Here is a 72,089-nt window from a genome sequence, read left to right as displayed (position 1 = left end):
CTTTCTTAACGTTTCAGGTAACATCCATAGATTTATAAGCCACTATTGTTAAGAACATTAGAATTTCTGTTCAGAATCATGTAGCATCTTTTGGTTTATCAATTCTGTATATGACGCCTTATGTTGATAATACACAAAAAAAAACAATGAAAGTATCAAAGATGTCATTTTCTGTTTAAAATGGAAATAGGAACGTCGTCAGTTGGCCTCCTTTTTTATTCAAATTAAGACAGAATATATGTCTAGCCTTTTATGTTTGTTGCTTCATATTCTCAAAATCATATGATATATCTCTCTCACGAAAAGCTCAATTTTAATATCCTGGTTTGGCTTTAGTTAAGTTTCCTCACATTTGATCATCTCTTTAAAGTGTTATTTTCATTTTGGATTTTCAAAACTTTAGGCCTCCAGCATTATTAAAGAGACATTTATTTTCAAACTGTGTATCTGTTGAAATGAAATTAGTACCATTTATGTAATATCACCACGCTGTTGGCTATATTTTTCTTGTAGAGATAAGGAAAACATTGGAAAGATACCAAGAGAAGCTCTAAATCAGCAGTCCAAGAACTGCACAGAAAAACTAAAGACATGCTTAAATAAAAGATGTCCTTTAAATTAAGAAGAGGAAATCAGTTGTTCCGGTTAAGTTATCAGATTATGTTTCACTATCGACGCTCGTCGTGTTACTCCCCACCTTTCATTATACTTGTTAACAGATGAAATCGAAACGTCCGGCTTCTTTTTCTCGATTCCTGTATGAATATAACGAATAATCAATATATATTAGATATAAGTTAAATTTACATAATGAATGACGACAGTATTAATTTGTAACTTTTGTTAGTATTTCTAAGTCTTAAGTTGGATCATTTATACTAGGAAATGCATACCCTATCAAAACACCAAATATTGACTAACAACGTATACATACTTCCATTCTTAGATTCGTACAGACATACTTTTGTTAAAGTGACTACTTTCATATCTTTTAAAATGCGGACCTATGTAAAGTTGACATTAAAGTCTAAAGTACAGCTGCTACAATTTTTGTTTTCATTTGGTGGATTTATATGGCAGGAATTGTTATTCAAGTCGCAAACCATTTGTGCTAAAAAAAAATTAAAAAAAAGTTTTTATTTGATTGCTATATTTTGGTAGTTTTGTTAAAAGAAATCAGTGATTTCAAAACAAACATTTTGTGATGAACCTAATGAAATGAAGCAGTCGAAACACTTTTGTTATTTGATTATTCCTTTGTTATATATTCGTTTGATATGGATTGTTTTATGTTGCTAACTTTGTTTACAAAATTTACTATGTGTCATTTGTTTTGATTGACAGATGGTTAATCTTTGATAAAAGCATGAGTAATAAGGCAGTACTTGATATGCAAACGACAAGTGTTTTGACAATAGCAGTTATGGTTTAGTAGGGGGGATAGGAAAAGTTCAACTTTAATTCAATTTAAACTTCATATTTTTACAATTAATTAAGAATGAAACAGTGACTTAAAGACATAAATTAGATTTTTGTGGTTGTTTTTTTTTTCAAATGCTAGATAACCTCCCTTGATCCAAATTTACGCAGTTATATTTGTAGAAGTACTTTGTATGCAAACTACAGTTGGTTTGACTAGATTTCATATTATTTAAAACTTAGATTATTGTGTTCATTAAATCACGTTCATGTCTGAAATTCTGATAAATTGTACTAAGATCACATGATCAAGTCGAGTTCTTCTTTATTAATTATTTACCAAAATTCTTGAGTTTTATATCTTTCTGATCTATATAAATACAATCCCTGGGATGTGTTTTAGTTAATTTTAGTCTCTGATGAATCTTTTTCGTTAATAATTGTTTTTGGCGTTAAACTAGTTGTCAGTGACTGCGAGTACTTTCAAATCGTACTTTCATGTTAATTTGACCTCTTGATACTGTTTATGTTAATATTTACTAATTCAGGGTTATATCTTGTCTATATACATACTTTGATAATTGTTTGGTATGACAATAAATTTTTACTTCTTAGTACTTTGAACATCCAAACTTTTTATTTTGAAAAAAATATTTCCTTTCTCCATTTCAACTGTATACCTAACAACACAATTATTTTCATTTCCCTTTTTATATTATTGTAAATGACGTTTTTTTTTCAGGTTATTGTTGTATTTCTAAAATTGTTTAACATTTCACAGCGGTATAATACAGCTAATTTAATAATTCACCCATTATTTTATTGATTTTGTATTTACATTGTGTCATTGATCAAATTTATTCGTTCAGTGTATATTCATTTTCTGTTAATATGTCTGTCTTTTGATCGAGTTAAGTCATTTCAATTGATATTTTATAGTGTGTCTTAAGACGGTGTGATGTTACACTGTTATTTCAAAATGAGGGTGAAGGTTGGTTCCCATCAAAACGTTTTAACCTGCTGCATTTGAATGCACCTGTTCAGGAGTCTGATGTTCAGTAGTTGTCGTTTATTGATGTGGTTCATTTGTGTTTCTCGTTTTTAGCTCACCTGGCCCGAAGGTCCAAGTGAGCTTTTCTCATCACTTAGCGTCCGGCGTCCGTTGTCTGTCGTCGTCCGTCGTCCGGTGTCGTCGTCAACTTTTACAAAAATCTTCTCCTCTGAACCTACTAGGCCAAAGGAAACCACACTTGGCAACATTCATCATTTGGGTATCTAGTTTTAAAAATATGTCCGGTGACCTGGCCAACCAACCAAGATGGCCACCATGGCTCAATATAGAACATAGGGGTAAAATGTAGATTTTGGCTTATATCTCTGAAACCAAAGCATTAAAAGCAAAACTGACATGGGATCAAATTGTTTGTCAGGTCAAGTTCTATCTGCCCTGAAATTTTCAGATGAATCGGAAAACCCGTTGTTGGGTTGCTGCCCCTTAATTGGCAATTCTAAGGAAATTTTGCCTTTTTTGGTTATTTTCTTTAATATTAGTATAGATAGATAGAAACTGTTAACAGCAATAATGTTCAGCAAAATAAGTCAGCATGACCAAAATGGTCAGTTGACCCCTAATGGAATAATTGCCCTATATAGTAAATTTTCAACAATTTTTTGTAATTTTTTGAAATCTTTTACAAAAAATCTTCTCCTCTTATGCTACTGAGACAAATTTGAACAAACTTGTTCACATTCATAGTTAGGGTATCTAGTTTAAAAAATTGTCAGATGACCCGGTCTGAGAATCAAGATGGCATACATGGATAAAAATAGTACATAAAGTAAAATGCAGATTTTGCCTCATATCAAAGCAGGAAGAGAAAATCTGCTGTGGATAAAAATGTTCATTAGGTCAAGAACTATGTGCCCTGAAATTTTCAGACCTATCGGGCAATTTTGGAAATTTTAAGAAAATTGTTGCAGCTTTTGGTTATTATCTTGAATATTATTATAGATAGAGATAAACTGTAAATAGCAACAATGTATAGCAAAGTAAGAGCTACAAATAAGTCAACTTGACCAGGAGTTATTGTCCTTCATAGTCAACTTTTAACAATTTTCATAAATTTTGTAAATATTTGTAAATTTTTACGAAATATTTTCCACTGTCACTTATGGCCCAATTTCAATATAGATAAAGATGATTGTAAGCAGCAAGATTGTTCAATAAAGTAAGATCTACAAACACATCATCAACACAAAACACAATTTTCTCATGAATCCATCTGTATCCTTTGTTTAATATGCAAATAGACCAAGGTGTGCGACGCGGGCTCTATAGAGCCTCTAGTTTATATAGACTTTGGTTTGCCATTTGAATGATTTAACACTAGTCATCTTTGGAGCCTTTTATAGCTTGCTGTTCGGTGTGAGCCAAGCCTCCGTGTTGAATATCGTGCTTTAACCTGTAATGGTTTTATAAATTGTTTCTTGGATAGAGAGTTGTCTAATTAGTACTCATATGATATCTTCCTTTATCCAGTATATTTACTTAAATAGGATGTATATGCACGAACTTTTGAATAAAAGACGAAAATTCTTAAATACTGATCCTCCTGAAATATCTGAAATTGTGGAAATCACCATATGGAAATACTTTTCTTAGTGTTATGCTGTGAAAGCAAGTGTAAATTTGTAATTTATTTGCAAAATTTTGTGCCATAACAATTCTTTGTCATGAAAGAAACATTAATTTTCATCATATGTATTAAAAAATATATATAGATCTCAAGTTACTACCTTGTAAGAAAAATGATTTGCGGAGAACAATGCAACTTATAATTATATGTTCGCCATTACTTGAAATCCCGAAGGTTCCTATGAAATTTCTATAACGTCATAAAGGAAACTTAATTGTCTTTAGACGTCAATAGTTCAAGTGTCGTAGATTATCGGGTCAACTGAAGCAGATTATCTAATAGCGATTAGGTGTCTTGAATATATATATAGTTTTAAAAATTTGGAACCAATGTTTTCTGACAAAATTTTAATGAATAGACACATAAAACAATATGTTGACACTATTGTTGTTTCATTTGCTTCTTTTTTTATAAATATATACAGTACCATTAGCTGTGGTACTTAAATTTTATGTACATTATGAACTTTTCTTTACAACTTAATTGGATTTTCATACTTTTGGACAGGCAAATGATATAACCTTAATCGAAAGTTAAGCACTTTCAAGTATGCACTAGTGCGTGGAAGTATTTTGTATGCATATACGTTTTGTTTTGACTGAAGTAGCCGCTTTATATAGTTCAATTATAATTAGAATAACTTAATTTTATTGTCTTCTTCGAACATTGACTTGTGCATTTGGTTTTTTTTTAAGGCAGATGACCTACCCTTGATCCAAAGTTGAGCACTTTTAATTGTGGAATCAGTTCGTGGAAATACTTTGTATGCAAATAAACTCATGATTGAGAATTTTTTAACGCCAATCGCGCGTTTTGTCTTCAAAAGATTCATCAGTGACTCTCGAATTCAGCAAAGTTTGAAAGGCTGAATGAAATACAAAGTTGAAGAGCATTAAGAACCCAAAATTCCTAAAATTGTTGCCAAATACAGCTAAGGTCATTTAATTCTGAGGTAGAAAACACTAAGTATAATTTAGTAGACCACAGTTGTTTCGACCGAACTAGTATCTCTATTGTTGTTTGATAAATTCAGGCGGTTCAATTTTGATAAGATAAACTTTACTTTTAATTGTCTTCTAAGAACATTAACCTGTGCATTAATTTTAAAAAGGCAGATGACCGAGCCTAGATCCAAAGTTAATCTTTGAATTGTGCAATTAGTACATTTGAGTACTTTGTATGCAAACTACAGTTAGTTTGACTGCAATAGTAGCTCTATTATCAGTCAGAATTCTACTTCGTCATAATTTTCTCCCCATTACGCCAGTTCATTTTCATAATCGTAGAAATGGAAGCCATTGTAGAGATGACGCGCTGACTTTTTTGCTCTTGAAAACCGATAAATTTATCCACATAGCACCATTACGATCCTTATATGTCAGTTGTATTTTAAACGACAAATATATCTACTAGCTACTCAGCATCAGTTAATGATCTTGTCTGCATTGATTTAACTTAAAAATATTGTCTGATCGGTTGTCAGGTGGAATTTTCGAAAATTCTTAAATATTTAAATAAATTCTAATAAATATTTCGTGGAAGGGCAGACTAAAAAAATCAGTGATTAAATATTGTAAACCCTAGCTATATATAGTTATCACACACAAAATTATATGTTTTCGAAGATATGCATTTTCATCATCCAACTTAAAAGACTGTCGTCAAGTACTTTAAGTAAAAACGCCTACTCTGTTTTTGTGATTCATTAGATAGGTATTTCACTAGACCCATATATTTCATCTTTTCGTACTGAGATTTTTTTATGTTATAAAGCCAACCTGTAGCTTTGATATATAAAAATGAAAGCATCTACGCGAGATGATAAATCAAATACTCTTGATTTGTACGTTTTAAAGACAACACATCCACCTCAAACACACCCTAACATAAAAAGGTGCACTCGATTTTCTCTTTTCGATACAATTGTTACCATTTTTTTTTTTTTAGTACCATAGTGGAAGGGCAGACACGAAAATTACTGAACTAATAGATTGATATGTTCTCTGTTCGTGTTTTTTTTTAAATCAGAAGTTATACATTTTCTTGATAGATACCCATGTCGTGTAATTAATATTCATTTGTTCTGCATTACAATGTAATAGATAAATTAAAAACTTATGCAAAATGTGTGTTTTTAAATAAGAACACGTCGTAATTGAGAAGAAAATTGTCGTTTTATTTGTTTCTTTTAACTTTAAAATTTGTTGTTACTGTAGTAAATATTACAGGAGGCATTTATCGCCTTCTCTAACAGAAAGCTTCGATCCTTTTGTTCTATTTCAACTGGGTTTCCGCCTGTTATAGTTTTAGTTTTAATAAACTTTAATTTGCTCATTGTTGAAGGCCGTACGGTGACCTATAGTTGTTAATTTCTGTGTCATTTTGGTCTTTTGTGGATATTTGTCTCATTGGCAATCATACCTCATCTTCTTTTTTATATTTACTTTTAATTGTCTCCTTCGAACATCAACCTATTCATTTGTTTTGGGAAGGCATACAATGTATGACCTAACCTTGATCCAAAGTTATGCACTTTTAATTGTGATATTAATACGTGTTGCGTACTTTGTATGCATACTACAATTTGTTTGACTGTACTAGTAGCTTAATTGTAGTTGAAAAAAATCATACAGTTCAATCTTAATTAAAATTTTAATCTTCTCGAACATTAACCTTAGCATCAGTTTTGGAAAGGAAGATGACCTAACCTTGATCCACAAAGTAAAGCACTTTAAATTATGCAATTAGTACGTGGACATAATTTGCTTGCAAATGAATACCTGGATTGAGATTTTGTATGTGCGCCAGACGCGCGTTTCGTCAACTCATCAGTGACGCTCATAACCCAAAAAGTTAAAAAGCCTACAAAAAGGAAGAAAATGAAGAGCATTAAGTACCAAAAATTCCTAATAGTGTTGCCAAAAACATCTGAAGAAATATAATCCTGAGGTAGATAAGCCTAAGTATTTCAAAAATTCAAAATAAAGTTGTTTTGTTTATTATAGTTTAAAAAATGCATACAGTTCAATTTCAATTAGAGTAAATTTACTTTTAAATATTTTTTCGAAAATTAACCTATGCATATGTTTCGGAAGGCAAATGATCTAGTCTGTATTCAAAGTTCAGCACTTTTAATTGTGCAATAGTACGTGGAAGTACTTTGTATGCAAACAACAGTTGTTTTGACTGCACTAGTAGCTTTATTATAGTTGTAATCAGACAGTTCAATTTTGATTTAAATAACTTGAATTTAATTGTCTGTTCCGAACATTGACCTATACACTTGTTTTGGAAAACCTGCAAATGACCTATCTTCAATGCAAAGTTTATCGCTTTTAATTGTGCAATTTGTACGTGGAGATAGTTTGTATGCAAAAGTATGTAGTTTTGATTGCACAAGTAGCTTTTAATTGTGCAATTAGTGCGAGGTAAATTGGTTATTGTTGAGGAAATTCACGTTTTCCGTTTCTAATTTAAATTAAACTTTACCTTTAATTGTCTTCTTCGAACATTAACCTATGCAATGTCCAAAATATAAGTATCTATCGAAACATAAGTGTTCATAATTATAAACCTTTGTGGATATACAATTTACAACAATATGTGCATATAAGTTTCTGATTCAATCTCGGTCATTCTCAGAAAAATGTAACAAACGTTAAAACCTTTAATAATTAAAATTGTTTCGTACCTTCTTCAATGTTTTAGCGTGAACAGACATACATTTCTGGTCTTATATTCAAACACAATCATGTTTCATGATATGCGTGTGTTTAGAGAAAATGTTAAAAGTTTTTCTATGCTGCTCAAAGTGGTGCAAGCATCATGATAAATAGGGTATCATATCTTAGAGTCATTTAGGACTATAAGAATATTTTGAAGCGGATAAAGGGGACAAAAAGTCTAAAATTGAACGATTTTATGTGTTTCTTAATTACATTTATATGTAATATATGTCGTACAAAGCGGCATTACTCAAATATATCTTGGTATGGTTTTTTTTTTTCTAATATGGATGTTAATCTGTGTTACAGGCAGCCAATACGAAAAATAAGAATCTGGTTCATTTATGGTATTCTAAATGCAGGTAAAGGAACAGAATGATAAGGTTTGAATAGTCACTCTTTATTTTGTATGTTTAATACAATAAATTCATGGCATCAATTTTCTATTCCTATTTTATTCCTTTTGGATAATTTTGTGACTGTAGTACGTGTTACTATTTTCAGTTTCCGATGTTAAGTCGATTATAACCAATATGTATTTGTTATCAGGTCAGTCTTATCATTTTCAAATTTGCTAACAATCATTTTCTGCATTTTTTGAGTCGGAATATATATGTTCATCCTTTTATAAGAAAGATTTCGTTTAAATATCAGTTTCTCAGGTATACCAAGGCAGGTACTCATTACAGAAATTTCACTTTTTCAAGAGGTTTAATATTTCAAAGGCTGATTTTGTGGCGGACTCAAGTCATCCTTATGGAGCTAAACATATCTTCCGTACACATGATAGTTGTCTAGTGAGTGGGCCCCACGATTTTTTAATCTTTAATCTGTATGCTTTTTGTAAAACTTTCCGCAGCGAGAATAAAATTAAGTACTATTTTGCCATTTCTACTTCCGGCATCATAAAGGAAAAGATACGGAATAAGGTCACCTTTTTCATCCTTTGAATTCGAAAATCAAAATGCATTATTTTACCTACTAAAAAACTTCAATCAGGTATTTATAAGGCGTAAGAATGGTTGACATAAGTTTTTTATGTTTATGAATTTAGTCTTATATAAAAGCATTTAGCTTCAAACTTTTAAAATGAGTAGGAAACAAACAACTTCCAAAATAGCATCATCTTGATATATTATAATTTTTAACTGATACAATTTTTCTAGGTATTTCACCTTTTTCGTGTGAATCTAATGTGCTTAAATTTATTGTTGTTCTACTATTCTTTTTACCAAAACAAACGCGATTTATTACAAACACATTCTGTAATTTTTTAAACTTTACATTCTGTATGCCTTACAGGACTATAAATATTTGGAGGCTTGAGGTTGAGGCTTCGATTATTATTCTTACAAAAATATTTAATATAACAGTCCAAGTTGGGGGTGACCAAGTTAAAAATTTGCGTGTTTTCAATGTTCGGTTATATGTAATTATGTGTCGGGGAAAGCGGCATAACTCAAATCTATGTTTGTATTCGTTTTATCAGTTGCTTTCTGTATTACAGATATCCAACAGTAAAAATTAAATTTTGGTGACTTAATAATATTCAAATTTTATATAAAGAAACATAATGGTAAAGTTTGAATAGCCATTCAATATTTTTTTATGTATAATGCAAGTAAATAATGACACTTATTTCCTGATTGTTTAGTCAGAATATACATGTTCATCATGTCTTAGGAATGATTTCGTTTGCATATTAGATTGAACGTTATACCAGGGCATGTTCTCATTACAGCATTATCACTTTTTATAAGAGGTTAAGTATACCATAGGCTGATTAAATTATGAACCAATACACCAATTATGGAGCTACAGATATCATCAGTTCATAGACTAGATAACTAGTGAAGGAGCCCTACCATTTTCAAATACCGGATCTGCATCTGTATCCTTTTATAAAACTTGCTAAAGCGAGGACAGAAAAACTATTTCACTACTTCTACTTCCACCATCATAGAGGAGAAGATGGGGAATAAGGTCACCTGTTTCGCTCCATGAATTTGAAAATCAACAAGTATTATTAGCTTACTTAAATACATATTTTTGTAACACCATTCGGGTGTTCATAATGCGTAAATTGTTATCAAATGTACTAGGCTTATAATTTGATACGGCAGACGCGTTCTGTCTTCATGAGAATCAACAGTGACGCTCAGTTCAAAATTGTTATAAAGATAAACCAGTCCACACTTAAAGAACATTAAGGATCCAAAATTCCAAAAAAGTTGTGCCAAATACAGCTACGGTAATATTTGCAAGGTTTATAATTTCATTCGACAGGCGCGCGTAATCATGTTTAACATCAGTTTTTATATTTTTGAATTATGTCTTACATAACAGAATTAGTGAACAGGAGGCTCTCACGGGCCTGAATCACTCACCTTATTTTTGCGGCATTTATCTCTCGTATAAGAGTTTAAGTGTCATATTACATCGTAGTTTGTGTTTTTGGTTTAATGTATTTTAAAAAGGATCATTCAGATTTTCGGAATCCTCTCGTTTTATCCATTTGATTGCCTTGAAAAAAATTGCCAGGTGACCCCCATTTTTCTTATTATCAGTCTTTTAAAAACCTGTATAATGATAAGCCATTTGTTAAAGTCATATAAAATTTTAATTACTTTTTAACAGTTTTTGAGAACGTCAACTTGTCAATGATAGAGCTATGCAAAGTCAAGAGAGAATACTTTCCCGCCAAATTTTAACGGCTAATATATCTTCAATACAAGCACGACTACCCATATATTTGTTTAGCTCTTTGGATTCCTTTATTAATCTCCTATCTATATAAACTAGTGTTTTGAAAAGTTAATTATTTTGAAACTGAGAAGCGAACTCCCTTAAAGTTAGAAATAAAGGCAATAGTAGTATACCGCCGTTCAAAACTCATAAATCCATGGACAAAAAACAAAATCGGGGTAACAAACTAAAACTCAGGGAAACGCATTAAATATAAGAGGAGAACAAAGACACAACATTAAAATGTAACACACACAGAAACGGACCCAGCATCAGACAAAATACCACGCTTATAACAAATATAACAGCAAAACCAAATACATGAATTTGGGATAGACAAGTACCGTGACACGTCTTATCGCAATGTGAATTTACACTAAAAAATAAGAGAAAACAAACGACGCAACGTTAAAATGTAACACACACAGAAATATAACAGTAATATAACAATGGCCATATTCCTGACTTGGTACAGGACATTTTTAAAGGAAAAATTGTGGGTTGAACCTGGTTTTGTGGCATGCCAAACCTCCCTCTTTCATAGCCATGTGAAATATAACATCAAAATGACAACACAACACCTCCAGACTACAATATGAATAAATCGAAGAACACAATTGACAAAGAAACACACGAACAACAGCCAACAAAAGGCAACAAGTTTAAAATTTTGATACGCCAGAAGTGCATTTTGTCCACACAAGAACTACTGGTGACGCCCAGATACAAAAGTTTGAAAGCCGAAACAAATATAAAGCTGAACAGCATCGAGAACCAAAAGATCAAAATAATTGTACCAAAAACGGCCAGGGTTTTCTGTTAGTGACCAGAACATCAATGATAAACAAATTGTGTAAAATTGTCCTTAAAGGTCAATAACTCTTTAAGGGGTCAATTGACAATTTTGGTCATATAAACTAATTGGTAAATCTTATTTTGCTGAACATATGTGCTGTTTACAGCTTATCCTTATCATTAATACTATTCAAGATTATAACCAAAAACATTTCCTTCAAATTACTAATTTAGTGGACGCAACCTAACAATGGGACAACATTGGGTTATTAAATTCATCTGAAAATTTCAGGGCTGATAGAACGTTTTCTTATGAACACTTTAACCCGTGTCAAATTTGCTCTTACTGCTTTGGTTTGTGAGATTTAAGCCAAAAAACTGCATTTTACCCGTCTATGTTCTATGCTTAGCCATGACGGTCGTGTCTTTTAACGAAACAGAAATAAAACAAAAACTTTATTCTAGATACCCTACGGATCATTCAGCTTAAGTTTGGTTGGAATTGGTTCAGTAGTTTCAGAGGAGAAGATGTTTAAAATTGTTTACACCAGACGGACAACGACGACGGACGACGACGGACGATAAGTGATGGCTAAAAAGGATTAAAAAAAGGCAGTGGCTATTTGACCGGCACCGGCTAAATAGCAAATTTGCTATTTGACCGGCACCGGCAAAATAGCAAATTTGCTATTTAGCCGGCACTGAATAAAACTGTTCATTGATGTGATAAGTAGAAAATAAAAAAAAACTTGATAATAATTTAAAATCATTTTATCACATATTTGGCATTAAAAATACAATACAATCAAAAATAAAACATTGAATATGCGGTTCATAAATAAATAATTTATAATTTTATAATATTAATTAAAAGCATGAAAACTCATTTGTATATATAAAAAAGTTGATGTCCTAATCTGTGTAAAATCTATGGGTTAAATATCCTGCCATGGGTTTTAAAATAGTGTTATGTAAAACTACGTACATCACAAAAAAGACAATATTAAAAGTTGTTTGCTACAAATTTCAAAAGGACACATGATTTAACATTTGCAATTGTTAAAAAAACAATTCTTTGCCTTGGAAGTTGTTTTAATGTAGCACAAGATATATAAATGTTACAACTCCAAACTGGAACTACACATAATTTGACATTACACTGGCTTCTTTGAATCTGCACCATGCATGTGCATATATTGCATATATGTTTTCTTTATAGACGCCCTTAATAGCTTTCCATGTATCTTTTTGACAATACTTTTTAATTAAATCAATGTTTACAATTGAGTCCAAACAAGAGGTAGTTAAAAGTTGAGGTCTTGCTTCAACTTGTTCCTCGGTTCAGTATTAAAATGTTGTTATTAATAGCATTTCTTGCCAAATTGCTTCCAACAAACCAGTCTAGTAAAAGGAATCCGATTTCTCTGGAACTTTTCTTATGAAATGGTAACAATTGTTTTTAGGGTACGCTTCTCTGGAAAACCGATGACAGTTTGGATCGGACATTTCGGCCTTCCACGTTTCTTCATATTTGGTGGAAGTAATATATGCGAAACACGCTCGACATTTCATGGTTTTGATGGTACGTGCATATCCCGACCTTTTCCACAGCTGAACAAAATGTTCCTTTTCATAATTGTTTACAACCAATGCAAACACTTTGTAGAATTGAATTGTTCATTAAGCTATTTTTTAGGTGTTGTATTATCCATTATCACAAGTTATATACTGACCAACTATTTAGGTTGAAAAGTACTCACCAATACTAAGTTCCAATGCTTTGGTTTGTAATATTTTTCAAATTACATAAAATTTGCCCATAGTCAGATACAGATACATGATAGTTTTTTTTTTGTTTTTTTTTATCTTAAGGAGAGTTGTATTTTGATTTTTAGAATATATTTAATTTGCCGGATAATTAGAAGTTAAAGTGTTTATATGAGTAACAGTAACAAAAGTTTTTAAATATAAAATTTCGACATTTTTAATTATTATTCTTGTATTTAAATTCCAGTGATGTATAATTTAATCAGAGCCGGCTAAATAGCAAATTTGCTATTTTGCCGGTGCCGGTCAAATAGCAAATTTGCTATTTAGCCGGTGCCGGTCAAATAGCCACTGCCTTAAAAAAATGCCAAAATAGTACAATTTTATATCACATCATTTTTAAACTGAATTAATTTTACCCAGTAGTCAGCACTTTTTGTGCTGACATGAATGGTCATTGATATTGTTATATTTATAAATTTACTGTTTACAATTTTTTAAATTTTTTGAAATACTAAGGCTTTTCTACCTCATGCATATATTACCTTAGCTGTATTTTGCAAAACTTTTAGGAATTTTGGTCCTCAATGCTCTTCAACTTCGTACTTTATTTGGCCTTTTTAACTTTTTGGGATTCGAGCGTCACTATGAGTCTTTTGTAGACGAAAAGCGCGTCTGGCGTATACTAAATTTAGTCCGGGTATCTATGATGAGTTGATTTACTAGGTATTTCACCTTTTCGTGTAAATCATGGATCATGTTTCTTTTTACCAACAAAAAGGCCATTTACCATTCTTTGAAAGGCATTCCACTACAAAAATTGTACCTTTCATTTATAATGATGTGCGTGTGTTCAGAGAAAATGTTAAAAGTTTATGTATGCTGGAAACATGCATCTGAATAAATGGTGTATCATATTGCTAGAGTCTTTTGAGTGTGAAAAAAAATATTGTGGCGGATTGAGGCGTCCAAAATTTTAACATTTCGTGTTTTTAAATGTTCGTAACTTTCGGTAATATGAAATGTGTGTCAGACAATCGGCATAACTCAAATCTATGTTGGTATTTTACTAATATCTCTCTGTAATACAGGAACCCAATAGAAGAAATAAAAATTTCGTGTTTTATGATATTCGATACCTGTGTAAAAGAACATAATGATAAGGTTTCAAAAGGCATCCATATAGCTATGATGCAGGATGCAATTTAATGAATGACATTTGTTATTTCATCTTTAAACTTGGGAAAAAATTGTTACTTACTTCTTAGTGTCTGGTGTTTTGATTTTTATTTGTTATTAGATCATCTTTTATCAATTTCATTTTGGCACACAATTATTTCCTGCTTTTTGTTAGATATAATAAACATTTTACATGATGACTTAGGACAGATTTCGTTTACATAAAAAAAAAAAAAAAAGAAGATGTTGTATGATTGCCAATGAGACAACTGTTGACAAGAGACCAAAATGACACAGACATTAACAACTATAGGTCACCGCACGGCCTTCCAACAATGAGCAAAGCCCTTACCGAATAGTCAGCTATAAAAGACCCCGATTAGTCAATGTAAAACAATTTAAACACGACTAACGGCCTAATTTATATTAAAAAAAAATGAACGAAAACAAATATGTAACACATAAACAAATGACAATCACTGAATTACAGGCTCCTGACTTGGGACAGGCACATACATAAATAATGTGGCGGGGTTAAACATGTTAGTGGGATCCCAACCAATTTGTATGATACACCAGAGCATGTTCTCATTAAAACAATTCAGTTTTATAAGACGCTGATTTAGTGGAGGATTATGGGCCCCATATATTTGATCAGTAAATAGACTAGTTAAACGTTTAAACAAGCTGTATTTCTTTGCACCTATCTCAAGTCAGGAAGTTAATATTCAGTAGTTGTCGATTGTTGATGTTGTTCATAAAATGTAAGTTTTTTTTATAGTTTCTTGTTTGTTATATAGATTAGACCGTTGGTTTTCCTGTTTGAATGGTTTTACACTAGTCATTTATGGGGCCCTTTATCAGGTCATGAATAAACATTAATTGCCATTTGACATATAATGGGATACACCAAATGAGGTTATAATGCAGTTTTTAAACCCCCCCCTAATCTTTTTGCATTTACCACAATAAATTTGATGACCACTTAGTGATGTTATGTAATTTATTATAACCCTCCTTTTTCTAGTATAAATTCTGAATTTTCGTCGATCAACTACTAATTTGCAACTTATGCAAACTAAATGAAACTATTTGTTAATACCCTTCTATTGGTGGATTATACCTCAAACTCCACATTTATCAAGAGACAGCACAGGAAGTCAGAAGCAATTATATGTTCCCTTATGAGAACTAACCAAAGCTTTAGATGGTACATGCAAAATGATGCTCAAATGTTTCTTTTAAAAATAATATGATAAAAACTGCATTATACCTCAATTGGTCTATCTCACTATATGTCAAATGGTAAATTATACCTCAATTAATATAAATTCAATCGATTTATGGTTATTACTGAAATGTTCGGTATACGGTAAGCCTGTGCTCTTTGTTGAAGGCTGAACTTTAACCTATAAAGCTGATTTTTTACAAATTGTTACTTGTCTCATTGGCATGCATAGCACATCTCCTTACATTAAGTTGTTGAGTGAGAAGAGCATCCATTTTTTTGTCTCTGATTTGCATCTGTCAACTATTCGCCTTCATTAAAGGAGATATGTAGTCGCTTCTTAGCCCTGGTTCTCCACCTTGTTGCGGTCATCAATCCTTTTGTTGTCTGGGGGGGGGGACTAAATTTAAAACAAATATACCCTTTTTTTGTAATACTTGGCTCATAAACCAAACTTCTATTTCTTGGCCTCTTTACCACATATATATTTATTTCTTTGCTGATGCAATTTTTTTTATTCCTTTTTCAATATACAACATATTTTATTCCATGGCCTATATACTACAGCTTTTATTCCTAATCGTTTGACATAGGCCTATCATGTATATCAAAATAGGCAACAAATAAATATATAATATATGGTCAACGTCAGAGAATATCAACATTTTTGTATAAGGCTTAGAAACTGGAGAAGGAGTGGTTTACCAAGCCCCTCAAAAGTTTCATGCTAAAAACAAAATGATTCCGGACAATGATCTAGTATTGTTTTATACTGCATCTGCAAATGGCAACATTATCAGTCACATAAATGTTAACAAAAACAAGCGTATTTTCAGTCCCCAAACTATTCCCCTAATGTGCCAGGGATTGACATGAAATAAACATCTACAGTATTCTAGCTGAAGTATGAAGGATGAATCATTTTTGTCCTTAAAATAAATAAACACATTTTAAAACCAATATAATTTATTCAACAAATAAAAGCATCTGAATACAGATTTGGATCATCTTCAAGCAAGTTCAGATCACTGTCTAAGAAATGCTTGCAGATAATATAGTGTATAACATTAAAAAAACAACATATTTGTTCATCTGAATCTAAATTAAGCTTTTCACTGCAAAATAACAGCATCAGTATATTATTAGAGAAAATACTGACAAGTTTGGTTTGTATTGATCTGCTGCAAGCAAATTCAAATCACTGCCTGAGATATGCTTGTAAAAATCATATTGTATAACATGTATAAAAAAGTTTCTTTTGAACATGGATTTGAACACATTTTCTGCTTCTGTGCAGACAAATACACTCAGCCACACTGCACATTGGAATAATTGATATTTCATAATATGGATTTGCATATATACACTAAATTTTAGTTTCTAAGCTTACAAACGTATCAATAGAAATAGAAATAAATGGAGATTGTTTGCATGGGACACAGATGCCCCTGCATCATGTGCATACAAGGAAGTCCTACCCACAGAAAAAAATCTTTCTACAGAATTTGGTGAATAAATTTTATGTTTATCTTTCTGAATGTATAAATTTCATTTAGGATTTTAATTCAATAAGTAAAATGGAAAACAGAAACAATTTGTGGTTAAAAAAATTAATTAAGGATGTACTTTAGTGAAATTAAAAATATCTAAAATTTAAAATTGATACAATAAGTGCATTAATTGAGGAGTAAAATATGCTTTAAATTAAAAAATTTAAATGGATAGAAAATGCTGACTGACTTCTATCTCATGTTTTTTTTGGTATTATTTGGGTCTTGATATCATCAAAAAAAAATAATAAAAAATCTGCTGAAATTTTGGTAAATGACCTTTTATGAGCTATTGAAGTCTAATATGAATGGGTATTATGGGTAAACATATCTTACCAAGTATAGCAGAAAAAAATGAAGGAGTCTAAACATCTCACAAAAATTCCTAAACCTGACCCAAGTACATGTACATCCTTAAAAAAGTTTTACCTATATGTTGTTTAATTGCTTTAATCCCCTAGAGTTATCTCCCTTTGATCATTAGTTTCATGTGAATATAAGTATCTTTTTTATTTACAATTAGTGATAGGATTACTTTAAGGTTACAAGAGCGCAATTATTTCTTATTACATTTTACCAGCAAATTTTTTACCCCAAGATGGTACTCAGAAAAGAATCTGATTGTATGATACAAGACTGGAATTTCTTTTAATCAAAAGCTTATACAATTAGGTTTAATAAGTGCAGAAAACCATATTCACATTTTACAAAGTTTAGAAAATATTGTCCATTTCTGCACGTCAGTGCCAGTAAAAATATGCCTTTTTTTCAATTTAGACAATAATTTTCAACTAAATTTTAGGACAACTTTTGCCGCATGACCATATATATTTTCTTGGTTGTAATCGAACACTGGTATTTCTAGAAACAGGAACTGCTACATGTTTTTCCCTAGTTTGTGTAGACTTCCAGGAAAAAAATACAAACACCAGTGGTACACTTTGGAAAATGCAATATGAATACTTGCGCTCTTGTAACCTATAAAATACTTTGTATCATTAAAAAAAAAAATACAAATTTTGTTCTTATATCAGTACATGTTTAAAAACATTTGATAAAAGCATTACTTCAATCTATTCTTCATTCTATGTAAAATTCTGTCCTTTTCTGAACACGAAAGATCATGGCATACATGTATCTAAATCTTGAAAATACACTCATATCAACTAAATTTTTTTTTTTTAAAGCAATTTAGAATTCATACACAAGTCATCACACAAAAACAGAAAATTAATAGAATATATATAAGACTAGTATATACACAGGCACATAACAAGTACAAATCACTGTTTGTGACCTGTTAAAATATGTCAAAAAATTAAATAATAAATAAAACTTGATTGGCAATATGATTAAACAATAACAGTTTACATGAACATATATGTATAGTACAGATCTAGCTAAGTCATTGAGATTATAGTCCATTTTTGTAAAAATGAAAGTTAACCTTTGACAATTGTAACTCATAATAATCCCATTTGGCACCAAAAAGCCAAACAAAATACATTTGAACAATTCTTATCATCAGTTTGGAAAATTAAGTAGAGATTTTCATTTCCATTGACAAAGTTTAACTAGGCTAAGCACATACTTAGTCCTTAAGCACATCATAAGGGAGTGTTCTAAAACTATAAAGTTTCAGCTAAATCCGTTAAGCCTTTTAGGAGTTTTGCTTATGGTGCACATGGACAGAGAAAGTTCTCTCTTTATGTGGGTATACTGTGAATTGGCTTATTTTCTTGGGTATCATTTCATGGATTAAGGAAAACTTGCATGTTTTTGGACATTTAATTTCATAGTTTTGCCAAAGTTTGCATACAAGCGTACAGGTAAATGGTCATTCCTTGAAAAAAAAAGTCATTTAATTTCGATGTTCACCTATACCCATGAAATTCACGAAAAAAGTCGTATCCAACAAATAATAATGAATCAACAGTTACTATTTTATTTGGAGCAAATACCAGAAACTGGTAACCAACTCTCCAAAATACATTACAAATTTAAACTAGAAAACAAAACAGCTGATTCTGAACAAGTACAGACCTTGTCTGATCACTTAATCAGAAATCATAAGCTTGACAGCAACATTTTCCATCTACTAAATAATTCAATCAAGCAATGACAAATAAACAAACTTAATAAATACAATCCTAATAAAATCAAAGAACAAAATATTCAAGATTGAAACTGTTCTTTATGAATATCATATTCAAAATCTAAATTTGACCTGGCCATGGGGTTTTGTTAGAATGTATGTCTGATGTTGACAAAGGTGATTGGAACTTACATGCTGACTTGGACTAATAAAATATATTGTGTATTTCCTATTTACCTAACTATCCTATATTTTAAGCTGAGAATTAGAGTCCAGCCTACCTTAAACTTTTTTTTGGTAATTTTTCAATAAGCACAATTTCCTTCTCACAGACATGATAGATTCAAAGTAATAAAACATGAAAAATAATTAAAATTCCCAACCAACCTACCCTATTTTTGTTAAAGGATGTAACAGGAAACACATAGTTATTTTATTTGGCCTTAACATGTCCACAATGGGTAAGATTGTTCAACAAAGTGATTTTTTTATCTTTAAGAACACAAAGGTACAATTAAAAAAAATATCAGATCTTTCTCATAAAATGTGAGCTGCTAGAAGTGTAAATGCTTTATGACTATGAGTATCTTCTCTGCTAAAACGTTTCCCATTCTGTATCACAGCTGATATTCTATAACTGTATCACAGCTGATATTCTATAACTGTAATATGTATAAAAGCTAATCGTCATAATAAAATAATTGAGCATATGAATGAAACATAATTTGTTACGGTTGTACCAAACACCTTGCCTAAAAATAATTAGGTTTATTTTAATTTTCATAACATTTTGACAAAATACTTACTTTGAATTAGAAATAAGCAATGCATTGTTGCTACCGCAACAAGATGGCTGCCCAGTCTAAAAAGACAAAGGATTTCTGCACATAAAAATCAATGTGGATTTTGGATTCACTAGTATATTGCCTTTTCTAACAATAACCAAGGGTTAAGATCAAGATCAGGTTGAAACAAAAAAAACAACTTTTTATTCAGAAAAAAATACTGTTTGATCAAATACTTTTGTTCGATCTCAGTTTTTGTAGTTGGATACAAAAAATTGCAACTTCAAAGGAACCTTATTTTGTAATTTACTTTTTTCTGCTATCCATGAACATTGTAACTAAACAAAAATGTCAATTAGTTCAGGATTAAAAATTTGTTTCCTGATGAAATCCCCAATAGTTGGTATGCAATGGTTAAGGTTTTTTTTTTTTATAAATTCACATTAATGTTCAATGAAATAATATAGTTTTACATACAAATACACACAAAGCACCAAGAAGTACAATCTAAAATTTGTGACTTCCAAAAGTTAATACAATTTATAAACATTAACAATACATGGTAACATTTTGTGACAAAATGAAATCATTTAAATAAAATCAATTAAAATAAAAGTATAAAACAAGTACAGATTATTGACTGTCACTTGCTGAGGATAAAATATCAGCACCTGGTTAACATTAATTTTCCAAGCTGCTTAAATTTTCTTACAAAAAAATACTGTATTCAGTCCTGAATAGTACAAGATTATGTACAGTACGCATCCCCTTTCATTTTTCCCCAAATCATGAAACAAGGTGGCAAAAAATAGTTTTGCTTAACAATTTACAAATTTTATACATGTACACTATTAAAGATTTATTCATTTTTATAATGTCATGAATGTATTTACCATCTGCTACTTGTAAACATGTAACAATTTTTTTAAAACTTTTTGAAATATTTTATGACAATTTTTTTTTTTGTCTGACTGATAATGGATTGGATTAAATATAAAAATCCTTTTACCCAAACCAGTGCAAAATTAACAGTAGCTCTGATATGCACTATGTAGATTTTTCTTGGTTGATGTTTTAATATGTAACAATTCCGCAAAGTTCTTCAAACGACAAAGACCGCTCTCGCTATGAATGTCACAAAGGGGGACAAATTTTGAAACATTAGCACCATTGAACAAAATGCGGACATAATATGGCTGAAATACCTGACCAGATTTCTTGTATAATTCAAAAACAATTCTTGATCCAGGCCTTGGCCAATTGATCTTGGGAAGTTTCAGTACATTTAACATGTAAAACATAAAACTTTCATCAACAAAATGTAAAAATAATTTCTCAAATACGTAATCTGCGTGACGGAAAGTTTGGATTAGATTGTTCATAAATGGATATAAATAAACATTAACAAAATCAACAAAATCAACATCATTGGATAATTGTTCATAAAATGCATTTTCTTTCTTAAACAGTTCTTTTATAATTCCAATACCATCTAATCCATTCTGAACAAAGCAGGAAAAATTTGGATGAAGACAAGAATTTGACAATATTTGACGTAAAACTGTCAAGGGTAGATGTGAATTATCTCCCTTCTCCAGACCATGAATGAGTTGCTGTTTGAATTTTTGTTCTGTTCTGTATAAACCTGGACAATTGCAATCAACATGAGACATTCCATGTTTTTCCGAACACAAATTTCTTGAGACTACTGAGGTATTGAATTTTCTCAAATGACCTTCAGACAACATGCCGAAAAGAAATGCCAAAGATGATTTAGCTGTTATACTTTCCTCATTTCTGGATAGCTTTATATGTTTGGGTTGTATCAAACTACTCTCTAGTTTCAGATCTTTCAAGTAGACATCTTTCACAAATTCTCCCAGACTAACTAATCTTTGGATTCCAATGGGAGATAACTCATTATGACAGCCCAAGTCATTTGTAACATAAGACTCAAATTCTTTGAGGAATCTTTCATCTCTATTTATCTTTTCCTGAAAAACCTTTAATTTGGGATTCAATCTATTGAATGCTCCAAATCTGCAGTCAGCCTGTTCACAATAGAGAGGGGTTGACCTGGTTGCATTTAGAGTTATCTTTCCTGATATATTTGGAGTAATCTCCCCTGGAATGATCAGTATGTGAGTTTGTTGTAGTTTAAATCCTGTTGGTACGAAACCTGAAAATAAACGAATATTTTGTGTTAAATAAAACAATATTTGGCTTCTATAAACGTCCTGACTAGTCTATTGAAAAACTTGTGAGGTCACATTAAGTTTCCAAACACCCTTATTATAAAGTGTAATTTTTGGTAAATATGATTTTTTTTTCACACCACTTTTAAGCACCTCATTTAGGCTATTTCGTGGCAGCCAGATTTTATTGGTGGAGAAAAAAAACACTGACCTTCGATAGGAAAACAGACAGTCCTGGTCAATTAAAATTGGAGTCGAGTGCACCCACACGAGTGGAGTTTGAACTCACAACCTCAGTGTTGCCTGGCTAGTGAAATCTTCGCTAGCCAAGGGTTATGATCCACTCCCGCTCTCTTCACCCATGGCGGATTGAGATAAAATTTCGGAGACACAAGGTAAGGAGTAACTCGCTGCATCCAATCAAAAAGCGCCTATAACATGATCATGTGTAAATGTAGAAAGTGTTTGTAAACAATTGCCATGTGTTTATTGTGCAACAAGTCTTTACATCCCTAAACATACGACTATGTTTAGTGACAACTTGAATGTTTTTAATCATTTTATATAAGTTCCTGTGTATGTTTTATGCACAAATGCATGAATGTTGACGTATATTTTCATTTCCAGCTTTATCAAGTGCAAGTGCTACCATTGGTCAAGAAAAATGGGTGTGACTTTAATTTTCCGATAGATAGCGCAACATTGTTATCACAAATGTTGGCTCAATCTGCCAAGGGTGAAGAGAGAGGGAGTGGATCGTCACCACTGGCTAGCGAAGATGGGCTAGTGATTACAGTAGTAAGTAACTACTTAGACCACTCGGCCACAGAGGTACCAATATGAAATATGAAAAAGAAAGCAATTTTACCCCATTGGATAAAACAGTTAAGTTGCACTGAGAACATGTAGTAGCTGAAGAATCATTTGTTGTATGAGGTTTTTGTTTTGAAACATCAGTCTACAAGGTTATAATAACAATTGACAATTCTGTATAAAAGCATACAATAGTTTCTGAATATAAAGCAATATTAACACAAGTCAACTTTTCTAAAGAGTATCCCTAGGAGGCTCCCAATAATTTAAATGTGTAACTCATCAGTGGGGAAAATCTGTGTCAAAATCCATTGTGTTGTCCAATAAAAACCAATTATTGTTCTGTTACTTTCTATTTGTTGAATAATTGCTTCTGGAAAGTTGAATGATTATTTTTAAACTAGACAAGAGTTTTATGTTAGCTACTTGTTGGGCATTTGAAATTTTGAAAGGTCAATACTCCACAAGGAAGGGGGTCTCATTGAGGGGTTTCGATCCCAGATCCTGCTTACTGTTTTGTTAGATTCCTATATCCCACTTACACTATGTGCGTAAGCATTTCTCCATTTTTTGTCATTTCCCAGGTCCTGAAAGACCTCGTTTCCCATTTTCACAACACTATAATTTGACTTTCATGTTTCACGCTTACGAAAAATCTGCAGTCCCGCATACAATTAGACCCCAATGAGACCCACAAGGAAAGTATCAAGTTAAACATCTTCTTGAAGATCTTTGTAAAAGGGGGAAAAAAATGATATGTCTCTGTATGAGTTTGCATCTGTTGTAGGTTTGTTACCCCCATTATAAAGTAGAATTATCATACTTCCTTGAGTCCTTGGGATTGTACCTATTTTTTTATAAACAAGTTGAAAATATTTTAAAACATTTGTGTTGCTCTGAGAAGATCAAGTAGGAGCAGGATATTTGTTTGTATTCTGAGGTTTCAGAATTTGATGAGACTGTCATTAAAGTGAGAGGGTTATCGCTATGGAACCAGGTTTCAGAATCCACCATTTTCTACATTTGAAAAAGCCTGTACCAAGTCAGGAATATGGCAGTTTTTGTCCATTCGTTTTTGATGCATATTTTTAATTGGATTTTGCCATGTCTGCAAATTATGGACTTTCTGAAATTGATTTTCCTCTAAGTTCAGTATTTTCGTGATTTTACTTTTTTCCTTTATGCAACTACTGTTTTCAAGGTTATGTTTCAAGGATAAGTACATGTATTTCCCAATATTGATAAAGAATGTTATCTAGGGATATCATCTTGCATCTATCCCATTTCCCAATATAAACATTTCACTTTTTTCTCCTTAAAGTTTTAAAAAGAAATGTAAACAATAAATGTTACCTCTGACATCATTTAAAAACAAACCCATGACTAAGCATTTTAGTGTAACCATGCATTGAGTTATTTTCAAACATTTATCTAGTTCTAAAATGGAAAGTTGTACATACATGTACAGGTCAGATAAACAATCTGTCATTTTAAATGTTTTCAGTCTGCATTAAATAAACAAAAAATTATGATATCAACTTCCATGCCCATAACACACATGTACTTTTTAAAATGACCTTCTCAACATGCTTAATAATTCTATTTCTTCAATGTCAGTTACACATCTCAATAAAAGGATCTGTTAAAAAAAAATGTTTTTCATCTTATATGTTTCAGATTTTCCAGTCTCAACCATATGCATTGATGATCAGGCCTAATCATGCTAATTAATAGCCAGGATATGTCTGAGGGGTCATTTTAGGGTCACAACACGCTACCTTAAATAGTCAAACTACAATCTGAATTATGAGGGGGTTTTGGGGTTACCAGAGTAAAATTTACATTTAAGCAGATAAATATATATACACATTCAAACCCATAGAATATCAAATTAAAAACATGTATAAGAGACAGCGGCAGATCCAGGGGGAGGGTTCCGGGGGTTGGAATCCCCCCTTTTTTTGGACTATCAATTCATTTGAATGGGGACATATAGTTGGAAGCCTCCCTTTGTCCTGTGTGTGGAACCCTCCCCTCCCCCTTTTCCCTTTTTAAAATGGCTGGATCTGCCCCTGAGAGATGTAAAACCTTTTAAAGGGGCCTCATGCTTAAAATCCCTTGTGGATATTTTGAAAAGTCAGCAGCATAACTTCCTAATTCTAAATGGTTTTTCCTAGTTAGCAAACCTTCAAGTCCTAGTATTGGTTCTTCTGGCGAGTGACAAAAGTCGTACTGGAGGTCATCTAGAAAAGACCTGTTCACTTCGGTCAACTGACCCTTCTCAGATTTATGTTCTAATGATCTAATTGTTCGATGGCCACTAGAGTGAAACACCTGCAATTCCTCCAAATGTCCAATCCAAATAATGATGACTACAAAAAAAAAATATAATAAAAGCATAGACTTGTACAATTCATCAAAAGTGCTTGTAAAGTTTTTACACTTCTGCATGTTCTGATATAGATATGACTTCACAACCATGACAACCTGATGATAAAAGGCTTGATGTGATCATATGGTTAAGACAAATTTTGGAAGTAAACCCTGTAAGTAAAATACTTTCTCCTAATTTGCTGTCAACTTATTTCAAACAAGAATGTGTCCAAAGTACACAGATGCCCCACACACATTATCATTTTCCATGTTCATGATCAATGAACCTTGAAATTGGGTAAAAAATCTAATTTGGCCTTAAAAGTAAAAAGATCAACCAATAAGGAACATGTGTACTAAGTTTCAAGTTGATTGGACTTCAGCTTCATCAAAAACTATCTTGACCAAAAACTTTAACCTGAAGTGGGACAAACGGACAGACAGACGAAAGAACGAATGGACGAACAGACAGAAGGATGTACAGACCAGAAAACATAATGCCCCTCTACTATCGTAGGTGGGGCATAAAAAAAAACATACCACATATAAGTTGCATAAGAAAAATAAAATATTTTGTAAAAACATGCTAAATTTGGTATAGTATTTTTTTAATCTTTAAATTATTAATTTAATGATTACATTTTCTCTACTACATTACTGATCAATTACATTTTCAAGCTTTTCAGGGATTATTTCTATTCAAAGAGGGTACATGTAGAAATGGGGCACCCGTCTGTTATTTGGGCATGACAACAAAATATTTGTTTAAATAACATTAACAACAATTATTCTACTCCATTTGACACTGACGATAGCTACAAATTTACATTTGACAAAAGATGATAAAGGGGCAAAGGAGGGATGGGCAGTCATGCCTCAGTGATTTCCTTTTATTAATTAACAATTTTTTCCATCAAAAAGGCAAAACCTCCCCCACTAGTCCAAATAATTATGACATTTTGTGGGTTTTTTTTCTGTGACACCTGTTGTAGCCTTGAAGACATGGTAAACTGGCGCGGATCCAGAGTGGGAGGGGGGGTCCTGGGGGTTGGAACCCCCCCTTTTTTTTTGACGATCAATGCATTAGAATGGGGACATGTAATTGAAACCCCCCTTTGTCCTGGGTTAGGAACCCCCCTTTTTGAAATGGCTGGATCCGCCCCTTGTAAGACATCATAATTATTTGGACAAACACACCTAGAGCTCCCCCTCCCCCTCTTTTCCAATTTTGCCAATTTAATCAATTTATACTAATACTTACAACAACAAAACAAAATTGCTGAAGCACCGAAGAATAAGGCTAACAATATATAATTTCCCTTTCTTTTCTTCAAAAGCGGATATTGACAATTTTCGGTATACAAAACAAGTTCCTTAGCTTGGTAATTTCTTTCCACTTCGATTTTGAGATCCATCGGCATCGAGTTTTGCAGCCGTCCTATTAATCTCATTTTCATATCGCCTGAGATCAGTTTTTACGAAAATTGTTATCTTTTCACCTGTCATTTTGTTAAATTACATGGTGTTTCACTCTACGTGACAGAAGATGAGAAGAGCATGTCGTTTGTTTTGCTTGTACAACTTTTTGACCTTCGAACTACACGTGGGAAGTTTTAATTTGTGGAAACAAGTCCGGGATGTAACAGATTTCTTTTCCGGATGATCAATAGAGCACATATTTCACATTAAATTATTTCAACTAAACTTAAAAGCTATTCATCGAATCAAAATCTTTTAAATTTTAACATAATAAGTGAATGCTAACGTTAAGTCGATATAAAAAAGGTTCTTAACTTCTGTATTTATGTTTAATCTTTAAGGGGGCACTACATTAGCTGTCAAATTTATGTTCATCGCCGGATGATATGACTCGAATTCTTAAATGATTTGTAACATTATCGACCGGTACTTCCAAATAACAGTAAGTCTGAAATTAACAGTTTACAAAGCATGTACTCCGTACTATATCAGAATTTCGTGTGTATTTCAGCCTTATTAACTATCGAGATGATCTCTGAATACTGCCGACTGCCATATAAGGCTATGAGAACATAAATGAGAATAGATTGCGATCTCGTGCAATTGGATTTTTAAAGGTCTGTTTGATTTCATGTTATACCGGGTTAAAAAAATAAGTTGGTTAACTTTCTACCTGTTTAAGGATGATTTTTTTTTTATCGAATCAGTCAACGAAATGGTTCACCTTGTTTCACTTTCAATGTTGACATCATTCTTTTCTTTTGCAGCCGATTTCATTCAGTGTGTAGATAAAGGTAATTTCATTGTTTGTCTTGCTTGTTATCTGAGCCGTGACGTCATTATTAGGTCAGGTATACTACCCCACTTTCGGAGTAGCCTAGTCCAACAGACATATAGATTGATTATCTGTCGGACTAGTTTATTCTTAAAAGAGGATAGTTTACCTAACATAATAATGACCTCACGGTTCAGCTAGAAAGCAATCAGTAGCGGATTCAGAGGGGGGCGTAGAGGGCGTACGCCCCCCTTTGCTCAGACTTTTTTTGTTGTTGGTAAAAATGATTAATCAGACTAGACTACGTGAACTTTGCCATTTTCCGAGTATTTAATTTTTATACGATAATTCTTTATTTATAAAGATATTTTTCGCTGGTATTTTACTGACTGTCAAAGTCGTGTGATTTGCTACGGTGGAGTTGACCAGTGCGTTGAAAAAAACGGCACTCGGTCATTTTGAAGTTCAAATTACATTAATACACATTGCTTAGGCTGAGAATGTCATGACAATCAGGAAACCTTCAAAGCGACACAGGATTGAGAAAGAAAGTATTGACTTCTATGTCACTATTCCACCAAACAGAAAGTAATAGTAAATACTCTATAGACTATTACACTCTCATAAAAAAAAAGTTCCACAATATTACTTACTTACGAAAACATGTTTAACCCTAAATGCCCCAGCCTATTTTATAAATAACAAAGTTGAATATAATGATCCTTAGTCAGTATAAGCTCCAGAAAGATATCAAGTCTCATGTAAGAACCATTTGATTTGAGGCGGTCTGAGATATTTGAGAGAAAAAAAATTGACTCTGATTCTTGCCTTAAACAAAAATTCTGGCCGTATCTGGATTGAAAACAATAGTCTTGTCCACGTTTTTGCTATTAAAATAAAACGAAAATTTCCAACAAAATTATTTAATATGAAATGAACATAATGAATAAAAACGGGCGTATTTTTTTGTGACCGGGGTTTGCATGTCTGACTACACATATTGAGTACTTTTTTCAAGACAAGACTGTAACCTGCCTGCTGGGTGTCGACCGTCATTCACAACTTCGTTGTCATTTCAGACACTTTCGTAGTCTTTGAAGGATTTGGAACCCCTCAATTCGGTTCCCTAAGTTATGTTGGGTGAAACATATCAATCAAATATTTTGATAAAAACTGCTTGTTTGTCTTTTTTAACTCGTGTAAGTCGTATTGTAAATTTCATCGAATTTCCATGTCTATTTTTTACTGACAAGTATACATCAAATATATCAGTACATAGCTTTTGATCAATACTATCATTTTATGATAGACAATGAATAGGGAGAATGTGTAAAGCAAAATTATATCCTGGTAAAATTTGATCCGGAGGAAAAATGTCACAGTAGTTGTTGTTATTTTTTTATCCGGAGGAAAATATTTCCCTGGGATAATTTTTCCTTTGCCGTAAAATTCTATCTGAGTAGTTAACTTATTGAATAGTTATTAGAAAAAACTTATCCTTTAAAAATACTATGAAATAATAATATTGTATTTGAATTAAAGCGAAATAGTTAAAAAAAAAAAAAAATGTATTATGATGGGAAATAATTTCACAAATTAGCATTGAAAAAATTTCCTGAAGTATTCAAGTCAATATCATCCTTTTAAAAAGAAAATTATCATGAAACATAGGGAAGAAAACCAGAAGAAATTTCTAAGATCGTTATTGTGAAAATAATATCATGATTAAATAAGGTTAGTGAAATACATGTAAAAGTGAGTTGTTTTCAGAAATATATTATATTTTGAAATATCTTTAAAATATAAATTCCTCATACTTACCTCCCTTTGAAAAATTATGCAAATTTGTTCTACCTTTGTGAAACATTTTATAGTTATATTCAGGTATATATTGATTGTGAGTAACTTACATAATAGTTAATGGGACTCTATTTCACACGAATCTGTGAAATATAGTACGGCAAATATATACCGGTACATACTATCCGCAGAACACAGATAGATTTTCACTCCTCTGGATAAAATCAACCTGTGACATACCATGCCTTGAAAGAACTTACCGGGACAAATTATCCTCAGGATAAAATATCACAGAGGAAGAAATAAACCGTTACAACAAGACAATTTATTTCAACTTAGGCATACGTATGGTGCTAGAAGAGGATAACAGTTATATGCCGAGCGTCTTTTCTGTAAAGTATAAAAATTAGACCCAAATGTCTTGATGTTTGCTTCTTTTACTTCAATAAAACAGCACAAAACCAAGACATGAGCGCAATACCTTGCAGGACATTTTTTCTCTCTCCAAATTACCAACACAATATCGAAACATGTAATTGTCTGCTATATAGTCGGGTTGTTGGAACTTGACTCTTTGACACATTCCCCATTTCCATTCTCAATTTAAATATCTTTTTGAGAAATTTGACCAGATTTACTTTACTGAAAATTCGTTTTCTTTAATTAATTACGTATTACATGTAAGGTATTGGTAAAGAGATATGAGTCCTTTAAATTGTTGTTGTCAGAATGTCGTTCGGGTCCGACATGTGTAATCAGCACAGAATCATAACCATCGCAATGAAGGTCCAATGCCACCTTTTTCTGTTCTATTATTAATAATCGTTTACAACGCTTCGATTTTAGTGATGTTATGTAACCATCTAACAATCAATCAAGCCATTCAACTTTCCTATATAATCATTCAATAAATAGTTAATGGAATCTATAAAAATCAATTTGTTAATCAATAGCCTTTATATGATAGTTAGCACTTCTTTGTCAAATTATGGATGTAAACAAATATAATACTTGCATGGTCAAAAACATATCTTTTTTACACAAAATTTGGCGAATAATTACTGTTATATAATTGGCAATCATACTAGTGCTACATCTCATTATTTCAAATTACGAAATAATTGTTATACCTGCCTAAAATGAGTTTATTTGTTTTTTTCTCGTTTTGAACTGTTTGTCATTTCGAGGCCTTTTATAGCTGTCAATGGGGTATATACAGGCTTTGCTCATTGTTGAAGGTCTTATATATAACGGTGACCTTTAATTGTTCCAGTAATTTCTGTATCATTTTGGTCTCTTGTGAAGGGTTGTCTCATTGGCAATCACATAACATCTTCTTTTTTAATATTTAGTCAACTTGAACTATAAGGAGCGTTTACCAGACAGGCCAATAGTAAAAAGGACTTCTTAACCACAATATTCTTTATATAGATAAGTCTATTCTTTTCACAGATCGTGTACAATTCCAGTCCATGCTCTCTTTTAATTACAGCAACGCGTATAACGTATAGTATAGTTTTGTTTAGATTTTAAAGGATAAAATATGAGGGTCTGTATTTGTTTAAAGGAATAAAATATAATTGGCCAAAAAGTAGGGATATGAGAAAAACAGGATGGGAAAAATGTGAAGAAAAGAGAATACTGGAGTGCTGTGGGATCACCTGAAGGATTAAAGAAAAGGGACAGCCAACTTAAAGAATATATCATCATACACAACTGACCCCCTCTAGACAGATAGCCGTGTCAAACTATATCGAGACCGGAAAGGTCTTTGTGCAAATCTCCTGATGTTGGCAATGAATTTCGCTAAATCGTGTCATGTAATATTTTCAACATAGAAAGAGAAAAATATGTATCACATTATAAATTGTAATCATATATTTTCATCTGAAAATATTGTCGAACTAGAAACATTACGTATATTTATATGACACAAACCAGTGACTGGAACTGATTCTGTCCTCCTGGTTAGACAAACTGTATTACTTTTAAATTATTCTTTATTTTCACATATGCGAAACACGTGACAATATCAACTGTTATTTTCGCTGTAGCTATGTAGTAGTTTTTGAGAATAAAATCAAGAAAATCAATCAGGTTCTGACATTGAACCTTGTGAATAAAACAAAAACTATTTACTGTCCAGAACCATACAGTTTGATTAAAATTGTAGATATTACCACTTTATTTCCATAATAAAGCAAATACAGCTTATTGGAGTTACTCATATTAAATAATGCATTTTGTTATTGAATACCTATTAACAGAAGGCTGACGTTTTTAAGCTTTTTAAATTAAAAAGTCATTAAATTTAAATTTTAATCTGGAATGTTTTACTATGTATTTGAATTTATCAATCATTATACATATATAAAATCTATTTTTTCGCTGCTCCAGTTCTAGAACCCTTTCAACTCGGCTTATTTCTATTAATATAGCTACTATTATAATATAATATCGTTTTTTCTCTTGAAATTTTTGTTTGATGAGGTCATTCTGAATAGAGCTTGAAATTTAATTGTGTATTTACATCTCATGTGTATTGATCTGTTTAATTATCTATCGATTTCAGATTTTAAATATCCCGGTAAAATGATAATATTGATTTTATGCTAATGAGCGTGCCGTCAATTTTACTAATACGCATGCGTCCAACTGAACATTCGCAGACTACGGGGTTTCTTATTACAGATTCAAGGTGGACCGCACCCCTACAATTGGAGGAAATAGCCAAAATACACTAATGCCGGGTGAAATATTGTGATATAATTATTCTGTATGTTATTTTAAAAGGATTTTCACCCTTTTTAACTTTTTATGTAAGTATAAAACGTGTCAAATATTGTGTTATTGTACATTTCATTCAAACCACGGATTGCATCGGTAATGACCCAAATTTTGCCCATTTTGACAGATAAACAAAAGATTTACCCCTCGCCGCCAGCGATTATTTACATCACAGTATTCTTTATCTAGCGAGAATATATTTTGTTGTATATTTACTGATTGTTAAAAAAGAATTTGCCAAAAATGGATGGATGTCTGATGCTGAATGTAACAAATGATGATGGGTTGTTTCCCCGTCTCGCGAGCACCTGTTATTTTTGTACAAAAGAATTACATTGTGAACATTAAAATACACTTTGTCGCAACATACTACTTCAAAGTTTATTTTGCATTTGTAGGGAGGCTTTGTTCGTAGACAATATAACATGGCAATTTATGGTATTGCTCTACTACAAAATTTATAGATTTTTCGGCCATTTTGTAATATGGCGTTTTGCATAAAATAAACATATTAAATGATCATTGTTTGGAGGTTGATGTTTTCCCAATAACTAACAGATTTATCACCAAATTAAAGTCCGTGAGCCATGTAAATGTTTGCAGAGTGTTGTAAGTAGGACTGTCACACAATAGTCGTACATTTCATGTTTCTACATACATAAAATATATGTATATCAAAAGTAAATACACATTTCATCATATAGACACATTTCTTCCTTGTTGAACAAATGTTATCAGGAAAGTTTATCTCTAAACGATGATAAGCTTATATTAGTGAATTTACAGGATAATTTGGAATGTTCGTCAAATTGTTATTAGGATGTTCAAATAATGTACCCTAATTGTAAATGACCGTGTTTGTCAATACATGAACATTGTATTGTGCAGTACCTTATTTCATCACATAGTAAATTGTCATATTCCCAATTGTAAAGTAAACAGATATATTCTTGTTATTGTGTTAGTCTTCAGAAGAGACAGCCACAGAAAGGTTAGCAATGTTTAAAGCAAAAATTGATGTATTCTATAATTCTAATTAACAATGAAAAAAATACAATTATCAAGCTAATTAACATATTTGTTTAATGATGGACCTACACAGACATGACACCAATGGATCTAGCAATTTTGAAAAGGGATGTTCCCAACCTAGGATTAAAGGTGGGGGTGCCAACCATTTGTCCCCGTTCAAATGCATTTATTGATCGTCCAAGAAAAGGGGGGTTCAACCTCAGAACGTACCCCCTCTTATTCCTCCACTGCATACATGTACATGAAATCACCAATTGAGTATCCCTAATGTCATTGTAAATCTTAAAAGGCAGTCTATTTTGTGTATTGAACAGTTCCAGCTGAACAGTTCTATCTTTTGACACTTTAGTATGCTAAAGACCCAAACAGTTGACAATTTCATGGCCATATATTTTCCCCAAAAGATACATTTATATGATTTAGGTTGTAATTTCTTTTCTGTTGGCACTTAAACTTTGCCATTTGACTACAGACTTTACGTTTTAAATTTCTTGTGAGTTCAGTATTTTTGTGAATATATACTCCTTTTGGAACATTGTTAATTTTAATTGTAATGGCAAAACAAAATAATTCTTATTAGTCTCAAGACTCAATTTACAAATGTATATCTAACATGTCTAATTTGACTGTTTAGATAAAATCGAAAGCTGCATTTGTACTATGATGAGAAAACAAATGGTTGCAATCTTGCTCTCTAAAGTTTGAAATAAGTATATTCCTGTTTCAAATGAAATAAAGTTTGGCTAATTCAGGTTTGTTTCTGTTTACATTTATCAATTTACCAATCAAGGTGTTTTATCTCATTTGCTGTCTGAGCTTTTATTCTACAAATCAAAGTATGAAATATTTTTACAAGGCATTTACATTGTACCTCACAGTTACTGAAACTACTAGTATTAAAATCAATGAAGTGGAATATAATTACTGAAGTACAACATGGTATTTTCATATAGTTATAGGAACAAATGGTGTTATTTATATACATGTATATGTACTACAAATGTATCTCTTTACTCGTTACCAGTTCCATAGATGTTTAAAAAAATTCTTTGATACTTTTATTTTCAACAGATGCTTCCTGCAGTGGAAAGGTGGATATCTTTGAATAATATGTTGCTAGGTGCTTGTAATTTCATGATACGACACCAAGCTTTTGAATTGACCCTCTGTTTGAAAGAACTTTTGACTCATACACTGTACATGTACATGTATTGTTGGTCCTTAAATGTTTTTAATGTGATTTTGAATGCATACATGTACATGTATATATGGTTTCACAGTTATTTTAGATTTACATGTATGTATATATTTTTTAACACATTTTTTTTGTGAAAAATATATGTGCAATCTTATATCTGGCGCTTGTACTTGGTCTTTGAAATAACAGGTGTTTTGACATTTTGTTGTATAGGTCAGTAAATGTTAGACTAAATTTGACTGTTATTGATTTGTTTGAGTCTTATTGTTTTGCTATGAGTCTTATTGTATTGTGGCTACTGGCTAGACATATATGAGTCTTATTGTATTGTGGCTTAAGACATCTATATGAGTCTTATGTATTGTGGCTAGACATACAAAATGTATATATGGTGAAAAAGAAAGGCAAACTTATGTTCTGTTATACAGAATTTAGAATTGAAATGTGGAATGTGTCGAAGAAACATCAATCTGATCAAGATCAGAAAATAGCCCAAGACCACAAATGGGTCTTGAAGACAGTGAGAAAATCCTGCATCTGGAGGAAGGATTCCACTGGCCCCTGAAAAAATGTGCTCTAGCTTATTTAAATTTGATGTCACAGTAAACTATACCATAAATGAACTAAAATTTCAAAAAAAATTCTTATTGTGTCTTAAATATATATTTGTGTCTGATCTATAAGGCCAAAAAAAAATATATGTCTGTTTCCTGCTGCTAAGGCAAATAAATCTGGGTCGGAAGGTCAGGATTTTTTTATTTTTTTATTTTTTTAATTTTTGCACTCCCTGTCAGATTTGCAGTCGGTTAATTGTCATGTTTGGTTAGGGTCTTGTACCCCAAAATGATTTAATCTCTTTAAAGAAGCTTGAATTGAATAATCCTCGCAGTGCTGACATATTTTAAATCTTAGTTGTGGCACCTATTTTGATTGTTTGGACATAGTAAGACACGGATCTGGATCGGACCGGAAATGATTTTTTCCCGGAATTGAATAAAAAGATCTAGGGTCGGGGATTGAGTCAGGGTCGGTCGGAAACAGGAAACAGACATATATTTTTTTTTGGCTTAAGTTTACTGTGGATTCATTATCTAATTATTATTCATTTGATAACCGTTTTCCTGTGTTATACGAATTGCAATTTTTCCATATGCTTCATATGCAAAGATTGGTAAAACAAAGAAATCAAATATCCACTAAATTGTAAGTTTTCCTCAATCCATGAAAATAAATGAACCCACAGTACAAGTTATCCTTGAGGTTTGAAACATCACAAAAGCACAAAATTTATTCTTGCCTTTGTAAAATTTCAACTGAACTGAAACACCTAAAAACTGACTTAATTTCTTCATTCAACATGTTTCTCTGTTTAATTTTAATACAAGTATTTTCTTTTTCAGAGAGTTTTTTTTAATAAATAATTCACCATGAGTAGTGAATTAGAACAACTACGACAAGAAGCCGAACAGCTCAAGAATCAAATTCGAGTAAGTATCTCTTATTCATCTGGAAATCTTTTGTGTTAACCAGTAAAACATACAAGTGTCTTCATTGTTAAAATACCCTGAATGATTTTAGTCCCTACCCACAAATTAACACCAAAGGGGCCTGTTCTAAGGTTTACCTCGGTCTGTCCATCCATCAGTTTTCAACACTATTTTTCTTAATATGGTTGAAGATATTGAATTGCTAATAGATGTACAAATGTTTAAACACATGTAGTTTTAACATGACAACTTAAGATCAAGTTTGCTTTTTTTTCTCTGTCTGATGATTTTATGCAGAGTTATGGTCCTTGGACATGTTGGACTAGGAAGAATCACCCAATTAAAGTTTTCCTCCCTTTTATCCGTCATGCTTGAAAAAAATGATTTAGTAGTGGACATTAGTTTTATCCTGACAATTGCAGATCAAGTTCAAATTGTGTATGGGTCGTAATGATTTTGTGTAGAGTTGCAATGTTTGGTCCTTGGATTTTGAACTTCTATTCATCCATTCCACAAATGTTGGCTAGCGCTGATTTTCTGGCACTACATGTACCCAAAGATAATTATTTTGGTGAAGGTTGAGTAACATTCTGTGCTTGGTATTTACACCAGTTGTACAATTTCTCTCATTAACATGTATTTACATTCTTTCTATTTTTATCAGTTTATCTTACTGATTACATCATAAACAAACTTATTATTTTGTTGTCAATCTTGGCACTTTCATTGCCCTTTATAAGGCTTATTTTTGGAAGGTAGGAAAAGAATAAATGGTCACATCTTCCACATCTTTACACTTCCCACTGAGTATTTCATTAGTACCTTTTAACAAAAATTGAAATGAAATTTAAATGCCATTTTACAAATTTTCCAATAATATTAGAGAAATCTTATGTGACTGTCTGTCACTGTCTACAGTAAAAGTTGTGTATGGTAAAGTGGAAAGAGATTTATATAAGTTGCAAAACTTGTTTCCCAATCCACTATAAATAAATATGTTTAAACTAAATACATGTGACTGTCTACAGTACATGTACATGTATGTCTCTCCTAATATTCAGCAACACATGTTTAGAAGGAATTTTGGAGTCTTAGGGATGGTTCCATGTCGGGTGTAAGCACTAGTACTGCATAGAATATTATGTGTTCATACATCTCCAATTTTCTTCCGCGAACATTTATCAATTTAATTGTAAAACTAACACCAGAGTTATGTAATGAAAATATTATATAAATTTTCAAATTTTTAAGCTGATCATAAAAAAACATGTTTCTCTCGAACTGTATCCAATAAAATAAAGTGTTGACAAAATATTGTATAAACCTGATAAACAAATTCTGTATCTAACACTGAATTTCCTCAAAATATTTTATGAATTGGTTTTCACAGAATCAAACAAAACATCTCAATGTATATGCTTGGATAATTATACTTATGTATTGTATACTATTTATACCTATATTTACATTTAAAAATTCCATTAAAAGTTGTTATCTGATGAAAGCTTATAAGTGCATGTGTTCGTAAATACATGTGTAGTCATACATAAAATTGAGAAAGGAAATGGGGAATGTGTCAAATTGACAACAATTCGACCATAGAGCAGACAACAGCAGAAGGCCACCATTTTAACTGTGTTGAATTTGTACATTTCTACAGTTTCAGTTATCTGTAATTGTATGACATGAGTGTTGAATGAAGCTCAATTTCCTATTACTTAAGTGTTGATCAAGACCAGTCCCTTGAGATTTTAGGAATGACTGACAAGATGAAAGGCAGGATTTTTTGAGGGATTGGGACTTTCATGGAGTCATTTGGGAATTTCAAATTTTAACTCTTGTTGCCCTGTTGTTATATATGTAATCTTATGTCAGTCTCAAGGAATTCACTTGGAAAGAACTACTCAAACTCTGATCCTTTACAAAAGTACACAGATTTCACTTATTTCATCTCTTTCAAGTTTTATCAGGGTACAGTGTAACTGTCAAGTCAACATTTGGTAAAATTAAAAATAATTGCTTTATTAAAAGTACATTGTAGATGTTCTATTCAGTCATGTCAGTCAGTGTATTATTGCATGAATGAAACATAAATATACATGTACTAGAAGTACAAACTAAAGTTGCTGTTGTTTTTCCATTCAAAAGATGCACTGTCAATTAACAAAGCTATCCATGCACAAGTTCATAGGAGTTCACAGAACCCACGATATATAGAAAGTGGGATGTGGGAGGTGAAGTAATCATTGTTTTCATGACAATCTCAATTATGTCCCTTATTTCCCAATAATTACCTTAATTGCCAATATTGTTAGAAAGTGTAAATTTTTAAATACAGAATTGATATAAAATGTCCAGCTGGCTCAAAATTTTCATTCCATGCTTTGCTTAAAGTACACATTCATAATGTATGCAATTTACTGTAGTCAGTAGAAACTTTAAAGGCTACATTGTACTTTGTCTTTACATTGTATGAATTTAGAAATAAGGAGATGTTGTATGATTGCTATTAAATGAGACAACTATTCACCAAAGTTAAAATGAAGTTGATGTACAGTGTAAGCAATTACATGAATGATAGGCAGTTCAAGTCATATTACTATAATTTAAAATCAGTTGGAACTAATAACAGTGGTGTGTCCAGAAGAGGGGGTCCACTGACTGCCCAAGAGGGGACCCACTCTTGCTTCAGTGAGTCCCTATATATATATATATATACAACTCGTCTAAACATCAACCCAACAATGTTAGATCTGTAAATTTGCTTTCGCAAATTTTTGGTTCTTCCTTCGCCGGGATTCGAACCCATGCTACTGTGATATCGTGACACCCAATCGCCTGCACTGCAGCCGTCCCGCTAGACCACACGACCACCTGGGCTCTCAAAAAAGAGCTTTCGGTGGCCATATGTTACCTTTCCACGTCAGTTTTAATCTAGCGGCGTACTACAGTACATGATATATAAGGCATGAAGATGTTATTGTTACAGATCAGCTAAATTATCTATAGTAAAGGATCCTACAAATTAATGTAAGATACAGTCACAGAAAATAATTATATTCATAAGTACGTCTGAGTCAGTGACAACCCTACAACAGATGTATCCATCGGATCGCCATCAATGATGGTGATACATGGCTGTGTACATATATATATATATTATCGTCAAAATCCACATAAAAATGATGGGCCAGGTTGTTGTCTTTTTGAGATATTCCCAATATTCATTCTCAATTTTATTAACACAATGTGCACGTCAATGTACACACTTACTATCTACCCCATGTAAAATGTTGGTGTTTGATGATACCTAGACTGTGTGTACACATACTGGCTGGTGATGGTGTTGGATGCTGTGTGTACACATACTGGCTGGTGATGAGTAATGCTGTGTATCAGTTATTAATGATCTTCTGTAGTGGTTAGTCATATAAATAGACTACCATCAGATATAGTAACATCTTAATCTATTTGGCAGATTGCATTCTCTGTAGTTTTCTATTTATAGATTCTTCAAACACATAATGTGTTAATCAATATATATTATAATGATCAAGATTATATAATTTCCAGTTCTGAACTTCCATATGCATCCTCTTTGGAAGCAATCCAGAATCTTGTTGTGGTCAAAACTGGAGTGGTAGATCCTCAAAATAGAAAGATCTATTTTTATAGATATTTTTTGGTTCTTTGAAATATTAGTGACTTACAGGAGTCAAATATAAATTTTCGAAAATTGGAAAATTTATATTTGACTCCTGTAAATCACTAATATTTTGAGTTGAGATGACTGTGGACTTAAGGGGGCTCACAGGTCTAAATCATTTTTGTCGAGCCTTCGACTTTAGTCGAAAAAGCGAGACTAAGCGAGACTACATTCCGTCAGCGTCGTCGGCGGCGTCAACAAATATTCACTCTGTGGTTAAAGTTTTTGAAATTTTAATAACTTTCTTAAACTATACTGGATTTCTACCAAACTTTGACAGAAGCTTGTTTATGATCATAAGATAGTATCCAGAAGTAAATTTTTAAAAATAAAATTCTATTTTTTCTGTATTTTACTATAAATGGACTTAGTTTTTTCTGCGGGGAAACAAAACATTCACTCTGTGGTTAAAGTTTTTAGAATTTTAATAACTTTCTTAAACTATCCTGGGTTTGTACCAAAGTTGGACAGAAGCTTGTTTATGATCATAAGATAGTATCCAGAAGTAAATTTTGTAAATAAATAAATCCATTTTTTCTATATTTTACTTTTAAATGGACTTAGTTTTTCTTTGGGGAACCATTACATTCACTCTGTGGTTAAAGTTTTTAAAATTTGAATAACTTTCTTAAACTAACCTGGGTTTGTACCAAACATGGACAGAAGCTAATTTATGATCATTAGATTGTATCCAGAAGTAAAGTTTGTAAAAAGATTACTCAGTTTTTTCTGTAATTTACTTTTAAATGAACTTAGATTTTCTTACAATCATAAAATAGTAACAAGAGGAATATTTATTTTTATTTTTTTCCTTATTGTTGTTGAGCCTGCGATTTACAGCAAAAATAGGCGAGACACTGGGTTCCGCGGAACCCTTATAATTTTTTTTTATTTAATATAGGATTTCGCTATATTTTTCTATAAATGAACTTTATCTTATACTTAAAAGAAAAATGAAATATAAAAAAAATGGGTCACTGTGCATTTAAGCTCACAATCTGCCTTCCCGGTAAGGGCTTTTGCCTTAAATTTCAAGTTTTTCTAACGAAAGATTTTATACACTTTTAAACAATTAAGTGTCTATTTCAATCGATTCTATTAGTTTATGTAAAGATTTTAACTGATTTAGTCATTTGTAAACGCTCAAATTCAAGCTTAAATATGAAAAATCTATCAAATATGCATACCTTTTGGGGGGTAAAAATTAAACAATAAGATACATATAGGTATTGAAACCATAATGACTTGTTTTTTGTGTCTGATTTGATAACAGCACTGAGGTGATCTAAGAAGAGTTTGATTTAGTCCATTGCTTTTTTGTGCATATTAATTGAAATGATAATTGTTTGCTGTGCAAAAATCATCAGTTGTATATTACGTTCTTTTGATCATGATTATAAGTAACTTGGCTTACTCTAAGGTCAAAGTTCTTATCTATTTCCGTTGTAAATCATCATTTGTACAGAAATGTTTTACAATTTACATGAAACATGTAAGAAAATCTGCATTTGAAGAGATATAGTCATGACAATAATAATGTATATCAATAAAGAGTGTTCAATGAAAATTCAAGTGTGACTCCATTTTGGATTTTAATAGATTTTAACAAACATTTGAAAAAGTTTCATACCTATTTTCATATTATTTTAGAAATGAATTTTTTCTTAACATTTTATAAACTTTTTGATCAGGTCATAAAGTTCATATATTGAACATTAATTATGAAACAGTAATTTCATATTTCGTTACTTTTAAAAAAAAATGACTTTCAACTACAATATACAAAATTAAACTCAGATCTATGTCTTATTTGTTTATCTTGGCGTTCTCACATTTATTTATAAGTTTAGATCTAAAATGTGTGTAAAAACATGCGTTTAGTATGCATTAAACTCATTGGCACTCACACCACATCTTCCTATATCTATTAAACTCATGTATTTCTACATGTACATATGGTCCTTATTTATGTATTCTTATGTGGTTCAAAGTACTTGTGTGGCTAAAATTGTATGTACATTGTGTATGGTCTCTCCTTGGTTGAATGATTCATATCAGTGTTCAATCTTGAGGTCAAATGGTTTCAAGGCCATGTTATTTTTATTTAGTTTCACATGTTTTCAAACAATGATAAGTAGAAATCGCTAAACTATTTTGAGCTCCTCATCTCTCGGTAATACCAAAAAATGTACAGAAGAAAACCTAAGAACAAAGTATTAGGATATGTCAAAGAACAGAATTGTATCTATAATACCTACTTAAAGGATTTTAACAAGTTTTAAATTAGGCCATTAAATAAATCTTTCATAACAGGGTTAAATGGTAGGTGTACATTATATCAAAGGAAATTTCATTGCTACATGTATAAATTTGATCGGATGTGATTCATTTGTCTGTAATAATAATACATAGTACAAAGGAAAAATATTTGATAAAATCAGTAAGCAATTGGTTTACCGAAGAGGAATATGGGCGAGAAAATTAAAGAAAAGTGAAAAAATGTGCAATAAAATTAATATTAAGATCAGAAAAAAACGCACCCCCAATAAAAATTAAAAAACAAACTGAAAGAATGTGCCAAAAACATAAAGAAAATAAGATAATGGGGTGCTTGAATATAAAAAAAAGGAAAAGTCAGAAAATAAATTAGAAATTAAATGAAAAGTAGAAAAGATTGCCTTTGTAGAAATGATGACACCCTCAAGCTCTAAACCCTCATAAAGGACAGATATGATGTAAAATTATTTGATCTTTTTGATTTATTTTGGATATTTTCTTTGTCCTTTTATTGTGTTGTTTGTTTACTGTCTTCCTAAATGTGCATATCTGGCCATGTCATTTGAAAGTTCCAAACCAGTTTATGGTGTCACTGTGTGGCTGGATGGGCAAATGAGAGGGGAAAAGTGGTGACTTAGCTATATAAGCCATCACTTTTCTACCCCAAATTCCTAAAAATGTACAAGACACATCTGTTGAAGTCATGCGCTCCTGCCTTTATGCAGTTATTTCAGAAATATTTTTTTTTGTCAACATGTTCAAACTGCAGAATTTAGTTATTGTTGAGGCTTCAGCATATATATACCGCCCAGCCATTTGAGCCTTTAATCCATTGCAGTACTTTATCACATGTACACCTCCATTGATTTATGTGTAGGAATATATAGAATCACATATCTAATGAACATTTCTGTTTGGAGTTTAAATTGTGTTTTGCAGTTTGCAATCTTCACGCTCAATTATAATTGCAATTATATTTATTGGTCAAACATGTGTTCCAAAGAATAGATTATTGGCACAGACGCGATATGGATCACTTGAGTAGAAGTGTAAATAGGACTTAGATCAATATCTGCATGGTATTTTATAATTATATAGAGTCTCGATCAATGCAGTGACATTATGACGATTGCAATCGGCAGAAGACAAGGACAACATCACTGTTTCTCTATCAGTTCTCTATTTAACAAATCATAGGCGTTCAGATGCTGTCACAAAGATGGTGACAAGTATTGAATCTTCTTTTTTTTATTCAGAGAGAAAATTATGATGAAGTTCATAATTTCTTGTTTTAATCAAAATGTTTAAAGGAAATCCCTAAAACACAGTAAAGAGTACATGATAGATTTTCTGAAGGTTGTGCTTTGAAAGGATTTATATTCAAAAACTATTATTAAATATTAATACACATGTACAACACCCATCATTTACTGCATGGTAAAATTTTATTGTGCTAGTGGTCTACTAAACTCATGTTTCACCAACAAGCATGGCGTCTTCAGAATATGTATTATGTTAACTTGGATGATGAAATTTTAGAAATGTGTCTGATTTTTGTAAAACTTGAAACATGGTTCAAAATTTCTTCCTTTTAACAACATGCGATGCCAATGACATTTCATTTGTTTTTAAAGACAAATTTTTAACTTTGCATTTATTCTGATAGAAATTTCTAGAAATGCCATAGAAATTAGAAAGACTTGAAGTGGGAGTTCTTAACTCACTTGAAACGCACAGGTTCTCTTTACAGTAATATAAACTACAAGTAGGATCTCTTGTTCAAGTCATGATGTAATATTTTAAACAGTTTTTCCCGAAATTAAGATCTGCAGAGGCAGATTTAGGGGGGGATCCAGGCCTCCCCTTTTTGGGAATCACTGAAGCGTGACTGGAGCGGGCCCCCTCTTATGAAAATTTCTGGAACCGCCACTGATCCGGTCATTAGAATGGTGATGTTAACAGCTGGCAGTAGCCAACAGTTATCATGTAATAATTTATAAACTCTTCAACAAAGTTTGAGCTATTGTTTATTGAAAACAAGTGAAGGTCTAGTGAGATATGATCTATTTGCTTTGCTGTACAAAATACATCGGCCATAGATTGGAAATTAGACATAGAAATTGTCGGTTCATACAAGAGTGAAGTGGAAGGTGATTTACATTAGAATACATCAGTTTAAATTGTCACTTAAGCTGCCCTCTTTAAAAAAAAATCTTTGAAAGGGGGAGGGGGATAGATAAAGATAAGATAGTAGAAAGGACAAGATAGTCATCCATTATTTATTACGAGATAAAACATCTAACAGACTTTTTCTTACTTTGCAGGAAGCCAGAAAAGCAGCAGCAGACACCACACTTGCACATGCTACCGCCAATGTCGACCCAGTCGGAAGAATACAGATGCGCACAAGACGCACACTGCGAGGTCATCTTGCAAAAATATATGCCATGCATTGGGCTTCAGACTCAAGGTGTGTATGATTGGAAATTTCTTCTGAAAACCTCTATCATTATCATTGGTCATGATTTCATTAACGTTCTTGACTAAAGCTACTTTAAGTGTATGGCCAAATAAGCTATATATACATGTATGTGTATGTGTGTAACTGCTTTTGCCTAAGCTAACAAGTGTTAAGTCGGGTATTGTTAACAATGGAAATAAACTATGAAACTGTTTTAATCAAAATGAGCAAATAGTTCATTAGATCAATTAAAAGCTAATCATGTTAGTGTAATGGCTTCAAATTTCATTGAAAAAAATGATTTTAATATCTGACAGTAGGTATCTCCATATTGTTTAATTTTTTCATATTTCATTTTTCTTACTATCATACTTTCACAGACAAATCTTAGAGTTCTGCCATAGAGTTTCACACCACATTTACACATTAGGAGAAAATGTAGGAATCACATTAGATTGCACTTCTAAAAACAATCATTGTTATTGACGTGACATCAGACATGACAGATGTGAGAAATCCATGAACAATCAATGTCTTTGAATCATAACTGCTAATTAGATGGCATTGAAATATTTTCACAGCTCTATTATATTGGGCAGAGTTTCTGAGTTCTCCTTAATTAGGCAAGTTAAGCAATATGAGGAAAAATGGTTTAAATGGCTATAGCTACGGCCTTGGAAGTACAATCTGTTTAAATCAACAATCATTAGGACTTATGACAACTAAGCCAACAAAAATACATGTACAAAATTTTCATGCATTTCGTGCGTACAGGTAAACCACCAAATTAAATGTTCAACAAATTTTCTATAGGCCTGAATGCAGACCTCAGCAAAACCATGAAATTAAATATCCACGAAAATTGGTACACAGTGTCATGAAATAAATGAATTATAAGTATTTCCTTTTGCTGTTAAGAAAAAAAAGGAATGATTTTGCTAGACGTTTCTTTCAACAAAGACATGCAATATTTATATTCAGACTATGCTCAAATAAAATTTCTGTACATATGTAGCAAGCAATGCAAGGAAGAGAAAAATCAATATCGATGCTATTATCAGCATTGTGCCAGGTCTTCAAAAGTCTGATTTCTACATTTGCAATAGTTTATGCATTTGTCACGATTATATTATTGATCCAACAAGTTTATAGACAATGTAGCCATAGAAAATAGTGTACTAAAGTTATTGTCAGGCACAGACAACTTTAAACAGCTGTCACAAGTAATATTATTATTGATACAATGTAGCAATAAAAAATATCTGGATTTTGAATACATTTTACATGTGGCGACCATTTTATGATAGTTCGAAACCTCAAACAGCCTGGTAATATGGTGCATTCTTATGTAACATAAATTTATATAGGGGCCATGTAAAATTTGGAATGATGTGTTCACAACAACCTGAAACTTGGTACACATTTTCATTAAGATGACATATTTTCCACTGGACTTTAAGTGCCCAACAATCAATCATCCATAAAGATGTGATTTTTTTGTATTCAACAGCAAATTAGTGTTTTGACCAAGATTCTGTTGGAAATGATACTTTGTAGTATGAGCTGGGTATTGTTTCCTATGAACCCACATTCCCATACATGTCATACTATTCATAAATTTTAATCCTTGGGAAGCAAGTGACAGGTAACATCTGTATGCTATACTAGGTCAGAATTGGTCATTTGAATTCTGACAGAAAAGTAATGGAAAATTTGTAAAAATATGTATTTGGCATCCTGCTTATATTTTGCAATAAAGTTCTTTTATTATAGAGACTGATTGATTCATAGACCTGACGTGCAATAAACTATCTATGAAATCTTGATAAAAAAAGAATGACGTCAGAGTACAGATGAGTTATTTCATCGACCTTTCAAGTACAAAGTGCATGCTTAAAGTGGTTCTCATGAAAAAAATCACTCTTGCATATGTTGTGAATTAAGCAGGGTATAAAACACCATAAGAAATCATATTAGGAAAATGTAACCATTTTAAAATACCAAAATTTCAAAGATCACAAAATTGAATGCCAACATAATTCACAGATTGACAATATGGTACTAGTTTATTTGGTCGCTGTCCTTTTGCATTCTGTATCATGTTAAATCTTCCACTTTTTCAATATCATTGACTGAATTTCATGTAAAATTTCAAGACATCTTTTAGTACATGTACCTAATGGTGTTGTTTACATCATATTTTGTTTATTTGGTCCAAATGCGCTCTTGGAGTTTGTGGCAAAACAAATGAACCTTCATGGCCATTTCTACTAAAAGGGAAGATAATAACCATAGACAGTTTTCAGAGTAATTTTGATTGATTTATATACAACAATCATATATATTGAGTTTTCATATTGAAAACAATGACTTTGTCATATATCTGAAAAAAGGGGAACGTGTAAGTATGAAAATGATGCTGACAGGTTTTCTAGTAAAATGTATAGAAGTGACATCAATAAAAAAGATGGTTGCACCTAAATAGTATTAGAATTTGTACAGGTGATATCCATTTCATTTATTTATTCTCTCTCTCTCTTGCATTCAGTAACGGGTTGTAAGTATATTTCTTTGTATATGTTTTTTCATTGTTGTATTTTAAAACTAAAATCATAAAATTTATGAGAAAAAATGAGTAGTGATTCCAGATTAAAAGTGATTGTCAAGTTTTTGGATTTGCTTTTGTTTTGTGGTAGATCTGCATGATTTGGTAGTGAAATTACAGAATGAAAAAAAGGAAAAATTATTTACAGTTCTTCTATAAAAGCATGCAAAGCAAACCTTTAAATCAACTTGCTTGCTACGTTTGTAAACAACATGTAGGTACTAAGTCTGTTTCAGTCTGTTTACTATGTACTGGAATTTGATTGGACAATTAACATTAACTTCATTTCATGTCAATTTTTATTGTCTAATCAAATCCTTGTATATATAAAACTGGCTAAAACTCCACCTACCTATTGTTTGCAAACATAGCAAGCAAGTTGATCAAAGGTTTGCTTTGCATGCTTTTATAGAAGAGCTGTAAAATTGCATATTAACACGTCTTGCATGTTATACTCTTCTCTTTCTCTCTTGTAGTTTTATCTTCAGCATTATTGTAATTATATCATATGATTTACAATGTATGTCTCGTCACTTTTTACCATGTTTACATATATTTATACATGCACATTATTTCATGATCATCATTTTCGCTATCTATACAGGCAAATTTGCTGATGTTAATTGGACATCTATTTCATTCTGAATAGAGGGAATTTTATGGGGACAAAGAAAAAACTAAAATAAAAACTTGAAATTTATTCTAAAAAAATACTCCCACTTTATAGTATCAATTGAGTGTACATTTTTCATGTTAAATGCATGTGGATATTTTGAAAAAAAAAAACTTTTTTCTGTTGTTTAGATGTTTTAAGATTCAGCAAGAAATAAGGCCTTTTTCATGAAAATGATAACATGAGATTTATATTTTTCTCAGTATTACTAGTATATCATGATGTTTTGTTGTAAAAATTGAAAAATTAACAAAACATTCTACAAAACATGTCTTAAATCTTGTAGAGTGCATTGCTCTTCAATTTTTTTCTCAAGTAATAGATGAATTATCATATTATATATACCCATATATATTTTTATTGTTACAATTTTTGACCCCCCATATTTTCTGCACACTAGTCGATGTTTATTTTTTTGGCTCCCTTAGTGACTATACCCATAACGTATCAAATCAATCTCTTAGATACAGTTTTACTATCATTTTTTTGTGTATTTCATGTAAACAAAGTAGGATTTGTAGTCTGTCATATCATTTAAAGATTTTCATAAAAACTTTAAGCTTTATGTCATCTTCCATACTGCACACAAATGGTAAATCCGCCTATGCACTTTTGATATTCTTAAGTTTCTGAAATGGCAAACTGACAAAGCAAGCAAAGGCAAAAAAGCAATTGTCTTTTGGAATTAATATTTTACTTAAAAATAAATTTTGCATGATTTGTCTCCTGATTAACATGATATATTTTTATACTCCAGTTTGCTGTTCTTTAACTGTGAATTTTAGATGCAAGTTTAATTTTATTCCTTTTTGACCTAGAAATTCATTTTGTATTTGTATTAATTTCATTGAATTTGATATGACATTATTTGTATGTTTAAAGAGTTGTTAACTTCACACATACTTAATTGAGATTTTGCACCTCTTGCATGCTAACTAATTGGTGATCTTAATTTGAACTCTTTTAAGAAATAGTAATGCATTTTACAAGGTGTACAGGCCAAGGAAATTGCTTCTTCTTTTAAAAAAGAAAACTAAACTTGGGAATGGCTTGGTTAGTAAATGATGGAAACAGCTTTTCTCTTGGTGAAAGGAAAAGAATATGGAAGCATGACCATTTTTAAGCTCTGACAAATATTTTTCAGTCTTCGATTAAAATTGATTTCAGTTTTTGATTACATCATAAAGTTTATTTCAAAATGTATTTAATGTTATATGACTACGCTAGAAAATTGTGTTTTTTTTAAATTATTTTTGTCCATTTTGACAAATCATGTCTTCAGAAAGAAGAATTTGGTTATTTGATTTAATTTTCATTGTTCTTCTGTTGCCAAACATCAGTTTTTTCCAGCAAGAGACCAAACATAAGCTGTATTAAAAAATAGCTTTGATAATATCTTCATGATTTAAATGCAACAGCTGTATTTTTAAATTGAAAGCTTGTTTCTCAAAAACTTGCTTGCTTTTTGCCTAAATTGCTTTTCAAACATGCTGTTCATTAAATGTTAATGCTTTCTGGGATCTATATCTATTAAAATGTAAAAAAATGTCAATTTTTTGAATGTTTTCTTTAAAATTTTGAAAATAACAAATTTCAGACGATAGAACATAAATGTGTTTGGTGCAAGCAATCTTTTTATAGCAATTGGCCCAAGATGTGAGATTTCAGCTTTCTGCTATAAGTCCAGAGGTTTTTTTCCTGTTTGAGCAACAGACAGAATTTTTCATTTTCCACATGTGCATTGACATTAGCAAATATCATGATCATTTTCAGTTCATACTCATGTATAGTTAAATAGTGTGTACATGGAGGTTTAGATTAAAATGTATTGTAATTAAATATTTGAGATGATCAAATTATTGTCATATTCAGATGTTGGTTTTGTATAGAATTCAAATAGACATTTACTTAGATTCCCTTAGTAACAAATTATATATATTTTAATTACAATGCACAGTTTCAATTTATTGATTTATGTTGCTTAATATCTTTGATACATTTTAAATTGGAAGAAACAGCACAAAAGTTTTCTATGTCAAATGTCACTTTTTCACATGATTGTTATGTAGTGTGAACCGTGGACAGAACACTATTGGGAGTACTAACTTTTCAAACTATTTGGGATCCAATTTATATTTAAAAGAAACATTCATTCAGGGCTTTATAAATTTAATTTTAGAAGTTAATTTAAATGAAAATAATGGAAACTTTCAATACATATTAAAAATTAAATCTCCATGTTGCACTGTTAGCTGGTTATATCATGTCAAGTTCAATACTAGAAAAATCAGACATACATTTTACTCAGGCTGAAATCTGTTTTCATTATTTATTGAAGGTGATTTGAATGCTTATATTTAACCTTATTTTGTGTTTACAGAAATTTAGTGTCAGCCTCACAAGATGGTAAATTAATTGTATGGGACGGATATACAACAAACAAGGTAAACTATTAGTGGTCAAGTTGTACTACTATAGTCCATGATCAATGTTGTCTGTCCTTTCATCCAACTCTCAGAAATTACTTAACACAATGGCAACATATTTGGTCAACAACTCAACTGTGATGAGTTGTAAGGTGCGTTTGATTTTTGGGTCTCTTTGTCAGACAAAAATCTGCTGAAAAATCTGCCTTACAGCCTAACTGCATCAAATGCGTTACACTTTGACATCGAAGGAAAATCAATTTCAAAGTTCTGGATATGTTTTGTGTATCTACACTTTTTACATGTTTATATTCTGGTGATTATTATAAAACTGGAAGGATAGATGAAGATTTATTTAAATTTGCACCAATGGATATCTGATACTTGATAGTCACATGCAATATAACTCATATCTATATAAAAAATGTTAAAAATTAAAAGTACGTAGTTCATTATTACATCAAATGTTTTTCAGTCTATCTGAGATAAGATATACATAAGATATATATGACTGTTTTATCAGTACTTTATTGTAAAAAGTTTTAAAAGATTATCAAATGAGGAAATACCTTAGTTGTTTATCCTCATATCTAAGTTGCTCAGAAGATTTACTTCCTTGATGGACAATAATATGAAAGCCTTTTTCCTTGCTAAGTATTGATTTTCTTATCAATGGTAATACTTTAGTGAAATCATTTTCTTTTCAAAAATACATTTTATAGAGTTTCCTTGGTAACTGGGAAATGTGTTTTTACATTTAAAATCAAATGATGAAAATGAAAATGTCAATAAACAAAAAAAAAAGATTGTTGAAATTGATAAAAAATACATTTCAAAATGATATTTTCTACCATAGAAAAAACTTTTGAAGTTTAATTTTGGAATACAAGGATGATTTAATATGACCATGGCAATATTGACACAGGTCTTTGAAAGTAACCAGATATACAATATTCCCAAACAACCAGTGGAGAAATGGAGGAAGAAGCCTCGCTTTTGATCATCATAAAAGCTACAATAAATATATTTCCCTGGCCATTCTTACTGCTATTTTAACCATATCAGACAATTAAAACCTCACCCTAACTGAAATCTTGATTCAATCCTGACAGTGCTTGTATGTCTAAACAAATTATTAAAACAATCAAGTTAGTGAAGAATTAATTCTGAAAGTTTTATTGATGAGAAATATTTTGTATTTTCCAGGTACATGCTATACCATTGAGATCTAGTTGGGTGATGACTTGTGCCTACGCTCCATCTGGTAGTTATGTAGCTTGTGGTGGATTGGATAATATCTGTTCTATTTATAGTTTAAAAACCCGAGAGGGAAATGTCCGTGTCAGTCGAGAGTTACCAGGTCACACTGGTTACCTGTCCTGTTGTAGGTTTATAGATGATAACCAAATAGTGACCAGTTCTGGAGACATGTCATGGTATGGTTTATGTTATATTTCAATTCGCTGTTTCAGAATCTAATGAATTCTGGGTAATATTTTCAAAAGTGTACACAGAATCATTGTGATGGGTTTAAAACATTCTAAACAATGGATTCCAGCAATGGTATAACGATCTTTTTACTTTGGTGTACAAACAATGGGATGACCCATAGTCCTTTAGATTTTGAATAGGTGAATTGTCAAAACATGTTAAAAATTCTAATGTCACAAAATCTTATATATACCTATGTGTGTAATATGTTGGTGAATCAGCTACCCAACAACACAAATACATTTTGTGATCATGGTCCTCAACAAAGAAGTGTAAAAGGACATTTCAAGATTGTGATCTGTGGTATCTTTCATGCAGACAATTTAATACAGTGGCAGATCCAGGGGAAGGGTTTTGGGGGTTGCAAACCACCCTTTTATTTAGACAAACCATGCATTTGAATGGGGATATATAGTTGGAAACCCCCATTGTCCTGGGTTTGGACAAGAAAATTGACAACCTTGTCATAGGTAAAATAGTGATAAACAGATTAACATTGATCATCTCAACTGGATTGCCTTTCTTGCTTTTGCCGTCCTGGCTCAAGGGAGAAAACCAATCTATAAATATATCCTTGTGGAAGTAGGTATTTCCTATAAGTTTTAAAATAAACTTTTGTTGTGTCTGGATACAATGATAGATAAAAAGCTAATTCTTATAACTTCATATCATATACAGAATGAATAACTGCTACCAAACAACATATTCCAAATAGCATTGATGTGAATCACATTTTTTCTACTTATTTACAGTGCATTATGGAATAATCACATGTTTTCAATCTTGTTTTACAGTGCATTATGGGATATAGAAACAGGCCAACAGACAACAGCTTTCACAGGACACACTGGTGATGTTATGAGTTTGTCACTCTCCCCAGACTTTAAAACTTTTGTATCTGGAGCATGTGATGCTTCAGCTAAAGTAAGTTTAAAATCAATTTGAAAGAGGCTAGTCAATCATGCTACTGATATTTAATGTTATGATGTTCTGATGTTATACAATTATTTTGGGTTAGGGTGAAGACTGGTACCTATTAAAGCATTTAAGCCTGATACATTTGTTTGCACCTGTCCCAAGTCTAACCTGATGTTCAGAAGTTGCTGTTTGTTGGTGTGGTTCATAAGTGTTTCTCGTTTTATATACAGATTAGACCTGAATGGTTTTACACATGTCATTTTTGAGGCCCTTTATAGCCTGCTGTTGGGTGTGAGCCAAGGCTCTGTGTTGAAGTTTGTAATGTGACCTATAATTGTTTACTTTTACAAATTGTGACTTATATGGAGTAGTCTTGTTGGCACTCATGCCACATGTTCTTATATCTATCAAGTAGTTTCTATAGTATTATCTGGGTCAGGATGCAACCTTTAATAAAATGAGCAATTGGCTACAGGTTAAGTTCTATATGTTTGTTGATATCACAACCTTGACATGTTTATTCATACCCTTTCTAAAACCTTTCCATTAATGCCTAATTGTTGACTGATTTATTTTTCCAAGAATGCATACATCCAATTATCAGTTTTCCGTGACATTTTAAATTGTATCCAATATAGGTCAATCAGAACACATTAGACTAGGCTAACAATTATTTCTGAACCAGATTAAGTGTTACATTAGAGCTGATATCCAAATGCATGTAGAGCAAGACTTTGGTTTGATAGCTTGTTTGGTCTTCTCCTGACTGGCAGTAAAACACTTGCTGAAGTGGGATGTATTAAGTTAGCAGTCGCATCTGCTCAGAATGGGGACGTTAAATCCGATGTCTCATGTAAAGAGAGTGCCATGCTCTTTGCATGTGAAGAACCCTTGCAACAACTCTTTGACGTTCAATGGGTGGTCTGTTGCAAGGCAAAATTTCTGTCCCTATCTAATTTACCCTCATTTTCCAGTGGCAATCCAAATTTCCTCGACCAAATGGCCTCTATTATGACAACACCTATCTATTGTACTTTTTGTGAACTTGATCTCGTCCCAAGTATGCATGAAATATTTGCCACTGGACGTTAAGCAACCAACAATCAATCAATCATGATAGCTTGCTTTGCTTGTATATTGTACATTGTGTAATTTCAATCTAAATAAAATGTAATATATGCTGGTTTAACAATGCCAATATATATTATTTGAAGATGTCAATCTTATTACAAAACTTGAGTAAACTTTATACATACAAAGCAAGCAAGCCAACCATATTTTATTCTATAAGCATTTGGAATTTAGCTCTAATATGAACAATAATCTATGTCATCAAGGAATGAATTTCTTTCCAAGTCATTTTTGTTGTGACGAGAAAAAACGGATAAAAATTAGATATCTCCAAATAATTTTTGATTTAAGATAGATTTATGAAAATCAGTTCAGAAATGACTTTTTCTTAAGTTGATTTTTGCTCATTGTTGAATGCTTTATGATGCCTATCACTACATACATCCATCTCTTTTTATCTGTGGTAGATCGTTGTCTCATGGCACATCTGATCACACCTTATCAATATGCAACAACATGACTAAAAAGCAGAAAACAGCTGAAGTCCTCCAATGGATCTTCAATACAGCGAGAAAATTCCCTTCCGGAGGCCTGTTTTTTTTTCACATGTGCAATATTGACAATTGATATTGATTTGATATTTGAGTGTACTTTTTGCTTCCAATCAAATAAGCGTGATCGGCAGTAAAATGTCAGATTCATTATAACCCTCTTATGTATATCAGTCAAATATGAAATGCTGCATAATTAACATGGTATTCAACGTCAAAGATTCAGTGATATATCGTTAATGTACAAATTATCATCAAAGATAATTACTGTCCTCATAAATTCTCATTAAGTTTCCAATAATCAATAACGTCAGGTGCTTAAGCTGGCTATCATGTGCTTTCACCTGTAATTAAAGCTGCTTAAAGGTGGAGTTATTGTTGTTGATCAATAGACAAAATTTGCCTACATGCAATTTCTGGGAAGAGCCATTGGGTTTTTAACAATAACATGTAGCATGAAGTGACATTATAGCAATCTCTGAAAAACATGGGGAAAAAGATGATATTGTTGGATTTTTTTTTTTTTTTTTTTCTTGAATGAAAATCCGTTTATTAATAATGTATAGCATGAAGTGACATGAAAAGCTTTGAAAATAATTTTGAATATATATTAATTTATAGCATGAAGTGACCATAGCTAACTGCAGTCTGAAAAAAACATGGAAAATAAGATGATTTTGTTGGATTTTCTTGTTTTAACCTCAACTTACATATTTTAAAATAAATAGCATGAAGTGACCATAGCTAATTGCAGTCTGAAAAGAACATGAAAAATAAGATGATTTTGTCGGATTTTTGTTTTTTTCAGCAAATGAATATATTAATATTTATTCCAATTAGAAAAGAAAATATGCTTTATTATTCATTGGTACTCCTACATCACCACTTTATCTGTTGTTTTCCCTAGGGTCCATTTAACAGCATGGTAATTTGATGCTATAATGCCTGAGTGTTTATTTGCTATCTGAGATAATTTCCTTCTTGATTTAGTTATGGATGTGATGCTTTAATTTTTACGTAAAACGCTTCTTTTAACTTCCTGTTCTAAATGCCAGCATCGTATATTATATGAAATTGTGGAGAGCATTGTAATGTTGGCAGATTTTTAAAGGCATTGCCTTTAATGCCATTGTGTGACTACCATATCCTTATCAATATTTGGAAATCTGTCCTAGGTGACCCGATAATCTGCTTCGCTTGAATTATTGACGTCATACAACAATCACTTTTCCTTTGTGATGTCAGATATTTTGTATTGATGTCCAAATTTTACTGGAACCATTGTGATATCCAGTTATGCCAAAAAAAATAGCAATAAGGTGTATTATGAAAACATAATATTCATAAATACTTTTGAGCATATCGGTGTTTAATAGCATGTACTTTGTATATGATTTGTGTGTTTTTTTTGTAAAATTTTATTACTATGAAATGATTTATAGATTATTATGATTACTGAGTTAAACTATTTTTTATTTCTTTTTCAGTTATGGGATATAAGAGATGGTATGTGTAGACAAACATTTTCTGGCCACGAATCGGATATCAATGCAATAACAGTAAGTAGTCACATACAAGTTGCTTTGATAAGTGGAAGGCAGTCTTCAAGCTAGTCCACAAGCCCAGGCTTGTAAAATTCTTCTCTACAACCCAACAGATTACATTTATTAGAATTGAGCTTCTGTCTTTTAAATTTGAAAGTTTATCAGAAGACTAGACAGGTATCTTCAATTACATATTTGGATATTGTTATAGATAAAAAAAAATAACAGAACAAGATACTTCGGTTAAAAATCACTCTTTGTGTGTTGAAACAGTCAATGGTGATTTAGTGGGATAACAATCTAACAACTCTATCATAAATGAGTATCTATTACATACATATTAATGAATATTTCAAATTTGACTACTAAAGGGAAGAGGTTCTCTCAAGGCAATATGGCTTCCTGCAATATTAACAAGTGACTGCCATGTAGCACAAGAGAGTTGAAAGTAGTGTTAATTGACACTCATACCACATCTTATATCTATTTAGCACCAATCACAAGAATATTTTATGACCTGATAATTGTATCTTTAGATTTATTCTGATATGCTCCATTTATTCATTCAATTTAAAGGTCATAACTGTCTTATTTGAAAAAAATCATTAACTTAAAAGCAAGCCATACATGGCTGGTTAAGACTGATTTCTGTATGTATAGAAACATTTTGTAGTTCAATTGGGTGAAGGTCATTCGTTAAACATCAATAAGAAAGTTTAGGAAAACCATGACTACACCTAATAATTAATTATTGCTAAATGATAGATGTGGGAAGATTCTAGGAATTGATGTAAAGCCGACACTTGAGACCAAATTATGGATCAATATCAAATTCCAAAAACTCAAATCCGTAAACAAAGGAATGATGTTTGAAAGAGTAACCAGAGAATTGCTTTGATAATAATTTTGTGAACTTTAACATTTACTGATTCTAGAATTACAGCTAGCAAACAGTATTATGTATTGATTTCTGCAACATGTATTCAAATTGGTTATATTGATTTGTACATAGCACAAGTCAATATTACAGTGCATGTTTAACATTTAATTCTCAAAGGATTCAATAGATACTATGACGATATCAAATTAGATAGTGAATAATAAATGAACCTGTTTCAAAACATTTATACTACGTATCCTGACTGATAGCATGCCTATAGATAAAGATAAGGCATTATAATTAGATGAAGTGTAGTATTTTCACTAGAAGATTATTAAAGAATATTGATCATGAATTATGAAGGAAGGGGGTTACTATGTTTTAAAGAACCATTTTAATTGTAAGAAGTGTAGTTATTTCTCTAGAAGCTTATTAAAGAATGTTTGTCATGATTTTTAAAGGAGGGGTTTTAAAGATTTTGGACCTTTATAAATGCATGGTGTTTCCACCTTGCATCAACCCTCCAGGGAAATCACTAAATTAAGGTGGCCAGTTGAAATTTAAAAAAATCCAATATGCGAGATTGTATGAAGCTTTAAAGTGATTAGGCACCAATTGTAAAACATCAGATCAATGTTGTCCATGTACATGATAAACAGGTTAAATTGCAGAGGGGATTTGAGGGGGGGGGGCTTTTCTGGGAAAAATTTGATTGATTTTATAGGGAATCACTGAAGCATGATTGAAGTGAGTGCCCTCTTTTGGCAGTCAGTGGGTTCCACTTATAAAATTTTCTTGATCTGCCACTAAATTGTGTGACAATCATGAGTCATATTCATTGTATGATGCAAGATTTTGGTATCAGTCACAACCTCCAATATTTAGCATTTTTATTGGCACCAAAAGCTGTTTAGGTCAAGTCAAAACTAATCATGTTAAGTGATGCTTTGTTTAATATAATTAGGTTAATTTGTGACCATATGGTGACCTATAGTTGCTATCTTTAGTCATTTGATCTTTGGTGGATAGTTGTACCATTTGCAATCATACCATTGTCTTCTTATTATTGATGAGAAGGTTTGCTGAAAGTTTTAATATTAAAAGCCCATTAGATTGTTAATGCAAAAAGTACCTTTTGAAATATTGTTTTATTTCTTTTATGGTGATACTAAGTACAAAGTATACAGATTGAGAATAGACAAGTGTACCAAGGCAGGCAAACTAAGTCCTGTGTTGATAGTTTTTGATGTGTCGTCTTCTTTCTATGTATTTATGTAATTTTTTTTTTTAGTAGTTGTTGGTCCTACCCAGACCTATTGGTGATCTTGTTGATCTATTTATTTTCATTTTTTCAAAGTTTGTGGATTGAAGGAAAATTATTTTCATGTTAATACAAGATTTGACAAAAAGTTAATAGAATATGGTTCATTAAATTTGTGCCCCAAGTTGCTAAGATTAGCCAATGAACAGTAAATTATTTGAGAGGAGTCAATAGTACTGTGAAACCTGTTGTTCTATTTATGTATTATTCTATATAGTAATTCTTTTTCTTTACAGTATTTTCCAAATGGATATGCCTTTGCTACTGGATCAGACGATGCAACATGTCGCTTGTTTGATATCCGTGCTGACCAAGAGATAGGAATGTACTCCCACGACAACATTATATGTGGTATAACATCAGTTGCCTTCTCCAAGTCTGGCCGTCTGTTGCTGGGTGGATATGATGATTTTAACTGCAATGTATGGGATGTTCTCAAACAAGAGAGAGCAGGTAAGTTGAGGTTATATTTGACATTGGCTAATAAAGTGGTGGTCAGCTTCTATTTTGACAGGTTATCAAGAAGGTTTTACTGCTTCACTGCACAGAAAAAAGAAAAATGTCACTTAACATTTCTTGGTTGAGTTTTATACAACAGAAATTTGTTTGGTCCTTGTTTCTTTACTAAAACTGCTTAATGTACAACATTTACAGAGAACACCAGCATTGAACAAATTGAAATTTAAAAATTGCTGACATTTTATTTTATTGCTATTTTGACCTACTATCCTGGTTATAACAGTAAATAATGAAAGAATTATAAAATGAAAATAGAAACATCAATTTATTAAAAAAAAAAAATATTTATTTTTACCTTTGGATATAATTTGAAGAAGATTTCAAAAAGAAAATAATGAAACATGCCGAAAGCTGGTTATTTTCAAATACTATTTTTCCTTTACTTCGACAAACATGAATTATTTGCTGCTCTTCTCTAACCTAAAGATTTTTCAAGTCAATTCATGAATTGTATTGCTCATTTTATGAATTTTGATTTTTTCAGGTGTATTAGCAGGCCACGACAATCGTGTCAGTTGTCTAGGGGTAACCGAAGACGGAATGGCTGTTGCCACAGGATCATGGGACAGTTTCTTGAAGATCTGGAATTGAGGAGGGGCACACATTGTAGCCCCCCTCCATTTTATAATCCTGACTATAATTTTTAAAAATGACAAAAAATCCACGGGATCTGTTGTGATTTTAGAACTAGAAACAGATCTTGATCAAACCACTTGTATATGTTTAGGGGGGAGGAGTGTAAAACTGTGGATGGAATTCTGTTTGATGTTTATCATATGTTTGCTTTATAGTTAGGATACAAACCTTTTGAAAAGGAAAAAATGGAACAACATATTTTACATTGGATATAAAGGAGAATAATTTCGTCTGTGAATATTTAGTGTAATTGGAATAGAAGACGTCAAACATTAAATGTTTCATTGCATTTTTAACATATAACGGAAGATCTTTGGGATATTTTCAAAGTGTGGATGTGACCAGATGTGCTTGGTTATGTGTGTTTCTTATTTTGAAAAAAATCGTGCACTTAGAACAAATTTAAAAAATTCGAAAGTTGGCTGTGTACCGTTCTATTGTGTAACTCCATGTAATCCTAACTCTAGTTTTCTTTTTTAAAGTGCTTATAAATATTGATTTTGTGTTTTCTTGCACTGTGTAATGTTCATCTTATTGTATAAAATCATAGGATTACACAGATTAAAATGGTACCAGTTCAAAACTGGAAACAGGTATACTATCCTTACATAGTATAGTTGTAGTTTTGTGTTTTTTTCAGGTTGAATCTCTTCAAAATAAAAAAAATAAAAGGTCCATTCACTTTGAGTGAATGATCAGTTAAAAAATTTCTACTGTATATAAATTTTAAAAAAAATCATTAAGAATCAGACCGAAGTATTAAAAAAATGGTTAAATATGGTATTTTCACAAATTTTTAAATTCACTTGGACACTAAAGAAAAATAAATGTTAATAAAGCACCACTTATGTTCAGAAAGAAAATGTATTTTTAAATGTATTTCTGATATTTTTCATTCATTTTTAAATTAATGTGCAAACAGTGTTGCATGCTAGGAGTGCAAAGATTTTGCCAATGAAATAGTGCAATGGTATAATATATATATATATATAACTTAATTTTACATGGGATTGTATTGTATGTTTTGAATTTTCTGTTAGTTTGATACAGAATTTAATATCTTTTGTATGTTTATTTTCTTACGTTCTATAAAGTCTCAAGGTTCATGTTCAAGCCATTACATACATACTCTTCTATTTAATGTTTTTGTCATGTTTAATATTTATGTGAAGTAAAACGGAGTTGTTTCGAATACATTTGTTTTTATAAATCTTTTCTTGTCTGGAAATAATTTAAAAACACATTTGTTTTTATAAATCTTTCTTGTCTGAAAAATTTAAAAAGCATCAAAAGTTGAAAAATTCAAAAATAATTTTTGATTTGAACTTTATCATTTGACCTTTACTGGGAGGTTGGATTCTGGGTAATATGTATGTTTTAATAGCAGCATATATCCTGCATATTTATCTGTGTGAGAGGTGTACGAACGATAAGGATGTTCAGTTCAAATATTTTTGAGCAGTCTGTCCCAGTTAATTATATTCTGAATGTATGTAGATAAAATATATATATGTATTCTTATTATAACTTTAAATCATGTTTTTAAGGCAGATTAATTTTCTCCCACCCCCTTAGTTTGTATGAGCACATGCATAAATGTAGTTCTGATAAGATACGTTAACACGATCATACATGAGCTCAAAACCTGTGCGGTTTTTTTTACGAAAAAGATCTGAACAAGAACAAAGGTTCGTAAAGGAACGAACATTACAGTTCAATTTATGATCAATTTCAATTGTTAGATTTTTTTTTGTAAGAAAAGCCACATGATATTTATCATAATTTACCATGTACTAATGGACCATAATAATTTTTCATCTCATAAAACTAGCACAATTTGGTATTCTGTACTGGTCTTATAATTTTTATAAAAGCAGAAAGAATCAGGTTTCGATAATACATGTAAATGGTTAACCAAAGGGGTTGTACGCAAATTTAGAAAAATCAATTTCAAATTGTGAGTTTTCGTCAAATCTAAAGAGCAGATTTAACAGAAATTTTAGATGACAATTCAAATACCTGTACATGTAGTTGTTTCAAACTATGTGTGATAATTATTTCTCAATCCCATGCATTTATAAATTTTTTGTCTTTAGCAAATTATTTTAATTTTGATTCTGATTTTGCTTATATTTAAGTTGAATGGTAGTGTTGTATGTATAGCCATAACACATAAACAGTTTCCGTCAAGTTATTTAGAGGATTTTTTTTATTTTTCTTATTAAATTTTCTGCAGATCGAAAAAGTGACTCTTCAAGTCTTTTTTCAAAAACAGTAAAATTAATTGAGAGATTTGAGTAGATAAAGCTAAAAGTAAGTACATAGTAATTTGTGTATCTTTAGTCCAAGAATCCTACCACGACTAAAATTCTTTTCCTCAGAAATCACTATTACCATAACAACTCAGTATAGGGTTCTCACTAAGATGATCCACAAGTTTTGGACTTGCAAAAAGTACTTGACTCGCCATTTTCTAAACAGTTGAGGTCCAAGTTGCATCAAGAATCAATAGCAATGATCAACTATTTTATTACCAAAATAAATTATACTAGTAACTTAAATCTTATTTAATTCAATATATTTAGAACAAAAGATTTGATGAATAATGAAATGACAGGGTTATTGATTTTTCTTAAAACTGCAGATATACTGTGGCAAAAACTGACCAGTCACATCCATGGACTGAAAATTTCTTAGTGAGGACCCCCAATAAGGTCAAACAGGTTTCAAAGAAACAAAGGTTCTCTTAAGAACTACCTTGTGTAACAGTATGAGAAGTATTGATATGGACTTTATAACAAATCTCTGTATCTCTCTTGATACTACAAGTTCAACTGAATACCATGTCTGTAATTAGTGGCATTAGACTGCCACCTAGATTACCATGGCAACCCCTGCAATTACTAGTCTTAACACACATTATTATTGTTGAATCTGTCTAGAATGTGTATTTGTACTTTTCATTTGTCAAATAAAGCTTTTTGTCATTAATAGTGTTTTTTATGCATAGTGCGCTAATGAAGGATTCAACATAATCGTACTATACTTCACGTATTCCAGTTAAAAGTCAAAGAACTTTGTTTTGGGATGTAGAAATACATGGTATTTGTCCAGTCTTAAAATACTATCACTTATATATTTCTTTTCATATTTTTAAGTAAACAATATAATCTTTGAATTCATTAACCAAGGTTTGAACAAAATTTGTCCAGGTTTTCTATTTTTAAATGATTGAATGCCTAGAAATGGAAATACAATATTGTTAGCTGTTATTTTTATATTTTATTGTTTCCTTTCTTCCTCCCGTTATATACTGTAAATTCAGAAATTATTGCAATGTTTTTATTATTGCAAAAAATGTGACAGTGTTAACATAGCTGTAATTTAAACTCATTTTGAAATTTTTACATGAATTTTTTTTTAATCTTTGCAAAACTTAAAATCACATTTAAGTCCATAAATTTAAAAATCGCAATATTATATGCACACAATAATTTCTGAATTTACAGTATACTGTTGTCCCTTCCTCTGTCTGATAAATGCCTCAGTGACCCCATAGTAGTATGCCAGCCTCAGGTGTGAGAGGTCGACGGACTCAACCCCAGTCATAACAAACCAAAGACTTGACAATTGGTATGTGCCACTTCCTGCTTAAGCAAGGTGCAATTATGAGTAAGAGCAATGACTGGTCTCCACACAGTCTGAATACTATGTCTAGGTGAGCTGACATGTCTTCTGGCAGAATGTTACCTTTAGAACTAGCACTATAGAATTCCAACTCACCTTAAGAACTAGCACTATAGAATTCCAACTCACCTTTAGAACTAGCACTATAGAATTCCAATTCACTTTTAGAACTAGCACTATAGAATTCCAACTCACCTTTAGAACTAGCACTATAGAATTCCAACTCACCTTAAGAACTAGCACTATAGAATTCCAACTCACCAGAATTGATCTAGTAGAAACCATATATAACCTAATTATATTTGTATCAAATTATTAGTTCTTTTTCTGAAAACATCTTAAAGAAATATGACTATATTCCCTGCTTTGTACAAGACCAACATAACCTGCCGGAGTTTTAAAGTGCATAGTTTACAAGGTTAAATTTACTTTAATCATGATATGATGAATGCTGTTCAGACCTCGATTTGACAAATTATAATGAAGTTGTCATTTTAAAATATTTGCCACATAATGGCTTTGATCCATGTTTCACAGTCACAGATGGTCAAAAACTTGAAAGTTGAGGTTGGGATGTATACTATGAAGTTGAGGTCACATAAACCTGAACTGTTCATTTAGATTTGAAGATTTGAATTGAAAAGCAGGGTGTTTGACCATGATTTCACGGTTCAGTGGGACAGTGCAATTGCCAGTGTCCTATGTACATAGTTTCTCGCTTTGTAGTTTTGCTAGGTTTTAAATCTCTTGATTCAGATGAAAACATACCTGCCAATAAAAATCGAGCGTCACTGATGAGTCTTGTAGAGGAACCACAACGTCTTGCATACACAATTTAAAACCTGGTATGTGATGCGTTTATTTCATAGTTTTAATGAACTGCAACACAACTTGAGAACGACAAAAATGCAAATATGAACTGGCTCCTTGTGAGATTAATATCCATGAAACTATAATTTTGATTAGTTTAAGCACTTTGTTTATTACTTTGAAAACTATTATTTTAATTTTCATTGCTGCAGGAATTACTGTTAAAGAATTCTGCACTTAAATTGCTCTAGTCAACTTTAAAGATCATCATAAAACATTTAAACATGACTACACATTTTGCAATGCATATCAAGTTTGCTGTTGAAAATATGTACATTTCAAGGTATCAGTGTACGGCAATTAACAAATTAAAATAAAATTAAGAATGGAAATGGGGAATGTGTCAAAAAGACAAAGAGCAGAAAACAGCCAAAGGCCACCAATGGGTCTTAAATACCCAGTAATTTAAAACTCTTTCTGTTTCTTTGGTGTCTTTGCAAGATCTACCTTCATCCAGAGTGCTCAAACCAAAACATTTTATGAATTGCCAGGATGCATAAAAACGCTGCAACGTTTGAAGCGAGATCTATTATAACATTCAAATTAATTTGTTTTAAGCTTTGATAAATATAAATTGTTTTTTCGGTTTGCTGTCCTGTTGATAACGAGGTTAAAAAGCAATATAACACATTTCCCTCTTTTCATACCATTAGCTCAACACAAAAGAAATACTAACTGCTTACTAGTAAAACAAAATCAAAAGATTGTTAAGATAGCATTCAGAAACAGGATAAATGATACCCGAAATTTGAAGAATGAAATAGTGTATCACTACAGGAGTTAAAGCTTTCATTATGAAGTAGAGTTAAACAAAGTTTCCATTCCAAAGTAGAGTAAAACTATGGTGTCTATCTCAAAGGAGAGTAAACCAAAAGTGTCCGTTTCCTAGGAGAGTAGAGCCAAAGAGTCCGTTTCAAAGGAGAGTTTAGACAATTAAATTGTCCATCTCAAAGGAGAGTAAAACAAAAGTGTTTATTTCAAAGGAGATTAAGTTAAAAGTTTCTATTCCAAAGGAGAGTTAGGCAAAAGAGTCCATTTCAAAAGAAGAGAGGTGAGCAAATTGTTTATTCCAAAGGAGAGTTAAGCAAATTGTCTATTCCAAAGGAGAGTTGAGCAAATTGTCTAATCCAAAGGAGAGTTGAGCAAATTGTCTAATCCAAAGGAGAGTTGAGTAAATTGTCTTTTCCAAAGGAGAGTTGAGAAAATTGTCTATTCCAAAGGAGAGTTGAGAAAATTGTCTAGTCAAACGGAGAGTTTAGCAAATTGTGTATTCCAAAGGAGAATTAGGCAAATTGTCTATTCCAAAGGAGAATTGAGCAAATTGTCTAGTCCAAAGGAGAGTTGGAGAAAATTGTCTAGTCCAAAGGAGAGTTGGAGAAAATTGTCTAGTCCAAAGGAGAGTTATGCAAATTGTCTATTCTAAAGGAGAGTTTAGCAACTTTTCCATTTGAAAGGAGAGTAAAGAACAGTTCCAATTCCAAAGAGAGTTTAGCAAAAGTGTGCATTGCAAAGGTACCCAAATCCATATGGTTTTATTTGTTATTAATGATCTCAGAGTTTCTACAGTATTTTGGCTCGTGACAGTTTGAAGAGCTCGACATATTGTAACTTGTATACACGTGCACGCTTGTCTATTATTGGAGACTAATTAATTACCGTCTAAATCGGTTATTTGTGTCATTGGGTTGTTGTCTGCAGGGAGCCCTACATTCCTGAGGGAGCCCTACATTCCTGAGGGAGCCCTACATTCCTGTCTATTTAGAGACTTCTGCCAAGCTATTTTTTTCTATTAAATTCTGGAATAATTTTACATGATTTCTCTAATATACATCGAATATGCAAATGTAAATATGTCATGTAGAGACATATGATACAGAACTAGAAAAAATGCTTTTCTCAGAACCAAGGTTCGTGATTTAGGTTCATTATGTTCCAGTGATTATTGTCTGAAATGCAGCTTTCATTGCACCAGTAAGCATACGAAACGTGTTCAGGTTATTAACAGAAAATGATATAAGATAAATAACAGCAACAGTACATGTATCAAGAAGTCTTTTCCGTTATAGTTTTATATGAGATGGAAAAAAAGAAGTTTATTGTATTTCAAGATAATGTTGTCATATAATCAGTTCAAATGCAGCAATTTTGGTAGCAGAACGATGCATAAGAGTTACAATTTCTGAAGTTTTCGTTACTTTGAATGTAATAGAATTAATACACTTGTCTATACCTCCATATTTGGATCAATATTAAACCAAAAATAGCCTACCTAGCTCATTATTTAAAAAGGTGCATTAAACACGAATTAGTCGACATCCAGGGAAAAATATCCATCGAATTTTAAATATTTCCTTGACGTAGGATAAAAGAAAACAAATATAATACTCATAACAATTAGTAATAAAATAAATATTGTTTACCGAATCGCTAGTCCTGATAAACAAATATTTACCAGCATTTGACATTTAAATGCTCTTCGTATTGTATGTATTGAAACCTGGATAGAGTTAACCCGACACCTTTTTCCAAAACAGCATTTTTCTGTAGGAAATATAAAATATCTAATAGTATATATCTTTATTGCACAATTACACCCATGAGGGTCAAGCAATACAATGAAACACTAATTTTATACTATACAATGCAATACAATGAAATACAATGAAATACAAAATAATACAATACAATATATGGAATAATAGAACATTAGAGTTCAATTATAAATGTATGTACAAAACACCATCATAACCTTGCCTGACACGGGTCTGACTCCCTCAGTTCTAAAGACTGTTTAATGAAGACTTCAATATGACAAACAAGTTCAGGGATGGGGTTTAGAATGTGTTTAAGTTTATTGAATGCATCAAGATGCTGAAAGAATGGTACATAGTCTTTTAGATAAGCAAAAAGATTAGAACGCAATAGTGCTGAATCTGGTTTAAGGTATTTTCAGGGGTATCTTTTTTGTTTAGGTACCAAAATCATTTGTCTTTTTTCAAGGGTGACATATCGTTATTCGAAAATGACAAACTGTTTTTGCGATCAAATACTTTGCTCATTGTTGAAGGCCGTACGATGCCCTATAGTTGTTAATTTATGTGTCATTTGGTCTCTTGTGGAGGGATGTCTCATTGGCAATTATACCACATCTTCTTTTTTTTTTATTATATAAAAACAAGACTTTCTTTAAACTCAATTTTGTAATTATCACCCACCCAATTTTCAATGGAAACAAATTGCTTATTAACTTCCTAATTATAATCAAACTATTTATCTATAAAACATACACGCCCCACCCCCTCATAACGTATGGTGTTTTACTGATTTCCTGCAAAAAAATCTCTCGGTGTGAGCGAGATGTGCTAGAAATTTAATGTAGATCAAAGGCTATTTTAATCTATCTACAGGGGCGGATCCATAATTTTAGGTAAGGAGGCGCAAACTTGAATTTTCAAGAAAAAAAAATGGAGGTAAAATTATCGTTTTATTCTTTATCAAGCTGAGTATAACCCAAGCTTTGCAAATTTTATGGGGGGCGCACTCCCGTCACGCTCCGCCTGATTCCGCCCCTGGTCTGTTCAGCGTTTCTAAATATTGTCAACGCTGTACTGACCCGTCCTCGTGCATGATACTGTGCTCGTCTCGCGTGAATGAGATCGTGGTTATGATTCCCGTACGCGTCCAGACTTGAAAATAACTATTTGCAACTCCTCCGCTTTATGATACGTGTTGGAGTAACAGGGAAGCCTGATTGATTCGGAGTCAGAATAATAATAATAATAATCTTTATTTGTCATATAAGTAACATTATACTTGTGACATAAACAAAAGTAACAACAACAATAAAATAACTGAGTTGAATAACACATATCTATATATATATATATACAAGTAAAACTAACTAAGAGTCCCCTGTCCTCAGCTCTAAAGACTGTTTTTTTTTCACTTGGTTTATATTAGAAGGATTTAGTAGGACTAATAGTTTGTACACAGTTAAAAGAAAATGCCTGCTGCTCTTTGGTCGAGGTGTTGTCTCTTTGACATATTCCCTATATCCATTCTCAATATTACTTCTTGTGACCTATTACATGAGAAGCAGCACGTTAACCAGCTGAGTGTTACAGTATATCAATTTAAGCTGTCAGTCTCGTCTTGGTATGCATGTATAATAATTGCCACTCACTGTACATAAAACACCAATGCATCCTAAATCAATACCCTACTGTCCATATGGATGAAAAATGTTTTAATCCCAAGGGCGAAACATGACTAGCTAATATATAGATACTCAAACTTAAATAATCTAATATCGATAAAAAGCACTCTTAACACAATAATGCTATGGACGTAACCAGATAAATCGATTAAGATTTTACATAAATATATCGTTCTTTGCTATTTATAGTTAGATATTGGATAATTTTCTGAAGACATTTAAATCTTAGAAAAAAAATAATGATTCATAAGAAGTAACATGTAGAAAGGAGTATTTACATTCTACAATTATCGGCGCGAAATCACAATAAGTGCCGACAACAAATTGGTTGTCATGGCAATGCTGACGTCAGAACGAAGAACCATTTCTTATATTTAATTAATATTGGTATTTCATTTTCCATCATTTTAATATTCTTTTACAAACTATCGACATCTGCCTCGTGTAATATATAAAATGCTACTAAAAACAGAAATACACACGGCATTTTGATTTGCACTAGAAACGATATGAAATGAAGAGAGGAAAAAAATAGGTCACTGACTCATCAATACTATTCGTTTATTAAAGGATACACGATCTCCTGATACAACATGTCGTTTGTTCGACAAGAGTTCAACATCGCCGTTTTGATTAGAAAAATGTATTGTACGAAACTTGATAGGTTTTCCTTTCAAGTTTTAACTAATGCAGCGTTTTTAACATGCATGTACTTCCGGCTTTTTAGAGTGAGAGACACTGACATAAGGTAACCATGATCTTTATTGTTAGCAAGGCTAGATATCTTAGTTTTGATCTAAGCATATATATAAATCGATCATTCAGTGACGAGAAAAAAAACAATTCAGTGGCGAATATTTCACGCATATTTACGACGAGAAAAAAATCAGTAGCGAAGTTCTGCATACAGGATTTATATAAATGAAGTAATTGTGAAGGGCGGGAAATATTGTCCACATGAAGCGGGCATATTCGATAGAGGTAGAACATATCTCAAGCAGCCGGCTACTCAGCAAAGGGTCGTTTATTGCTTTAACTTGTTTACGTTTAGAGAGCATATTGCACACTCCTACCCACTAGACTTAATTTTATGAATAAAGTTTTTTTTTTTTTTTTTATCCTACATTGAACTTTTCATGTCGTCCCTAAGGGTCAGTGAAATCTTTTATATTCGCTGCAATTATTGTCCTAAGTCGAGAATCTAATGTTCAGTACTTGTCGTTTGTTAATGTGGTTCGAAAATTAGTGTTTCTCCTTTTTTGTCGAGCCTTCGACTTTAGTCGAAAAAGCGAGACTAAGCGATCCTACATTCCATCGGCGTCGGCGTCGTCGGCGGCGTCAACAAATATTCACTCTGTGGTTAAAGTTTTTGAAATTTTAATAACTTTCTTAAACTATACTGGATTTCTACCAAACTTTGACAGAAGCTTGTTTATGATCATAAGATAGTATCCAGAAGTAATTTTGTAAAAATAAAATTCCATTTTTTCTGTATTTTACTATAAATGGACTTAGTTTTTTTCTGCGGGGAAACAAAACATTCACTCTGGTTAAAGTTTTTAGAATTTTAATAACTTTCTCAAACTATCCTGGGTTTGTACCAAACTTGGACAGAAGCTTGTTTATGATCATAAGATAATATCCAGAAGTTAATTTTGTAAATAAATAAATCCATTTTTTCCATATTTTACTTATAAATGGACTTAGTTTTTTTCTGCGGGGAAACATTACATTCACTCTGTGGTTAAAGTTTTTAATATTTAAATAACTTTCTTAAACTATCCTGGGTTTGTACCAAACTTGGACAGAAGCTTGTTTATGATCATAAGATAGTATCCAGAAGTAAATTTTGTAAATAAATAAATCCATTTTTTCCATATTTTACTTTTAAATGGACTTAGTTTTTCTGCGGGGAACCATTAATTCACTCTGTGGTTAAAGTTTTTAATATTTTAATAACTTTCTTTAACTATCCTGGGTTTGTACCAAACTTGGACAGAAGCTTATTTATGATCATAAGATTGTATCTAGAAGTAACTCCGTTTTTTCTGTAATTTACTTTTACTTTTAAATGGACTTAGATTTTCTTACAATCATAATTAGTAACAAGAGGAATATCTTTATTGATTTTTTCCTCATTGTTGTTGAGCCTGCGATTTACAGCAAAAAAAAGGGGAGACACTGGGTTCCGTGGAACCCTTACAAATTTTTTATATATAGATTATACCGTTGGTTTCCCGTTTGAATGGTTTAACACAAGTCATGTTTGGCTTGCTGTTCGCTGTGAGCCACCGTGACGGCTGTATGTTGAAGACCGTACTTTGACCTGTAATGTTTTACTTTTACAAATGGTTTCTCGGATGAGAGAGTTGTCTCATTGGCTTCCTGTTTTGTCAGATTCCCGTATCCCGCTTACACTATGTACCTAAGCAATTCTCAGTTTTTTTTGTAATTTCCCGTGTCCCACAAGACTTCATTTCCCGTTTTCACAGCACAATATTTCACGTGTCACGCTAAAACATTGGCAATCCCGCGTCACGCTTAGACCCCAATAAGATCCACTACTGAGATCAAAGTGGTTTTACAGAATAAAATAGTATCGCCCTCCGAAAAAGAAGAATAGAGAACAAATGGCAAAAAGTAGAGATTAATTGGCTTCCCGATTAAAATCCTTTTCATAACAGCGCGGACAAGACCATGTCTGTGTGGGCTCAAGCTATCAATTAACTGGGTCAGATCGTTCGTCTGTAACACCAACTTGTCATATCATATTTGTGATAGTGCAGAAACCGCCAAATGAAGAGCTTGAGGCTCTTAAGAGCCTGTGTCGCTCACCTTGGTGTATTTGAATATTAAACAAAGAAACAGATGGATTCATAAAAAAATAGTGTTTTGGTGATGGTGATGTGTTTGAAGATCATACTTTACTTATCATTCTCGTTACTTACAATTTTCTCTATCTGTAATGAATTTGGTCCTTTAATTACAGAGGAAAACACTTTGTAAAAACTTACCAAAATTTACCAAATTAATGAAAATTGTTAAAAAATGACTGTAAAGGGCAATAACTCCTTAAGGGGTCAACTGACCATTTTGGTAATGTTGACTTATTTGTAGATCTTAATTTGCTGAACATTATTGCTGTTTACAATTTATCTTTATCTATAATAGTATTCAAGATAATAACGAAAAACGGCTAAATTTCTTTAAAAAATACCAATTGGGGGAAAGCAACCCAACAACCAGTTGTCCAATTCATCTGAAAATTTCAGGGCAGATAGATATTTACTTGATAAACAAGTGAACCCACTGTAAGATTTGCTTTAAATGCTTTGGTTTCAGAGTTATAAGCCAAAATCTACATTTTACCCCTATGTTTTATTTTTAGCCATGGCGGCCATCTTGGTTATTTTGGCAAGTCACCGGACACAATTTTTAAACAAGATACCCTAATGATGATTGTGGCCAAGTTTGGTTAAATTTGGCCCAGTAGTTTCAGAGGAGAAGATTTTTGTAAAAGTTAACGACGACGGACGACGACGACGGACGCCGACGGACGCCGGACACCAAGTGATGGGAAAAGCTCACTTGGCCCTTTGGTCCAGGTGAGCTAAAAACGGAAAAGGAAACAACAGCATATAGCTAATCAATGACTTTTATGGAACCAGATACTTTATAGATCTTTGGTAGTTCTATATAAATCCTGGATCTAATGAACTTAGCATAGTCATCTGTTCATTCTTTATTCAATCTGATCGCTCCTGCTTCAAAAAGACATCGTGACTGTACAAATATATTTCAGATCTGATTGTGACAAATTGTGCACTTCATACCATATCATGTACGTCGTAATGGCATTTGCGTGATGTTCAAATCTACAATTTATCAATTATTGTTACCGTGAGATGAAACCAGAGACACAATTAGATCAAATTAGGACTTAAATTATGTCATTTCTGGGACCCTTCATAGCGCGATGTTCAGTGTGAGCCAAGGCTCCGTGTTGAAGACCGTACTTTGACCTATACTGGTTTAGTTTTACAAAATGTGACTTGGATGGACAGTTGTCTCATACCACACCTTCTTATATCTATTAAAGACATATATTAAAGACATATATATACACGTAAATAGTCTCTGGCATATAAAATGAATGCATAACTGGGACATACTTATGAGAAATAATGCAAAAAATATTTGTCATTTTTATTGCCCGTTAAATTAAATAGTTGATGGCTCATTTCATCATGGAAATGATTTATATACTGGTTCATGACGTATTTGTAAATCTTTTTTTCTTGATATTTTAGCAGT

At 31.8% G+C, this 72,089-nt stretch overlaps 2 protein-coding genes across 3 annotated transcripts; one reads left to right on the top strand and one right to left on the bottom strand.

Moving 5' to 3' along the window:
* Positions 1 to 18,055: 18,055 nt before the first annotated feature.
* On the bottom strand, positions 18,056 to 26,965 carry LOC134692009 (2-phosphoxylose phosphatase 1-like). The gene is made up of 3 exons (XM_063552347.1): positions 26,627 to 26,965; positions 25,179 to 25,364; positions 18,056 to 22,163 (listed from the first exon to the last, which is right to left on the bottom strand). Exons 1-3 carry the CDS (start codon positions 26,820 to 26,822, stop codon positions 21,010 to 21,012), a joined length of 1,536 nt encoding a protein of 511 aa, XP_063408417.1. The 5' UTR covers positions 26,823 to 26,965; the 3' UTR covers positions 18,056 to 21,009.
* A 5,085-nt stretch (positions 26,966 to 32,050) lies between these two features.
* Positions 32,051 to 61,993, top strand: LOC134692007 (guanine nucleotide-binding protein subunit beta). Of its 2 annotated transcripts, none has more exons than XM_063552345.1 (9): positions 32,051 to 32,238; positions 35,837 to 35,923; positions 44,231 to 44,376; positions 50,026 to 50,089; positions 51,278 to 51,507; positions 52,357 to 52,486; positions 55,590 to 55,661; positions 58,084 to 58,300; positions 58,851 to 61,993. In XM_063552345.1, the coding sequence occupies exons 2-9, from the start codon at positions 35,864 to 35,866 to the stop codon at positions 58,955 to 58,957; spliced, it is 1,026 nt and encodes a 341-aa protein (XP_063408415.1). In that variant the 5' UTR covers positions 32,051 to 32,238; positions 35,837 to 35,863; the 3' UTR covers positions 58,958 to 61,993. The 2 variants fall into 2 exon arrangements, with proteins under 2 accessions (XP_063408415.1, XP_063408416.1); XM_063552346.1 differs by having other exon boundaries at positions 32,081 to 32,195.
* The last annotated feature ends 10,096 nt before the right edge of the window (positions 61,994 to 72,089 follow it).

This window comes from Mytilus trossulus, chromosome 12, assembly GCF_036588685.1.
Source record: "Mytilus trossulus isolate FHL-02 chromosome 12, PNRI_Mtr1.1.1.hap1, whole genome shotgun sequence".
In the NCBI taxonomy this organism is placed as follows: domain Eukaryota; kingdom Metazoa; phylum Mollusca; class Bivalvia; order Mytilida; family Mytilidae; genus Mytilus; species Mytilus trossulus.
The sequence above is the reverse complement of the archived record's forward strand: the minus strand, read 5'-3'. Positions and strand labels throughout refer to the sequence as shown.

Excerpts from the sequence above, each read along its gene's own strand:
- LOC134692009 (XM_063552347.1), bottom strand. The coding sequence starts at position 26,822 with ATGAAAATGAGATTAATAGGACGGCTGCAAAACTCGATGCCGATGGAT. Across the intron at positions 25,365-26,626 it reads AGCAATTTTGTTTTGTTGTT|TCATCATTATTTGGATTGGA; the intron begins GTAAGTATTAGT and ends TTTTTTTTGTAG. Across the intron at positions 22,164-25,178 it reads ACCAATACTAGGACTTGAAG|GTTTCGTACCAACAGGATTT; the intron begins GTTTGCTAACTA and ends GTTTATTTTCAG.
- LOC134692007 (XM_063552345.1), top strand. The coding sequence starts at position 35,864 with ATGAGTAGTGAATTAGAACAACTACGACAAGAAGCCGAACAGCTCAAG. Across the intron at positions 50,090-51,277 it reads ACGGATATACAACAAACAAG|GTACATGCTATACCATTGAG; the intron begins GTAAACTATTAG and ends TGTATTTTCCAG. Across the intron at positions 51,508-52,356 it reads AGTTCTGGAGACATGTCATG|TGCATTATGGGATATAGAAA; the intron begins GTATGGTTTATG and ends CTTGTTTTACAG.